At 32.1% G+C, this 72,089-nt stretch overlaps 5 protein-coding genes and 1 pseudogene across 13 annotated transcripts in view; 3 read left to right on the forward strand and 3 right to left on the reverse strand.

Moving 5' to 3' along the window:
- Positions 1-5,456, forward strand: part of TGA9 (bZIP transcription factor family protein) — a 6,893-nt gene extending 1,437 nt beyond the window's left edge. For 3 of the 6 annotated variants that reach the window (XM_068644222.2, XM_068644227.2, XM_068644223.2), the window contains 10 exons: positions 1-50; positions 300-527; positions 1,547-1,591; positions 1,690-1,749; positions 1,877-1,954; positions 2,041-2,086; positions 2,739-3,013; positions 3,496-3,717; positions 4,964-5,106; positions 5,249-5,456. The exon at positions 1-50 is cut by the window's left edge and continues 27 nt beyond it. In XM_068644222.2, coding sequence (XP_068500323.2) covers positions 9-50; positions 300-527; positions 1,547-1,591; positions 1,690-1,749; positions 1,877-1,954; positions 2,041-2,086; positions 2,739-3,013; positions 3,496-3,717; positions 4,964-5,106; positions 5,249-5,336 — 1,227 coding nt within the window. In that variant the 5' untranslated portion in view covers positions 1-8 and the 3' untranslated portion in view covers positions 5,337-5,456. Of the gene's footprint in view, positions 51-299; positions 528-1,546; positions 1,592-1,689; positions 1,750-1,876; positions 1,955-2,040; positions 2,087-2,738; positions 3,014-3,495; positions 3,718-4,963; positions 5,111-5,248 lie in introns of those variants that run through there. The other 3 variants (XM_090302012.1, XM_068644225.2, XM_090302011.1) reach the window with 2 other exon arrangements.
- A 4,711-nt stretch (positions 5,457-10,167) lies between these two features.
- On the reverse strand, positions 10,168-12,718 carry DPBF2 (Basic-leucine zipper (bZIP) transcription factor family protein). 2 transcript variants are annotated; one of them, XM_068644228.2, is made up of 5 exons: positions 12,451-12,718; positions 11,256-12,046; positions 10,952-11,023; positions 10,819-10,848; positions 10,168-10,561 (listed from the first exon to the last, which is right to left on the reverse strand). In XM_068644228.2, exons 2-5 carry the CDS (start codon positions 12,027-12,029, stop codon positions 10,475-10,477), a joined length of 963 nt encoding a protein of 320 aa, XP_068500329.2. In that variant the 5' UTR covers positions 12,030-12,046; positions 12,451-12,718; the 3' UTR covers positions 10,168-10,474. The 2 variants fall into 2 exon arrangements, with proteins under 2 accessions (XP_068500329.2, XP_068500330.2); XM_068644229.2 differs by having other exon boundaries at positions 11,256-12,010; positions 12,451-12,700.
- Positions 12,719-19,040: 6,322 nt separating this feature from the next.
- Positions 19,041-22,383, reverse strand: LOC137835634 (alpha/beta-Hydrolases superfamily protein). 2 transcript variants are annotated; one of them, XM_068644230.2, is made up of 5 exons: positions 22,160-22,383; positions 20,705-20,969; positions 20,359-20,570; positions 19,930-20,185; positions 19,041-19,463 (listed from the first exon to the last, which is right to left on the reverse strand). In XM_068644230.2, the coding sequence occupies exons 1-5, from the start codon at positions 22,258-22,260 to the stop codon at positions 19,158-19,160; spliced, it is 1,140 nt and encodes a 379-aa protein (XP_068500331.1). In that variant the 5' UTR covers positions 22,261-22,383; the 3' UTR covers positions 19,041-19,157. The 2 variants fall into 2 exon arrangements, with proteins under 2 accessions (XP_068500331.1, XP_090158791.1); XM_090302665.1 differs by lacking the exon at positions 22,160-22,383 and adding an exon at positions 21,353-21,598.
- A 3,462-nt stretch (positions 22,384-25,845) lies between these two features.
- Positions 25,846-28,628, reverse strand: LOC137835635 (pentatricopeptide repeat-containing protein At2g29760, chloroplastic). Its single transcript, XM_068644232.2, has 2 exons — positions 28,176-28,628; positions 25,846-28,008 (listed from the first exon to the last, which is right to left on the reverse strand). The coding sequence occupies exon 2, from the start codon at positions 27,875-27,877 to the stop codon at positions 26,018-26,020; it is 1,860 nt and encodes a 619-aa protein (XP_068500333.2). The 5' UTR covers positions 27,878-28,008; positions 28,176-28,628; the 3' UTR covers positions 25,846-26,017.
- A 1,317-nt stretch (positions 28,629-29,945) lies between these two features.
- Positions 29,946-39,994, forward strand: LOC137835636 (uncharacterized; annotated as a pseudogene). Its single transcript, XR_016521140.1, has 13 exons — positions 29,946-30,133; positions 30,314-30,392; positions 30,527-30,634; positions 30,850-31,295; positions 31,776-31,961; positions 33,324-33,431; positions 33,794-33,997; positions 34,085-35,916; positions 36,423-37,059; positions 37,150-37,296; positions 37,419-37,526; positions 38,171-38,239; positions 38,502-39,994. The product of XR_016521140.1 is annotated as an uncharacterized LOC137835636 (transcript).
- Positions 39,995-47,545: 7,551 nt separating this feature from the next.
- Positions 47,546-48,895, forward strand: ATC (centroradiali). Its single transcript, XM_068644233.2, has 4 exons — positions 47,546-47,855; positions 47,949-48,010; positions 48,284-48,324; positions 48,424-48,895. The coding sequence occupies exons 1-4, from the start codon at positions 47,649-47,651 to the stop codon at positions 48,642-48,644; spliced, it is 531 nt and encodes a 176-aa protein (XP_068500334.1). The 5' UTR covers positions 47,546-47,648; the 3' UTR covers positions 48,645-48,895.
- Positions 48,896-72,089: the final 23,194 nt, after the last annotated feature.

Raw genomic sequence — 72,089 nt, forward strand, 5'->3', positions numbered from 1 at the left:
CACTGGAAATGTTCCCTTCATGGCCAATGAGATTCCAACAAACCCCAAGAGTACTAGTCTCCTACTTCTCCATCTTTGACCATTTATTTAAACATGCTTAATTGCTTATGCTTACAAGTTCAAGAAATCTCAATATTTTTATATTCCTTTTATTGTGAAAATGATATTCTCCAAATCCCCAGCCTTGTAATTTGATATTATTTCTTCTATACCGGCTCTGATAGCAAATATGTGAGGTGATTTTCATTTTTTAGTTGAATTATCTGAATCAACAAAATTTGGTGGCTTTCCACGTACAGGGTGGTTCAAAGTCAGGAGGGGAAAGCACTGATTCAGGTCTTTCCAGCAAAACTGAGCCCCCCTTTGAGGCAGAATCTCCCATGAGTAAAAAGGCATCTTCTTCAGATCACCAGGCTTTTGATCAGCAGCATCTGCAGCACAGACAGCAACTTCAACAGGATATGGCAAGCGATGCCGCAAGAACAGCCTCTTCACAGAATCAATCAGCAGCCAAATCACAAGAAAAGGTCTCTCTCATTCAGGGTCTCTTTTCTTTTTTGTCTCAAAATAGTTTTTTGAAGCAATCTTATTGAAAATACCATCATTTACTAAATATGAGCACTTTTATCTGAATCTTAATTCACCATGTTATAAAGTAGTCTTTCCAGGAGACTAAACTCCAGTTGGTCTCTCCATAGGGTCTAGACCTCAAGAAAGGTCATTAAACCACTGTTTTTCACTGTTAATCTCTCAGTTCTCTCTTTCCATATCCCCAAAACTTGGGGAAAGTTGGCCTTTTAAATGCTATTTTTACTGTTTTGATCTGTCCCTCCTCTTCCTCTCTCTCTCTCTCTCTCTCTCTCTCTTGTATCTTCACAGAGAAGGCACAGATCCCAACAGCTTTCAGAAAATCAAATGAACACAGAGTTTTCCTGATTCCTGAACGATTTTCTGATGAATGTCTGACATGAAATATGATAGAGATATACTGAGAGAGATGTGGACAAAGTACGAACAAAAAACAAATTGAGAATCTTTTCAGTACTTATCAACGCTTCTCATTAAAGTGACCCCCTCACTTGGCTCAATATAGAGAAAACTTGTGTTCTTCTCTAGAGTCAAATTTGGAGTTCGAAATCTAAACCAAAGTATACACCAAAACAATGGATGGTAACGATGCTTTTTGCTACCCATATCATATTGATGATTGCATGACTCTAGAGAAATGGCCCAAGGGACCTCAGGATTCAGAAATGCTTCCCAGAGTGAGCACTTATGTGTCATGTTTTGTTTTGGATTAAGAGTTTAACACTTTTGTTTTTACTAAAACTCAGATAGATGGGATGAAGTTGAGTAATATTTAACAGTTTCTTCTTTGCCTCTCTCATTTATTTGGTTACTAATATGATCACATTTTCTGGTTTGTAGTCCTAAGTTCTACAATGTGCTGAGCAAATTAACATTCTCTCTGCATCTCACTATTTTCATTTCTTTTCCTTCTGAAATCATCAATGTCTTTTAAATAATGTTTTTTGGATCCTTGCAGAGAAAGGGAGCTGGTTCAACATCAGAGAAACCACTTGATGCAAAGGTTATTAACTAGTTTTCCGAACTCTTTCTTTTTCTCTCTATTTTTTCATTATGAGGTTTTACATAGAATCTAAAGTAAGATTTTGTTGCTATCCTCAGACTCTAAGACGTTTAGCTCAAAACAGAGAGGCTGCAAGGAAAAGCCGTCTCAGGAAAAAGGTGTGTCCTACAAATTGTGTACAAACTCAATTAGTTGTTGAGAAATGAACATGTATAATATCGCAGAAAGTGGAAACTGCAAAAGAGATCTATAATTTACTGCATTTTCCTTTTGTGTATGGAACAGGCTTATGTGCAGCAACTAGAATCAAGTAGATTAAAGCTTACCCAGATAGAACAAGAACTCCAAAGAGCACGCTCTCAGGTTCTGTAGTAATGTATTACATTTTATTTTATATTTAACTTTTTTTTTTACTTTTGATGATTATTATTTGACTTGTTAATTTGTAGGGCTTGTTCGTGGATTGTGGTGGTGTTGGAGGCAATGTAAGCTCTGGTGAGTTTATCTTGCTGATTTGAAATGGAGTGCCATTTTCTAATTCCCCAAACTGAGAAACACATCTTTGGAATACCAAATAAAATTCAAAGTTCGATTTTTTGATATCCTGGTTCAAATTTTAATGAAATCTCTGCATTTGACCAAAATCTGTGGCTAGATAATTCGGGTTTGAATAATAAAATCAAAAGTTTATGTTTTGAATTTGATAATGCTAACATATTGTATGTCTAGATGTACGACCTTTTCATAACATATATAAACTATAAAAGCCACTTTACATGCTTCGGCTTTTCAGAGAAGAGAATTATTCCATTCTGATACTGCTCTTTTGGACCTATGGTAAAATAATAATTCATTTTAAATCCTTATAAATAGAAACACACTTTCTAATGAAAAGGAAATGCACTATATGTTATGATTAATCAATTTATCTATGCAAGGAATTAAAATAGTGCCTAGTGTTTCATTAGTGGTCACATTGCACTGGTCACCAAATCAACCAACATTTCAACAGTAAAATATACAAGAACAATACTAGAAAGTAACGGCACCACATAGTATATTGTAGTTTAATATTACATTGATATAATCAATCATAGCAATTATAGATTAAGTAATGATAAGTAACAAGACTGGTTTTGTTATGCAGCAGGAGCCGCAATGTTTGACATGGAATATGGACGATGGTTAGAAGAAGACCACAGGCTAATGGGAGAGCTCCGGAACGGGTTGCAAGTACCCTTATCAGATAGTGATATGAGAGTGATGGTGGATGGATATCTCTCCCACTATGATGAGATTTTCAGGGTCAAGGGTGTGGCTGCTAAATCAGATGTGTTTCACCTTATCAATGGCATGTGGACTTCCCAAGCTGAACGTTGCTTTCTCTGGATTGGTGGTTTTAGACCCTCTGATCTCATCACGGTGTGTGCACTATACATCCCTTAGATAAAGAAAAAATCAATAAAAACAGTGTTCATAACAGTAATGACAAAGAGTGCAAAGTTTGTGGAATCCATATATTGCTTAATGTAGTAAAGATAATTAATGGCATAGACAAGGATCATGCTAATTTATTTGGTCACTTCAAGTCTCAAGGGTGAGTCGTTTTCTTTTGATTTTGGAAATTGAGGGTATCATTTTTTTGGAGAACGAGATAAAGAACTTTTTCGGTAACAGCATTGCTTTACTGTTATTAGTAATTTGTCCCATGTCAGTGGTTGTGGCAGTGAATAACTGCTCCAATGTCGTAGGGAAATTTGCAGCTGATAATTACTAATTTTACTAATTGCCATTAACATAACTCATCAAACATTATAATTCTTAATTTCTTAAGCACTGTACTGTATTCAAGACCGACACATAGGATAGTACTATATTAATATTAATATTGTTGTTTTGGTCAGATGCTGATTCAACAATTGGAGCCACTAGCTGAGCAACAGATAATGGGGATGTATGGCTTGAGACACTCATCACAGCAAGCAGAAGAAGCACTCTCTCAGGGCCTTGAACAGTTGCAGCAATCTCTGGTGGACACCATTGCTGGAGGCCCAGTTGTTGATGGTGTGCAACAAATGGTCGTTGCCATGAGCAAACTAGCCAATCTTGAAGGATTTGTTCGTCAGGTAAAACAAACTTTAAATTTTGCATACACATTTCAATCAATAATATATAGAATACAGTGAAGAAATGTATTAGAAAATGAGTTACAAGTTTTTTCTTTGAACAGATTTGGTTGGTCAAATTTTTCTTTTTCCTCTTGGGTGAATTAAATATCTTTTTAAGTACAAAATGTGGTTGGGAGATTGACATATGTGTTTACCACATATGTTTGAGATGCAGTTTCTGTTTAACTAATGATTTCCTGTGCTTTTGTCAAAATTTGATTTGAATGTGTGTGACTTCTCCACTTTAATTTTTGGGATTTAAATGCTAATTGGCTTATAAACTTGATAGTTGAAAATGGAAACCATGTTAATTGAACTTAGGCAATAGCTTCTTTTACCTTCTTTTGACTTTTGAAAAAAAGTTATAGGATAGTTATGACACTTTATTATGCTTTTAACTGTTTCTACATAAAGATTAGAAATAAATCCATGATTAGTTAGTAACAGTTGAAATGGTACTTTATTTCTAGACCATATATTTGGTTTGCTTTTTTAGACCTCAAATTTGTGATGTTTATCACAGCTAATATTCTTTTGATGATCACTTTATTTGTTTGAACTTGAAAATAATTAATTCCGCCCCCAAATATTCCATTTATTTTTTACATGTGTTGCTTCCATTTTATATGATTTTTTTGCTTAATTATATATACAGATAACTTAGCTTGGTTAATTAACTTAAATTATCTTATCTGTCATCACCTATATATATATGAATTGCTTTCGTTTTCTTATAAGTTAGAACATACTTGTTTATCAAAATATTGGGTTTGGGCATCTGATATAATTTTTCCATGTTAAATGTCTCAGTCAGAAGTTGGTTTAGAAAGCGATGGCTAAGTTGAAAAAGAAAACCATTACCATTTTAAAAAGACAATGTCACAGTGAAGATTTCTAATTTATTAAATTGCAGGATTGTAGTAGAAAATAAATTATTCTACAATATTTAATGATTAGTAATTGAATAAAATTTATTTGATTAGCCAACATTTAATATGTTTTAGTTTTAATTTAACTACTTATATACAGAATAACAATCTCCATAGTTCTTAATAAAGTATTGCAGTACTTTTTTAGAACAACAAACACTTTCTCTTGTGAGTGACCAATATTAATAATGTTTAAGGAAGATTAACTCTATTTTTTTGTGTTATTTGTGATTCATTAACTCCATGAAGGGTTCATGTTTATTTATGAATTGAAGGCTGATAATTTGAGGCAACAAACACTTCATCAGTTATGTCGATTACTCACAGTTCGTCAAGCTGCAAGATGTTTCATTGTCATTGGAGAATACTATGGACGTCTTCGAGCCCTTAGTTCTCTCTGGGCATCTAGACCAAGAGAGTAAGTGATTCATAATTCTATTACAATTTTCTCAGTCATCAAAAATTTGAATTTTATTTTATATTTTTAAGTTTATCTATAGTTTCTAATATATATATATATATGCTCCAGTAACCATTTTTGTTTTTGAATAATGAAACAGGAGTTTGATCGGTGATGATAACTCATGCCAAACAACAACCGAAATGCAAGTGGTCCAACATTCTCAGAACCATTTCTCAAGTTTCTGAGAGATGTAATTAAAACCCATTAGCATGAAATTAAGAAGCTTGTTATATGTGGTTGGGCTGCTTTACAATGATGAATGTCAGTGTTTTCTTCAAGAAATATTTATTTATTTTTCTTTTCAATCTTCTATGGTCCCTAGTGTTTTTATGATTGTAAATGTAAAAAATTTAGCTTTTATGTGCATGCAAGATGAGAAAGCTCCCACCTTTAGCTAAAAAGAAATAGAAAAAAAATGCATTTTATGAGAAGGTTATGTGTATATATATATATATATACATATATATACATGGCCTGGATATATGTGTAGATAAATTATCCTAATATTAACTCTATGCCTAGTTAGGTGTTATTTCTTGTTTTTCTAACATTTAATATAACAATATATATTTATATGTAAATACCTCACTTGATTATTTTTTTTATCAGCAAAATGACCTCACAAAAACATAGACAAATGGGGAATATCATGATTAATGATTTCACAAAAACATATCAAGTGGACACAAATGGGGGGAATAGATAGAAAGAAAAAAGAGGTTGTTGAGTTGCATTTATGTTGGTAGTGATTAATAATGAAAAGGAAAAAGGGGTATGAGTAAAGAACATATTGTCTTATTGAGGTGGTTCATTGCACAACTTGGTGTCTAAAAAAGAAGGTTTGTTTATGTTTTGCAAATGGAGAGAAGAAGAAGTGCTTTATCTTGATTATTATGAGATGGTTTGCAATTTAAGTTTAGTTTATGTGTGAAAAATAGGGGAAAAAAGAAAGTGGAGGGAAAAGAGTTGAAAGTGAAGATGGATGTTTTTGTTTTTTAGTTTCTTTTGAACAGAGATAGAATATTGAGAAAAAATTGGATTTTATGAAGAATGCAAAAGCATCTGTGATGAGTGTCTGAGTTTGATGGAGAGAATTGCATGTAATTTACACTCCCATGGGTCCCCTTCACTATCAGACAGCATATATACTCATCTCATCTTTATTCTTAACAGGTGTATTCATTGTTTCAATAACTTCATCTTCCCAAACATATAAAATATGTCAGATTTATCACAATAGAGTGACAGCACACAGAAATAAAAACAAAAAAAAAACTAAATATCCTCATGAATATTATTATTATTTAATCATAAATTATTTTTTATGATAACTTTAGCTATCTTGTGAGATTGTTTCAGAGGATTAAGTAATAAAAACATCACAAATGTAATTTTTAATTATTTTATACATCATTAATAATATTCATATTATATTTAACTTAAATACCAATATTAATTAGGAATTTATGTTTTACAATAAAGTAGAAGGAAGGTAATGTCAATGTCACCTTAAGTTTATAATATCTATTAGATATATTTTCTTTCAAGAGACTTATCTTCTTCTGCAGATCTAGAATTCAAGACCAATTCCTTTTCAATGTGTGTTTTGTTTTTGTTGGTCACCCATTTAACATACTTCTGTATATTTCAAATTGGATTACGATTGATATACTGTGTCTGCAATTAAAAGTGTTGTCTTATAATAAAAAAATTACTCATAAAAGTAAAAATGTTATTCCCCTTTTTTAAAAATAGTTTTTTCAAACTCAACAACAACCATAATAGTGATTTTGTAGGTCAAATAATTATTCATAAACAAAATGTTATTATATATGTATGTATATATGATTAGATATGAATTAATTAATCCATTGCACAAATCTGCAGGTAAGTTTTGCCATCTTTTAGAGTGATCTTAATGTGTAAAAATCAGAATTCAGATCTAGATGATAATTTGATTTAATTTATATAAAAGAATTAATGCAAATATGATTTTATTGTTAATGAAATAATTTCATTCTAAATATTATATTGATTGCTCTGTTTCTTCCATATATAAATATTTTAATAAATAGTTATGTAATTAAAATTTATTATAAATAAATATAAAGATATTTTATTTATAATAAATTATTTTAAAAAAATGTATTTGATCAAATATGTTTTAAATCTTTTATTAATTTATAGGATAAATCTTCTACCATAATAAGAAGTTAATATATATATATATATATATATATATATATATATATTAAATACGACTATTCATCTTAACTCAAATACACAAGACATGCATGAAGACTACGTGTGAATAAAATTTTTTACGCGCATAAACATCTCCCGACAAAAAAATAGAAACATAATGCAAAATTTATAAGAATCAAAAAGTATTTTTTTTCATTGAATATAACATATAAAATTTTATTATTATCATTAAATTTTTTTTAATAAATTTATTTTGTATATTAATTTTAATGCTATTTTCAAAAAATTTATCATATATATATATATATATATATATATATATTTCTTATAATTTTTTAAACGAGTAACATAAATTCTAAAATAATTTATAATAATATCTATGTATATAATTTTTCAAATTGTTAAATCATATTAAATATTAACTACAAATAATAAAATAGTAAACTTGATTTTAATTTTTTATTCCTTATTTTTCCTTTAAATTTAGTCTTTAAAATTTTAAATACATGTAATTCCATTTATTTTTTTAGTTTAAAACATTTACTAATTTTTTTTGGAGAATAAATTAAAATGTAAATATAAGATAAATACTTGTTTTGTGTTTTCCAAATTATTAAACTATAGCTTATAAAACTTATGAAAGATGTTCCTTACCATCTCAATAGCAACTGAAAGAAAGAAACTAATTAATCACTTCAAAAGTAAATAAAAAATTATAAAGATGATCTATGTCTTGGAGTGTATTAAATAATTTCAATAAAATAAACATTGTTTTTTTTATTATCTGAGAAGATTAGATTGATGAAAAAATATATTAGAATTAAAAAATATTTTCATTATAGGGAATGACCATTAAAGATAATTAATTTGATATTTATAATTCAAATTTTGATGAAAATCCCTTATTCTTCTATTCAAGGAAATAAAACTTATTCAAAGTAGAGCTTAAGACAAAATAAAAATAAAAATATGCACTTTATGCAATCACAATTCTTCTTTAACCTTAATATCGAAGTGGTAGTATATGTGATATACACTCACTAATTTTTTTTGCTTTAAATATTTTTAATATATTTTTTATTTTATTTAGTTTTTAGCATAGAAAATAAATATTATACATGTATAGGAAATACGAACCACAATTATCATTCTCATGCATACTATACACTTTTTTATATATGAAAATATAATACATTTCTTCTAATTGTTGAGATATCAACTTAATAGTTCTCTTTACTTAAACATGAATTTTAAAAAAATTATTAATTAATATTTTATATTACAAATTGTAAAAAATTATTGTTATTTATACAATTAAATTTAAATTTATTATGAATAAATATATCAACCTCAACAATTAATTTCATCAAATGTAATGATGTAGATTAGTTTTGTTAATCACATCTCCCAAACTGTCACTTGTCATTTGCAAATATGTATGCTTGTTGAAACTTTCCAGATTTTACAACTATATTTAATATAAATCATAAATCATCAAAAATCTAAATTTTATAAAATTAGCAGTTAAGATTTGGTATAAATCCTTCACTTACAAAATATTATTTTTTAGTTTTGATGAAGAAGTGAGATGAATAAATTTATCATAAATAGTTAAATTAAATCTTATTTTTTGGTTACATATAAATTTATAGATTAATCTTTTGTATTTGTATGGTAAAAATTCAGTTCTTATAAACCATAAGAAAAAAAATACAGATTATAAATTAATAGAAATAAAATAAAGAGATTATAACGAACTTTAAAACTTATACGTGCATGCATGTTAATATTTACGTGTGAATTGGGCCGGTGGGCACACATCGCACATGCATATTCGAATAAAACCAAAAAACGGTTAACGTAAAGAACTCGAACTCATGCACTTCATGCAGAATAGCTTCAAAAAAACAATAATGATTTTTTTTTCACTCTATTTTATAAACAAATCGGTTTAGTCTTTATCATAAGTATAAAATGAAAATATTCAGTCAAATTTTAGTTATTTTAAATTTAAATATTTTTTAAAATTCAAGTTACATTAGTTATATGAATTAAATTATTAGAAAATTAATATATGAGACCTTTTTTTCATTAATTATCCTTGAATATTTAGGATGAATTTTTTTATTATTTTAATTTATTCAGTCTAGTTAGAGTTACCAGTTATTAGCATTTTATATGAAAATATCTAATTTAAATTTAATGTATATCTACAGCTGTTTTCAAAAAAATTATTTTAATATTTTAAATATTGAGATAAAATGAATATTATATATATATATATATATATATATATATATATATATATATTTTCTTCATAAACACATTAATTATATATATATATATAAAAGGAAAAAACATCTACATTTCTACAAATTTTTAATTTTATATATCTTCTGTTTGTATTAAACTTAAATTTATTTTTATTCTTTACTAATATGATAATTTTATTTTTTGAAAATTTGAGATTTTGTTCACCTTTCTTGTTAAAAAATTAAATGAATATATAAGTATATTATCATATCTATAGTATCTCATGAAAAATATTTAAATATGAATTTGTGAATAAAACATATTAGTAATAAAAGACTAATAACCAAGTAGTATTTTTTTTTAATTACCCATGACATTTTTTCATATCCAAAAAAGAAACAATTCTGGAAATAATATAGAAAAATTAATGTACAGTTGTGTAGATTTGTTAAAAACTTTAGACTATCACACACCCTAGATTATATAGATTCGTGACCTTGTAAACATCAAATATCAAAATGCTAATCAAATTTATGCAGAAATTCATCACACTTAACATATCAAAATAGTAATCAAATTTATGCAGAAATACATCACACTTAACACAAAGTACTCATAAGGATCCTTATTACAAACCAGGGAAATTAAAATTGAAATAAAAGGTGCAAGTCTCAAAATAACAAATACAATACTAATAATAATGATAAATAACTTATTTTTTTTCTTCCATTGTCCATATTTCAAAATATACTAGCATTTTAGATCTTGATAAACGGGTTCAGGTGCATCTTCCATCATACATTCACTTTATTCCTTTCTTTCACATGTGCTTGCTAATCTTCTGATGTCTGCCATTGATTCTTGTTCACCAGGTTGCGCTTTGAGCCCTCTTCAATTTCTTCAGCTTCTCTGTCCTCTTTTCAGCCATTGTTGAGGGCTTTCTCTGAGATATCTGCATCAATATATTATAATTATACAGATATTATAATTCACTAAACCTGCAATATGCATTGAGAAAATAAACTACACTCAAAAACTGTCATTCACTCACAAGGTTATCAGATACTGCAACTTTTCCAAATTTACAATAATTATCTCAAAAATCATATCATATTAATAATGATTTTAGAATGATTGCCAGTGTAAAAGTTTTTAAGAGCATTAATTTGAATATATAACACTAATTATATTTGAAACATAATCACTTACAGCTTCTTTCCTCTTGAGTTCATCAGCAGCCTATTGCAGATGTAAATGAATATAAAATATGTTAAGACACCAAAAAAACATGAATAATTAAGAAAGAAAATAAATAAGAACCCTCAATTTCAATATTGTGTACCAGAACTGTTTTGAGCTTTTCATTTTCATCTTTCAGATGATTCAGCTCTGCTTCAAGCTCCACAGTATAAGCCTGCATCAGAAGATTTTAACATAAGGGAAAGGACCTTGAATGCAAGCCAAAACATCCCAAGAAATTTTGCATGGTGACTAGTGAATCATATCTAAAAAGATATGGTAAAAATGAACAAAAAATTGATTAGATGGAATATTAGAGGTACCATATATACTAGGTGATTAATTAATAAGTAGCAAACATATGAATCTGATGTATAAGAAAGAGTAGCTTATGATGACTAAAAAACCTGTCTTCTTGCTCGAGATCGTGCTGCTGATTCTCGATTCTTCAGCATTCTGCGCTGCCTCCTCTCTATTACCTCTTCAGGAGGACCACTAATGATCCTTTTTTTGCCCTTCCCACTTGATTCTCCCAAGTTTTGAGAATGAGTAGCAGGTGCAGTGGGGAGATTCCTTAAAACTAAGGTGTTATTCTGTGGCAGCATTGGATGTGGTTCAAATCTATTACTAGGAACATTAGATCCAGTAGTTCCTATTAATATATAGCTTGTATTAAATGGTACATTGCTTGGAATGTTACCAAAATTATTCTGAGGCAATATAGTAGTGAATAGTGTTGATTCTCGTACAACCCCAGCTTTTACTAGGAATTCCTCCAGAGTTATTTCTCCAAATGTGGGTTGCTTTTCGAGTGTTTCATTCTTGTCACCCTCATTGTGCTGCTTTGGTTGGCTTTTTTGGATCTGAGACCAAACTTCATCAACAGTTTTCTTGCAAATTGGGGGAGGGACAGAGAATGAGCCTGGCTGGGGAATGGTGGGTTCTGGTGCAACGCTTTTGTTCTTTGCAGCTTCCTCATAGACGGGCAGTGGTGGGATTTCTTCTGCGTTCCAAATGCTGGCTATGAATTCATCCATGCTCATTGATCCTAAGCTCTTTCCGTTCTTGCCGCTCACCTCCTCAAGGGTGAGTGAGAGTACTGAATTTTGTTGGTTCAGTTGAGAAAATGCAGCTTCTGTGTCTTGCAATGGCACCTCTTGCTCTGATTGTTGGAAATTCATGAGTGCAGATGAAAGGGCTATAAGAAACAGTTATTGCCTCAGAAATCACCACTATTTAAGGCCAAAAAAAGACAGAAAACTTTAAATGCATTAAAAATTAGCTGTTACCGATGCTTCACCAGATTTAAACTCTTACAAAATTGACATGCATCAGTAGCTAACTTGTATAAAGCACATCCGTATGAATTTTTAACTAACCCCAAGATCCCCAAAAGACAGACAAAGAAAAATGTCATTTATTCATCAGAAAACTCAGATTATGCAAATTGATGCTCTACTGGGAGTGTACCAGTTGCATGCAACATGCAATCATGCATCTGAGTATGATCCATATGATAGAAGCAGATTAGGGGAAGAACAGAAGCAAAATCATATAATGCAGTTGGAAGGGGAAAAGAAAATTAAAGCAAGAGAAGGGTACCTGTGTAGAAACAGAAGGAAGAGAGTGAGTTCTGAAGAGAAAGATGTGGAAGTAAATATAGGGAGAGGAATAAAGAAGGAGGAAGAACAAAGTGAAAGAAAGGGAGAGATTAAAGAGAAGAGTACACTACATAGAGACAAGGCTTTAACTGCCATTGGTATAATTTTGAAACAACATTTGTTTCACTCAGTTTCTGGCATTACTTTATCATTGCCACGTTCTGAGCTATCAACCGTTTTCACCTTACCACAAGTTCTGTTTTTCATTTATTTTCATTTTAAAGCATCTACCTCTTCAATGTCTCTTGTCCTGTTTCTTGTTCGGTGCATAAAAGATAATACTATTATTTAATCAAGGAATGTTATTTAAAAAATATTCTTCAATCAAAAATAAATCATCAACAAAAACTATTCTTTTTACAAGAGAGAAAAATATTTAATGAGCTTTCACTTTTTTCAATTGGTGCAGAGAAAGGTAAATTAAAACCAGCAACGGATTTTTTTTCCTTTTCTTACAATTTGGTTTTGAAGTTTTTACTTTCAATTTCTGGAGTTTTTTTTTAAATTTTAATTCTAATATTCATTTTAAGATTGATAGGTAAAATTTATTTTAGAGGTTTTTTTTTTCTTTCTAAGAGTCATTGTGTTACAAATTACAATACTAGTGGGTGTTATTTAAAATTATCACTTAACCTTTTGTTCATTCATAAGAACTAATTATTTCTATGTAATATTAATAATAATAAAATAATTCTTTTTTATTTTAGAAGGATAGTAATATTTCTTTTGTACAAAAGTCATTGTAAATTTGATGGAGAGTGTTGCTGTAAGTTGTGGTAAGAATTGATCTTTGAAAATAACTACTTTTTATTACAACAATTATAGTATTATAATAATTACCAAATTATTAAAATTATCATAACTGTGACCATTAATTAGAAACAGTTTATATATATATATATATATATATATATATTAAATTGTATCTTACAAATTAGAAAGTATTTAAAAATAATGTTTCTTATAATGTTGCTTTGATAATTTAAAAATAAAATTATATGCTTAATGTTGTTTCAATTTTTTGTTATTAAATTTACTTATTTGACATCTTTAGATTATTAAAATGATTACTATATAAATAATGATAAAAATGGAAAAAGAGGGGGAAAACCATGAAAACCAAAGCATTTTTTTAAAACAAGGAAAGAAAATAAAAAGGCATATTCGTTATGGATTTTTGAAAATATTTTGTTTTTTACCTCTTCTAACACAAACATAAGACAGCTAAGATTTTTTGAGCCTTGTGTTTTTTTTCCCTCTTCTAACAGACATAAGATACCTAAGATCTCTTTTCCCTACTTATTATTTAATTATAAATTATCAATTCACAAAAAACTACAAGTTTTTTATCAAATTTTATTTACATTTTTAGCTTAAATACTCCAGAGAATTAAAATATTTGATAAAAAAGATTAAAAACATTAGCTTTATTTGAAAGTAGTTGCCTTCCAGTGAAAAAAGAATATTTACAAAAAATAAAATAAATATATTTAAAACTTTTAATTTAAAATATAAAAGGAGTTTAATTCATAAAAATTATTTAAAGGATGCTTTCAAAATATTTTATTAAATGACGTGACTTAAAGAAATTTAAATATTAATTAAAAAGTATTAAATGTTATAAATTCTTAATTTAGTTTGTATAATATTTTTTATTTTTATTTTTATAGAATCTAGTACCATCAAACTATATAATAAAAAGTCCTGCCAGTTGAAAAAAAATCAATGACATAAATTTACTACTAAAATTTTATGATTGGCATTGTGTAAGAAATAGAAGGTAACAAAGTGTTAGCATTAAAAAAATTGTAAAATAAACTAACAAAAATTATTTTTTTAAGAAAATAAATAATAAAATTTTCAAATTTTTTTTTAGTTTTTTTTTTAAAAGGTAGTCTGCAACTTGGAGAGTTAGGCCATAATACATCAGTGGCTTTCAATTTTTATTTTTCTTCTTACGAAATAAGTTTGTTTTTTTTAGCAAAAAATAATTTAAAAAATTGTCTGATGTAACTTATCTTCTGAGGAGAAGAAAAACTCAAAACAAACTCTGATTACTTTGTGGTCACACTCATCTGCATCAGAACCCTTATGTTTGTTAGTGCCTCACATATTCCACCACACTCGAATCTACTTTTCACCACTTTGGTATTACAGTTCTACAGTTTTAGTGTTTCACACATTTTAATTACAGAAAACTAAATGTTCTGAGTATCACAATTATACAATTTTACTCACTTCGTCACATAAACTTTATCTTTTCATCTTTTCTCTCTATGATGTTGTGTTATTGTGTTAGTAAAATAAAATTTTTAAAAAAAATATATTATATTTTTCATAAAAAAATGTGTGTGTTTATAAGTTGACTAATTTATAATTTATTTATAGAGAATTTATTTATTGGTATAATAGACTTTCATCTAATCTGTTTTTATAATTATTTATGAATAAGTATAGAGGTGTCAGTCTAATTAAAATCTCAAATTACACAATAATATTTAACATAAAATTTTTATTTTAAAATAAAATAAAAATAGCCTGTGTTATTGACATAACATTGTAAAAGAGATTAAGGTTGTTTTAATATGTCTTAGATTAAGGTTGTTTTAGTATGTCTTAGATTTTGCAATCTGAATTGGATTCGCCTGCAGTAGTGCAAGGCGTGTTTGGATGTCATTTTTTTGGTTGGTTTTATTGTATGGCCTTTTCTGTTATAGGCCCAAGTAAAGGGTGCCAATGGAGTCTAAATTTTAAATATATTATAATTTTAGTTGTTATTTGATTGGAAATTTTATATTTATTAGAAATTAAAATATTATTTAATAGTATATAAGTAGGTAAAAACATCATTTTATAAGTTTTTTTTTTTAAATAAAAACTTTTATATTAGGTATTATTATGCAACTTGACGTACCAGGTTGACATCTCAAGTAACAACAATCATTAGTCATCACATGATAAAAAAATATTATAAAAAAAAGAAAGAAAATACAAAAATATGGAAATTAGACCAAAACCCATATATTAACAAAAACTATACATAGATAGACTATATTTATTCATAAAGATTTCTAAGAACATACTAGATAGATAGTGGCCTATTATACCAATGAAAAGATTCTCTATGAATAAATTCTAAATTAGCCAATTTATCAGCACACGCATCTTCTTCACGAAAAAATATGAGTAACCTGATTTTACAAGTTTACTTCTTAATATGATATCAAAATTATTTCAGAGTTTATCCAAACAAGAGTCTCTTAAATTTATCAAACTACCCGTTATTAGACTGGTATTGGACCACTCATAAATATAATTGTATTACAGAAATTAGAATCCAAAAATAATTTTGAAATAAAAAAAAAGTGAAATCTAAAAGATTAATTATAAATTTCAAAATACCAACTGTTAAGAGAAATTTTGGAATTATGAATTTTTAAAAAACTAAGATTTTTTAAAAACGTAATTAGACTATTTCAATCATTTAGGTTGGAAATTGGTATAGTGAAGGATTCAAACGCCTATAATTTTTTAAGTTCAACTTGGAATGCTGCTGGACCCATAGCCCATTATAATTAGTTATGAAATTAAATTTAAAAATAAAAAAAATCATTTTCAAAATTAAATCACATTAATAAAACTAATTTGAAATTAAATGATTTAATGTATAAATTATAACATATTATTTTAAAATTTTAAATATAATATACTAATTTAAAACGCGAGCTTACCAATTAACCTAAATACTATCCCAAACTAAGTCCATATGATTTGTGTGCTAAACAGATAAAACTTAGACAAATTCTTTCTACACCTAATCTTTTTAAACCTTCACCCTAAATAATTTTAAACTTCTAGAAATGCCCTTTCTGGAAATAAAAATCCAAAATTGAAAATAGTACATTTTGGAAAAGTAGATTTAAAAAAATTTATTGTGTTTCAAAAATAAAAATTCAAAATATAAAAATCAAAATCTCATTAAAAAAAAATCATAATATAAAAAATTCGTTAAAAAAAAATCTGGAAACAAATTTCAGAAAAGAGGATCCAAAATGTATTTTCGTATATTTATACTGATGCAGTTTCTTCCTGCACCCCTACATTTTTCTTCCTGCACCCCCATAAGGTTGTGCAAAGACAAAAGTGTCCCTATATAAATTGTACATTTTTTTATTATTTCGGATTATGAAATCCAGTAAATTTTTGAATTGGCTCATCCGGTAATCTCACAGATTGATGCTTCCGGTAATACATGAATGATAGTGTTAATCTAAAATAAAAAAACATGCAAAACATCCATAATTGAAAAAACCATTCCGAATCTGTCAATCCGTAATTCAAAATATGCATTTCGGATTCAAAAATCCATAATTGAAAAAAATCATTCTAGATCCACCAATCCGTAATAGAAATTAGGCTTCTGGATTCAGCAATCCAGAAATCAATAATTTATGCAAATTTTGCTTCCAGAACACCCCTCATCCAGAATGCAACATGATTCACTTCCAGATTGATGAATCCGTAGCACACTCCCAGATCCCGAAATTGTGGGGAGCAGGAAGAAAATTCTAGGGGTGCAGGATGAAACTGCCTTATACTGAAATTGTTACGATGGTAGGTCCAGTTGGTACTTTTAATACCCTTTGTGAACTATTGACTCATTTTTAAATTAAAATTAAAAAAAAGTTATACTATTATTTAAAATATGTAAATATATAATAATATTTTAATTCAAAAACTCATATTTACAAATTAAGTTTCAATTATTAATTATAATAAAATAATATAACATATAAAATTATTATTAATTTAATTTGTTCAATTAAATATATTAATTAATCAATTTTAAGACTACAAAATATTTATATAATTAAGTGTGCTTTTAATATAAAAATAAAACTGACAAGTTGACTTCAAACCCGTTCTTCTGAGGTACGAATAAGATATGAAGATGTTCCGTTTTACCACTCTTAATCAAAATTAAAATAACTTAATTCAATTTAAGTTATATTTTATAGTCCAGCCTCTTTTATAACCTTTTTTTATCAACCCATCAAACTAAACCTATCTTAACACCTCTATTTAGAGTCAAATCTAATAAATAAAATGTTTTTTTCAGCGAAACATTTAAAAAATATATTTATTAACTCTTTTTTTATTGTGATTTCACATTCATGTGATATCATAATTCCTTAACTTCCAATAATTATATTAAAATTCTCTTATAACCATCATCACTATTGTATTTTAAGAATAATTAAAACACATATTCATTGTGAAAATAAATTTGCTTAATTCTAAAAGGTTCAAAAAAAAATGTGTTTTTATATACGTGCAAATCTTCCCCTCTTTTCAAGAAATAGTAATAGTTCCAAAAAAATTTATTTGAGTCTATTAAATTTTATTTATTTATTGAGTATTAAAAAAATTGTTTTTCAATTGAGTTTCTGTGATCTAATTATTTTTATTAACTTGGTGACATAATATTTATTTTACATTGTTATTTTGCTTATTTATCTCTACATGTTAAAAAAATATACATTTTTGAGATCAATATAAAATAATATTGCACTTAATATAAAACGAGTTAATTTTATTGTTTTCATTAAAATATATGTTGGATAATAAGAAATTGTCATTAAACACTTTAATTTTCAATAACAACGACAAGTGCGAATTTAAGAAAACAAGATTACAAGTACAAGATAAGATAACAGTCATGTCACCCAATTAACACGTAAAAATTAAATTACAAGAAAAATATAATATTTTAAATACTCAATATACCAAAAAAACTTTAACAAGAACTCAATTAAAGATACTCAAATTTACAAAATCCTAGAAATTTAATTAAGTCTATAAGTGTTGCACATTCTTATAAAGAGAAATCATTTGTGCTTACTCAAATTTCTTTTGATGTTGTTTAATCTATAATAGTGGCGTGACTGAGGCAAATCATTTTGTGATTGAAGAATGATACGTTAACAACTTGTTTCAGTATATAACCTCTAATTGATGATATAAAAAAAGAGTATTTTTGTCATACCATACAAAAGTTAAAATTTTAAACAAAGAAATAGGGTTGCATAATAGAACAAAATTTTCAATGTGTCAATTTTCTTTATGATTATAGTCATCGACGAACTTGATCACAAAAATAAAGAATAATTGTGGAGAAAATACAAACGAGTAATTTCTCTTTACATAGATTTATCCAATATTCTCACATAAATGGTGAAACTTTGCTAAGTTTTCCTTCGTTTTATATTCGTGATTATTTTGCTTTTAGCAATAGTCCAATTGTACTTATATAAAAAGCTAATACTTTGCATCCTTCAACCGTATCTTTTTTTCTAAAAAGTGTATATTGTAAAGCACAAAAATTGAAATGAAGCATTTCCCCATTTTACACATTTCTTTTTTGCCTTGTGTCGTGCTTCTCAATCTTTATAAAGTATGTTTTCTTAAACTTGGAAACGTCGATTCTTTTGTTGTTGTATGCCAATTATGATGTTTTGAAACTCATCCAAATCTTTGAAACATGTGTCAATTAAAGCATGATGTGTAGGGTATCTGCTCACAAAATTTACTGGTATGAACTAGACTATACTCTGTAATGGACTCATGGTTTACTGCACAGACTGCATCTTATTCTGAAATATCTGGTGAGAGTAGAAGTGCTCTGATAATAGACTCACATTCATTTTTCTTGAAGAGAAACAAATGTCCTGCATGAGGAAGCTCGTGATATAGAATCCATGGTAATTTGTGAGAGATGTAACGGTTCAGTGTGTAGGGAATGATCCTATCTTCAAAGCCTTGCCAAATGTGGACTGAACCATTATTATCTGGGAACGGATTTGCTATCTCTGTGGGGCCAAATTCCCACTTTCCAAAAGCACTCATTATGTCTCGGTGTAATGATTCATATTCACCTTGCTGAGTTATCCTCTCCTGAATGTTAAGACACACAGTATAGTAGCAGGCAAAAAAACTGATAAACTAATTGTGTGCATCATGAATCAATGTTTACATGTAGTGTATATGATGTAATCCTATGTTGAGCCCTGTAACTCTTTCTATTTTGTTGTTGGTTGCGGTTTGATGGAGAAATTTTATGGTGGATGAAGAAATCTGAATGAAAAAGATGATAATGGTTGGTGAAGATAGAGATTTAGAAAAGGTGAGGCTCAGATGAGGCCAACTCCAAATGATTATATGTTAAACACAAAACTAGTGCTAGCATATAATAGAAAGAGCAAAGAAGACAAATTGTGAATTCTAAGCTCCAAATAGAATTAATCCTAGCTGTTTTCTTTATCAGTTCTAAGCTCCAAATAAGCACTGAATTAATCCTAGTTGTTTTCTTCTGTGAATATGAATGTCAAGATGAAGTGACAAATGAAAATGCAGGCACTACCTGAGAAGTGTTAGGGAGTTCTGACAAGCTCTTCACGATTTCTATATCATCAGGAGACAACATATTTGTCAAAGTCAATGAAGGGAACCATTTTTGTGTCATCCACCAATGGAACAACCAAGGGGCGTAGTGTGCAACTCGAAAAGTCCATTTGTCTGACTGAGGTAGCATCTGAAATGCCTCTCTCAAAAGATTATCAGGAAAACAAGGCCACCAATAGCTTATAAATGGAGCCACCAAAGCTGCTCCTGATAATCTGCCAAAGGATTTCTTGTTATATGCAGAGTTTAAGGTTACTGTTTAAAGATCCTTTGTGATTAGATCACAAATCTTGATAGTGTAAAATCATTTATACTCTTATATATTATTGTGTGCAAGAATTGAAAACATCAAAAGCAAAATGAAGCTACAAGTAAGTAATTAACATGCCTGTGTGGAATGTATTTTAGGCAGCTCCAAACAGAGTAACCTCCCATTGACATTCCAATTATATAAAATTTATCACCAATCTCCAATTTATCAGCTAGTTCTTGAATATCATAAGCTTCACTCTTCACAGAACGTGATGAATGAGGGTCACTTTCACCATAACCTGCCCTGTCGAAGTGGAGGAAATATATCCCAAGATCCTCAACTAGTTCCTGCATACAAGAAACCCAACAAATTTAACATATATTAATCTATGTTTATACACCTACCACTCTAATGCTCTACAACTATATACCAAACACAGGAGTGTAACAACATAAAAGAAGAACAAGTAGTTGAAACATACTTGAGAAACTGCTAAAGTTTGGTCTTTGGAACTGTTATATCCATGAATGACAATGATCTTGTACCTAGCTTCTTCCTTAGGAACACCAAATTCTTTGTAGGCCAAATTCCTACCATCACTGAGCTTCACTCGGGGTGATTTAACTTGAGGACCACCAATAGATCCACATATTTTGGGATCTGGGGGTTTTATGGCCTTGTAAACCAATCCAACGAAAATCACCACCAGTGCCACTGATATTGGAATCACCATTGCTCCAAGGAGACTGCAACATCAAACTTATTATCCACTACTTTCATAACATTTTTAAAATATTAAAGAAACAAGAAGCAAAGTTGTGCTTAATCAATAACATTTCCCACTTTACTAATCTAAACACCAAGAACAGTAAAAGAATGAAAAACAGAACCAGTGCTTACTCTTCTTTATGAAACTTACCATCCAGAAACAAAAATTTTCTGCAAATAATTAATCACAAACAACTACCAAGTTTATATCATAATAACCAGTTTAAAAGACCGAATGCAAATAATTTCTAATTGATTAAGAGTTATTTATATTAATAATACATAAAAATTAAACTCTGTAAACATTAACACTATATAACAACTGATCCTATCAATTTTTCAAGCTACCAAATTGCTTTACCTCTCTGAGTACTAAAATATAATCCAGTCCGAAAACAGAGAGAAGGGTAATTATTGTTAGAGGTGTTGCAGTATTCTACAACATACTCTTTCCAATATAAATATCATTAATTAATTAAGAATTAATATGTATAAAGGAATGTCTCTTGCATCAATTTTCATATAAACATTGGGATTCCTTGATTCAGATAAAACGACATATATCATGTGCAGCAGAATCACAGAGCAGTGGGCAATGCATTGCAGGGTGATGGTCCCTCACCCATATACGTCAAAAAAATAAAAGGAAAAACACGTTATCTCCTCTCTCCAAACACACCCTATGCAATAATTTCATATTCCAATCCACCCAAAATATAATTAATTCGTGTTTTATCACTATTTGTCTTATTTTACTAAATAAGAAATAAAAAAATATCTAAAATAACGCTTGGCAGAAATTGAGGCAACATTAATTAGGTTAGACAAGTCCATGTTCTCAGAGACATGATTGAAAACTCCCAAACCCAAACGTTTCCTTTCTTCACAACATAAGCACGTGAAGAAGTAAACTTTACACGCGCCACGAGACTGCCACGTGGAAACCGATGAGTCTTGTTTCAAATTATCATCATTAATTAATTAATTAGTTAATTAGTTAACAGGGAAAGATTGTGAGAACTGCAAATGAACTCAGAGGAGTGTTCATCCATTCCATATTTATAATTTGAACTGAACAACGAAACTGAACGCAATTCATTTCACAGATGGTGGAATAAGTTTCAAAGAAAAAGAAAAAAAGAAAAAAAAAAGTAGAGAAGAGTCTGACCTGAAGAAGATGAAGGGTGTTGATTTTATGAATCTGCAAAAGATGTCTGCTTCTTCTCTCTTTTTATCGTACCATGTCTTGTTCAGCAAAAACTCACTCATATAAAGACCTCAGAAGACATGTCTGACCATGACGTCATATTTCTTTCTCCAAATTACCTTTTCCATCTTCTGCCAGGTTTCAGGTCTATAACATTAATTGCAGTTTTTTTTTACAATTTATTTAAAAATATAAAGTGTAGTACTTATTTATTTGTATTATGGTGGTTATTAAGTAAATAATTTTAAAACCCATCGTATTTAATTTTTTAAATATCACATTATTATTTAAATTTTAATAATTAGATATAATCATTTCGAGATTACTAAATTTAGTAACTCGAGGTTAAGATCCTGCCTTTGACCGTGCCTTTTTGTGCACACTACATGGTGAAATTAAATAGTTAGTAAATTAATATTTTTTTTAGGAGTGTCTATCTTTGTTGGTGTTCTAAAGTGTCGATTTCTTTAATCTTTGGCTGATAAAGTTAAATTGAAATTAACAATATTAGAAAGGTAAATTTCTTAGCAAGATGAATCGAATTCAGTTGGTGATTACTGGATTTCTGATTTATAGTTTTAATATGTATAAATGACCTGTTTCACTTATTAAGCAAGTTGAGTAGTGGTGTCGAAATTTTATTTGGACTGGAGATATTCTGAAAAAAGGTATCGCTACCGTTAATTGGGCGAAAATTTGTTCACCTCTTGAGGATGGATGCTTGAATATTATTAATCTTCATCATGAAAATAATGCATATCTTCTTAAGCTTGCTTGGAACTTTGCTTGTAGCAACAAACCTTGGTCTTTATTCTTGAAAGTCAGGGTTCTTAAATCAAAATACGAGTTTAGAACGGTTTATAGATCCTCCTCTCTCTGGCTTGAAATTAAGCAATTTTATTCTACCATACTTGACTATACTTCTTGGACTCTTGGTACAAGTTCTTTTATTAATTTCTGGAATGATAAATGGTGTTCTACTACTTCTTTAGCAAATATTGCACGGTTATATAATGATGTTAGCATTTCGGATATAGTCTCTCAATTTTGAACAGGTTGTGATTGGAATATTCCCTTATCAGCAGATGCCTCATTTTTTTTAATCATATCATGGTTAGAGAGGAACAAGATATTCCTAATTGGATTCTAGATGAGTCTGGTCGTTTCACCCTTAAATCGGCTATGACTTTTTTCTTGGAACCAGGAGTTCCATGTGGTTGGGGTAAATTCATTTGGTCTTCATCTATTCCACCTTCCAAAACTCTAGTACTCTGGAAAAAATTTCATGGACGACTTCCTACAGATCAACATATTCAGAATAAGGGTTTGCATATATGTTCTATGTGAAAAGCATGAGGAATCTATTCAACATCTATTTTTTGAATGTTCTAACGCATTGCATATTTGGAGTTGAGTTCGACAAATTTTTCTTACTTCTCATTTCTCTAATAAGGATGATATTCTTTTTTTTATTAAGAGTGATGGTAGTCGTTTGGTTAAATTGATTAAGCTTGCTGTGATAACCTTTTCTATATGGATGATATGACGTATGATGAATTATGCTAGATTTCAGGATAAAATTGAGGTTTCTAAGACTATTTCGGTAATTAAAGATTTAACCTGTCTAGTGGGAAATTCGTCTAAAGCTTCAATGAAGAATGATATGTTGGATTTCAACGTGATTAAGTTTTTTGGTATTAAGACTCGTAGTGGTAAAGTTCTTCGTCCTCTTCCTATTAGATGAAAATTTTTCTTCACCAGGCTGGGTTAAAATTAATACTGATGGGGCTGCTATGGGGTATCCTGGTCTTGCTACTTGTGGAGGTATTTTTCGTGGAAGTATGGGAGAATTTATTGGTGCTTTTTCAGCATTTCTTGAAGTTCAGACTGCTTTGGTTGCTGAGTTTTATGGAGTTATACATGCTATGGAGGAAACTCAAGAAATGGGGCTTACTAGTGTCTGGCTTGAATATGATTCTGCCTTGGTTTGTGATGCGTTTACTGCTAGGACTAATGTTCCGTGGATGCTTCGTAATCGATGAAATACTTGTCTTAATTTCTGTGGGACAATCAGGTTTTGGGTTACTCATATTTTTCGTGAAGGGAATGCGTGTATTGATAAGTTGGCTAATTTATGATTTATTCATAGAGAATCATTTCATTGGTATAATAGACTTCCATCTAGTCTGTTCTTAGAATTCTTTATGAATATGTATAGTCTACCTATATATCGTTTTTTGTTAACATATGAGTTTTGGTCTAATCCCCATATTTTTGTATTTTTTTTGTTTTAATAATATTTTTTTTCATGTGATGACAGATGATTGTTGTTACGTGAGAGGTGTCAGCCTTGCTGAGATGTCAAATTATACAGTGATGCCTAACATGAAAACTTTTTATAAAAAAAAATTAATATTTTTTTTATTTAATTTAAAATTTTGTTAAAATATATTATTTCAATGTTATAATTTAAGTTTTTTTTGAATGGAATTACTCTTTTTTATCAATTAAATAATCTGTAAATTTAGTATTATTTATTAGTTGATATGTATTCAGTAAATAGTTGTAGTTTAATATTTAAAATTTTCAATAAAATAAATTTGTGAAATTACTTGCTCAATAATTATGATTTATACAATTGAAAACAAATATAATTTAAAAATAAATTTAAAGAATAAATTTTAAAAAAATCCATCTTATGAAGGAGAAATTATAACTTTTATCTGAGTCTCCACTATCTTTTGGAGTCTCTCGGTTATTATTATTATTATTATTATTATTATTATTATTATTATTATTATTATTATTATTATTATTATTATTATTATATTTTCTATTTCTTTAAACAATTGACTTGTTTTCACGTCTATGATCGTTATGGTTTCAATAATATAAAATTATTTTGAAGTAATTTAGCGACCATTGATTTGAACAATGGCTAACCATTTTTACTTCTAATCATTATAATTTAAAACCTGTTAATGATAGATAATCTCACGTACGTCTTAGTTTCAATAATAAACGGAACCAGAGAAAAAATATCTAATTTGTCACCTAGCAGAAAAAAAGATGCTAATTATGGATTATGCTAACTAGTAATTTTTGCAGCAAGACATCTTATCTGCATTAATTTCACCAACCACATATCTTCAGATAATAATTTTTTATAATGTTCTTAATAACGTTATTTCTATCTCTTTTTTATTTATTTCATTTATCATTTCTTCAAATATTATCGTCTATATATTTCTTTTAGGTTTAGTTATCTAGTATCATTATTTCTATATTACATTCAATTTTAAAATTTAATATAATTTTGTACCATCTGTCTAAATTAATTTTGTGACAGTATTGTTAAGAAATTTGCTGTATACAAATAGCAACAATCTTGTAATGAGAGTTTAAATATTTCAGCACTAATTAGCATAATCCTTTTAAGTCAATTTGGATAGAAAAGTATAGTTGGATTAATTAAAAAAAATACTGTTTATTAATAATGGAAGAAATAATCATGATGTTTATATAAATAGTTTTACTAAAATCAATTTGTAAGGTTAAATTTAAATAAGTAAATATAAAATGATTAATGAAAAAAAAAAGGTCTATTATATTTTTATGTGATAATATTTTTTCTATTTAAATCAATATGTGGATCAAACCCATGAAAATGATGAATTTTGTACTAGCATAATTTTGTAGGTGATAATCCTAGAATATTACATTATCATCCCTGTAAGATGTGAGAATTGAACAATATTTGATGTCCTGGTTTAGAAATTGTCCAAACTATATACATTATGGTACCTAAATATACTAAAATTACCAATAATTTCTGCAGGAACAACAACCTTTATCAAAATGATGAAAACGGTTTTGATCTCTGATTATAATTTGACGATTGTAGATTTTTGAAACCAGTTGCATGAACGTGTGACAGTCACTACAAATTCTTAAATTCTTCACTATATGAATGGGAACACCCTCAGGGATACTTGACAATCCAAAAGCAAGAGCCAATTTTTCACTGTGAAGAATTAGTTGGCTTTCTTTTTCACACTCTTCAATATCTAGAAAAACCTCATTGAGATCAGGTTCATATCCCTCTGATTTCAGCTTAGACACAACCTCCTCTAACTTAGACAAAACACTTTGGTTGTACCCCACATTCATGGCCTTCCCCACAAGGAATTGATGCACTTTACCATCCATCAGAATAGAGCTACATCCAGGAATTTTTCTCACTCCCCTTTTTCTCATCATCGATCTGACTTTACTCACGTCATCCCACCTTCCCATTTTGGCATAGATATTTGAGAGAAGAACATAACAGCTTGAATCTTGTGGAGCCAACTCTATGGCTCTCAATGCAGCAGTGTGTCCCAACACAACATTATTGTGCTTCATGCTGGCACAAAGAATGGCCTTCCAAATTAAAACATCAGGCTCAAAAGGCATATTATGTATAACCTCAAGTGCCTGTTCTAAGCAACCTGATCTCCCAAGAAGGTCAACAATGCATCCGTAATGCTGAATTTTAGGGACTATCTTGAACTTTATTTGCATCGTTTCAAAGTAAAACTGACCCTCATCCATAAGACCTCCATGATTGCAAGCACTTAAAAGCCCCAAGAAAGTGATATCATCAGGCTTAAGTTTTGCCCTTTCCATCTCCTGAAAAAGCTCAATAGCTTCAGGGGCAAGTCCATGGAAGGCTAAACCAGAGATCATAGAATTCCAATCGCCAACATTTCGTCGGTGACAAATGCTTCTAAATACATGGTAGGCATTTTCTATTTGACCACATTTAGCATACATGTTTATGAGAGCCGATCCAATAAAATTATAATTGTCAAGTATCTTATTAGAAAATATATAACCGTGTATCCATTTTCCTTCCTCAACAAAGCCAAGGTCAGCAATGGCTGAAAGGACACTGACAACAGCAGGAGCATCCGGTCTAACTCCTAAACTTAACATTTCTCTGAACAAACATAACCCTTTCTTTGGTTGATGATTAAGAACAAAAGCTGAAATCATACTCGTCCAAGTCACCACATCCCTGACACCCATGTCCATAAAAACCTCCTCAGCAAGCTCGCACAGTCCATGCTTCCCGTACCCGTCAATCATGGTATTGCAGGAAACTAGATCCCTTTGAGGCATTCTCTCAAACACTTCACGTGCCATGTCAATTTGACCAGCTTTCAAGTACCCTGAAAGTAACGAGTTCCAAGAAATCAAGTCTCTTGTAGGCATTTTATCGAACACCGACCTTGCAAGTTCAACCATGCCAAGCTCCAAACACATGCGAACCAAGGAGTTGGTGACAAACGGATCATTCCACAAATGGGTTTTCAAAATAAAACCCATTATTTGTTTCCCTTCCTCCAATGCACACGACTTGCCACAAGCTTTGAGTGTGGGGGGAACAAAAAACTCAATTCCCCTCATGTCATGGAAGCAAGAGAGTGCATGAGCAAAAACGGAAATGGCGTCGTAGGGAACACTGCTCTGAGAAAGAACCTTAACAAGTTTGGTGACAGAAAGCACGTGAGTGACGAGGTTTGTTTTAATGATGTAGGCATGAACTTGGCGCACTTGGGACAATGTAGTGCGTTCGTCTGACAACAACCTTGTTGGGTTTGCCCCAACTGAAACTGGAATACAACTTGATATCATCCTAACAACAAACAACCTTTGTTATGTTTCTCCAACCGTCGTTTGGTACTTTATGCTTTCCATGACTCTCATTTCTTTCATTCTTATTGAAGGTCCATTGCAAAAACTGAATTCTAAGACATAATACAATGCTGGAAAAGAGAGAATATGATAATTATTATCAGAGAAAAACGAGACTGAGCACAAAAATTCATTTCAAAGATGGTGGAATAAGATTTCAAACAACAAGGAAATAAGAAAGTAAATAATATAAAGTGGCATGGAAGAAAGCAAAAGAAGATGGAAAAAAGAGTGCGACCTGCAAGAAATGAAGGGTGTTGATTTTATGAATCTGAATCCCAGAGCAAAGGTCTCTGTTTCTTCTCCCTCTTTGTTGTGCCATATCTTCTTCTACCACAACTCATTCACATATAAAGCACCTGTTTAGATAACTTTCTTTATAAATATTTTTAAAAATATGCATATTTTATAAATTAAAATTTATTTATGTATAAATTCAAAAGTTGATGGAACTTTAAATTTAAATATAAAGTAACAAAAGTACATAAAAAAACTCTTCAAAATTAAATATTAGATTAACTAGCTGCCAATATTGATGGCAAGTTCGACGAGCGCAAATTTGATTATTCATGATTATTGGAGTAAGAATTTATGGATTTCTCTTGTTTTTGGCATAGCCGATCTTGGTGGGAGACTCGCACGAAGAGCTATTAACTTAGTGGTAGAGTACACTCCTGATAATTGCGTCCTTGTGTCTGTATTGTGAGGATTCTCAGTTACATTAGCATGACATGCTTCTCCTGGAGTTTAAAACCAAACTTTTCCTGTATGATTTTATTTTTTTTATTTCATTCTCATCTTTGTTAGGGAGTGACTATAGTTATAACATGAGACTATTGCAAATGTTAAGTTAAATATTTTGTTATGAAAAATAAAAAATAAAAAAGTAATATTATTAAGTATTTAATGTTAAAATAATTTATATTTTATTTTTTTAATGTCAAATATTAAGAAAAAAATTATAATTATATAAATATCAAATGAAAGTATTAAATAACAATTGAATAAATATCAAATAATTATAAAAAATAGTAAAAATATCATATGTATAACTTAAAAATAAGTTATGAAACTAAAGACTAAAGAAAAATTAAGTTACCTGTTTTACTAATTTAAAATGAGGACAATGATGAGTATTAAGTACGGGAACAAGGATGTTGCATGAAGAAGAAAAGAACAATTAAGGTTGTGTGAAGTGCATTTAGTGCATCATCCACATTCAAATTCATTATTCGTATAAAAAGTTTAGAATTTAGGATGTAACGAGTTGATGTTGCTCAAAGGAATTTGAAATGACTATAATATTTAAAGACTAATTAAAGAGAGAGATCCCATTACATAGTTCAAAAACTTTGCCAAATTTCTATGTCAGCTTCATAGAAAATAGTAAGAGTATTCATCTAATGAACTATTCCAAAACCTGACGTTACTCCCTCTTTAGTAGCAACTCTATGATCGGTTGATCATTATTTATGTTAAGTGCCAAGTAAAAAGTTTAAAAGATAGCAGTTTCAAAAGAATTGATTGTCATTCCAGCTTTAACTCATATTGCAAAGACACGGAAAAGTTATTAAAAATTAGAATTTTGATCAACATATTTTTAAAATTGAAAATGAAATTGTTATATATAATTAATAACATAAAAACATTCCGAAACTATAACTACAAATAATTAAAAAAATAAGTAATTAAAAATAGTAACACCATTAAAATTATAAAATACAGGAACTAAAATTACAACTAAGCCAAATATAAATAAACTACATTAAATAAAACCACTATAGTTTATTTGAAAATTCTTACATACTATTATGCAGATAATAAATACAATTAAAAATTTATATACTGTTATATAATATTTGTTCATTCCCTTTTTGTTTTTATTTTGGATAAATGCTATACATTCATATATATTATTTGAAAAGAAAAATTAATTACTGTAGGAACATTCTGCAATTTATAACCTTTTAGTAATTATTATAATAATTATAAAGTTAACTAATAAAATTTGAAAACTCCAATACACCGCCCATCACCACTGTCCTGCACGACGGAGTTCCGCCTCCACGCGAAACAACCGTCTGACGGAGCTCCGCCACGATCACTGTTTATAACAACCGTTCCAACGGCGCGAAGCAGCCGTTCAGGTAGCTGACAGTCCTCACCTACCAGATTTCACTGGAAAATCCACCAACAGTGGGTTTCTTCTTCAATTTTTTATTTATTGAAAGCAGTGCAGTCAATTTTTTATTGAAATTATATCTTAGACTATTGTGCTTTCAGCACGTGGTTGCTTTAGTGTTGAGTCCACTCCTTACACAGTTATTCACTATATATGAATTCTGAAAACCAATTGCATTTGCTTGTTTCATGAAGGTTTAACACGATAGAATAGAGAAGGATTATTATTTTTTGCTGCCTCCTGATACTATCCCCTTCCAGCTTAAATTATCAGGTATGGATTGAACGTGTCATCATTTAGGAGGGGGAAGAATAGCTTAATGGGAAAATTATAGGGATCGTTCACAATTTTTAATTAAAATTTCTTGAAACAACGATTAATCTGTATTTGCAATTGGTGCTCTGTAGTTAGCATTATTGCCTGGAGAAGAAAACTCGCCATGGAACCAACTTGTGCTGCTCGTGCCATGGAATGGAGCATTCAACTTGAAATGGGCCTCCGTTCTGCAAAACCTGGTTATTAATTCTCTTCTTTCATCCTTTTTTTTTTCATCATTATGTTCCCCTTTGTTCCTCTGAAAGTTGGGCTATATAAATAACGGTGCCTATTCAAATAATGCCTCATTCACTGTGTATTATCATTCCATACAAAGCCTTAAATTAAAACTGTTATAGTTTTTGTGTTATTTTCTTGTTTTGTTTTTATGGTTTTTGAAATTTATCACTGTCAGGTGCTCTTGTCAAAGCCATATTGGAAATGGAGCCTCGACTTTGGCAATGGAGTATAGAGCCCGAATCTGGTGTTGCTTCCTGTGCTATGTTTGGTCTTCTTCCAGGCGATGATAGAATATTTGCCAATGCTATCCTCTTGCGCCTTGCTGATGCCTTTAGGGGTGGTGACATAGACACCAGACTTTCAGTTGTTAGGGTTTTCTTGTCTGAATGGAAACTTCGCAATAAGGAGAAGACAAAGCAGTGCAAAGGGTTGCTGTCAGATGCAAGAGTAGCTAATCACTTGGAGTTGTTAAATAGAGTGAAATCTGTTTTTGATAGTGGGGATTTGGAGTCGAAGGCACTGGCTTTGGTTTTGTTTGGTTGCTGGGCTGATTTTCTGAAAGACAATGCTCAGATTCGATACTTGATATTTTCTAGCCTTGTTTCTGCTCATGACTGTGAGGTAAAATAAGTACCTTAGTGTTGCTGTTGTTTTAGATGTCTGATTTCTTTCATATTGACGTCTCTTGAATAGATATGTTTACTTGATTTCCTACCTGAGTACCTAAATGAGGTCTCAAAAATATTTTCTGTTAAATTATATTGTAAGTGAGAAACTACAATCTTAATTTGATTTACATGACTCTACATGGATGGATTGACACATGATAGTGATTGCTTGATTGGATATCATTTTTCCTTTACATTTAATAAAATGTGGAGGTTGACTGCCTTGGAATATTCTCCTAATTTTCTTTAATTGTGAATTCTAACTTGTTTACGTGATAAATCATAAGGTAATTATAACTAATTAAAGAAAACAACTTGGAATACACTTTTATTATAATAAAATTCCAAGTTGTTATAATAATTGTGAAGACACTTTTATTATAACTAATTTTCTGTATCAATACATCTGAAATGCTGGGTTGAGATTTCACAGGTGAAAGCATCCTTGTATGCCACTGGTTGCCTTTGTGAGATATCAGATGATTTTGCATCTATTTCAGTGGAGATGCTATTTAATATAATGAATTCATCTTCAGTGTCTTTGCCAGTAAAGTTGGCTGCTGCCCGAGTTTTGGCAAAATGCAAATCCTCTTATTCCGTTGCACATAGAGCATAAAAGGTATTTGATAATTATATATGCAATGACAGCTATAATATTGTGCGACTTTCTGGCTAATGTTGCAACTATTATGGTCTTGTTTATCTGTATTTCTAATAACTGTGATTTTTTCTGTTTCTGCATGTCTATGTTGTCTTCCTTTAGTTTTTCCTAGGGACGTGATTAACAAGATACCAAGTGGAAACAAGGTGGCCTAGAGTAATTATGAAGAAAATACCTTGATTTTTTCTTGTTGAAGTGGAGTTCTAATTTTTTTGAAATTGGCTCATCTAGTTTATTGTAAATATTTCTTGACATTGTGCCTCAACTAGCAGTAATAAATCATAACACTAAGCTTACATCAAATGTGTGAAGATTAGTTCAGTAAAATCTTGTCAAGGTTCCTAAACCGCCAAACTTGACCTGATTGTCGAGTAGAAAATGTGCATTTCCAGCATGTGATGGATAGTGTTAGTTGAACGTCTAGTCTCATAGCTTCTATTGAGATTAGTATCGTCTGGAGCAGCTGTCTAAGTAATATTTCTAGTAAGAAGTGGAAGACACTATTCATGTGCTGTGCCTCTCCACATGTTTAGGTGCATTTTATAGTAGTTGGTTACAGTAGTTGTATGCTATATATAGGAATCTGTAACAACAGTTAAACTAACTGAGAGTTGTGTGAGTTCAATTGTAAAATCAATAAACTGTGAGAGTTGAGCAAAAGATCACTGAGAGAGAAACTTCGTGTTATAATCTTTGTGCATAGTCAATTTTGTCATTGATGTAGATTGAAGTTCAGTAACACTTCAATTGAACTACGTTATTTCTGTATCTGATTATTTCTCGTTCTTCCTTTGTTTACCTTCTATCATTTATTTTTGTGGCTTCTCTCTGTTATGTATTAGTATTTATGTGGTAGACTGTTCTGTAGTGAATTTGCTTGAGTTATCCACAACAAAGTGAAATGAGGACACCTCTTCCACTAATTTATAATGCATTATCCAGTTCAATTTAATCAAAAGTCTAGGACTACTAATTGTTGATTATGGAACAATGTATTCTGGTGTGTTGCTCCCTTGTTGCCATAGAACAATTAAGTTAGAGAATTGAATTTTTGTTTGAAACTAATACTGTAACGTTATAAGAAAATAGAAATGAGAACTAATTCTTGCAGTACAGTGCTGATATATATTTTTTATTGCCCAATGAGCTCTCTGCACTTTGTGCCTTGGTTCAATATCCAAACTTAATAGCATTGCAAAATAACATAACAATTATTAAGTTTTTAGCCTACCTAAAGAAATTTGTTACTTTATTTTTTGTCTGTTTCATTATTGGAACAATCATATTTGGTTTTCTGATATGATGATTGATTTAATGCAGGCAGGTATGGAGTTGGTACTAAATTCGTCAGATGAAGATTTTATGGTTGCTATGCTATACTCACTCTCAAAACTTGCTTGCATTTTAATTCCTTTTACCTCTTGTCAGGTATGTATCTGTCCTACTATATGATTTTGAGCATCCTAGTTGAGCAGGAGGAATGAAAGGCCACTTATTACTTTATCCTTGCTTTAGTTTCTGTTTGAAATATTTTGTGTGACCATTTGCCAAGTGTTGCTTTGTTCCTTCAACTGAGTGAGATTGTTTTAAAAGTTATCCTTAACATGAAGTTTATGAAACTCATTGCTAGATTTTTTTTCCTTTGAAAAGGGCTAGTAAACTATTTAAGGCTTTTGGTAAAATAAAGCACCAGGCAGCCAGCTTTAGCATGCATGGATGATGGTCCCAATTCAAAATATATACTATGTCTATGGTGCTTTGCTTGTGTAATTAAGTCATTTTGGATTCAGGTGGACTTTCTTCTTTTGTTTCTCAATCGAGAAAGAACTTCACATGTAAAAGAAACAACATTAAGATGCTTGCATTTTTTATTCAGAAGAGGATTGTGTGAGAACTCAGATAATTCGGGTCTAATTCGTGGGCTATTTTCCATAGTGGAGGAACCTGAAATTTTATTTCCCATTCAATATAAAGCTCTAAGAGTCTTGCACAAGGTTTGAGTTCGGTACCTGGCAAAATGAAACTCATATTTATTTCTTATGATATATGAACTTGTTTGACATGCATTAAATGATTGGCAGGTCCTTCGTTCTGTTCCGCCTTCTTCACTTCACAAGGAGCTTCGAGAATTTATGAGGCTTCAAACTGTTATTGAAAACACAAGTCAACATCCAGCCTCGAGGAACAGCTGCTTGGCCATTTGCGTTCTAGCAGATTTTTGTTGTAGGACAAAGGACAGAGCAGATATTGAGAATGTTTTTGGTTGTTCTTCCCTGCCGTCGTGTGTTATCTCTTTAATCAAAGATCATATCAAAATTTTGTTGATGCCATTGTTGGAAGGTGGTCAAAATGATCTGACAATTTGTCAGGAGCTCCAGTATCTGCTAAAGATTATTTTAACTGTTGTTGAAAGTCATCCTTCTCTTGGTTCTTTGGTACTTGATAACATAAAAGAAGTGATTGAATATTATCTTGTGACAATTGCATCTACTGACCGTGCAGTACCATCAACTCTTCTAGCTGTAAATTTGAAAGGAGAAAAGCAAAGTTCCTTTCTTGTTAAATTTCTTTCCAAAATATACAGATTTCTGGTGGCATACCTTGAAAATCTTTATGTAGTTGGTGCTGTCAATACTGAAGTGTTCAGTAAAGTGACTATTTTGGCTGAAATTGTGTGCCAGTGTAGTTTAATTAATTGCTATACACACATATTGTACCATCTGCTATTGCACACTCAACCTATTTGTGATGGCTTAGTCCATGCGAATGATGAAACACATCCTGTTAGTTGTCTTGTTAAATGCACAACGTTTGTAAACAAAGTCTTGACAGGAACAAATGGCTGGACTGCTTACAAGGTTGGTGCTCATGCTGCGTGTCAGGGTGAATGGTTGCTAGCTACTACTGTATTCAGGTCATTAATAGAGAAAGTGAAGTCTAATTCTTGCTGTAGCTGGTTAAAAACATTGTTCCATTATTCTAATTCTGAAGACAAAATCCAACTTCTTAGGCAGCCAAAACAGGGAACCACATCAATGGAGTTGGCGGGGACTATCAAATTTCCTTTAACACATGATTACAAGGACGATACACATCCAAGACTTGCCAGGAATATCAATGATTGTAATTACTATGATCAGCTTAATCACTCTCATGTGGAAGTATGCTCTTCCTTGAAAATTTTGGATGCCTCTGTAACAAGTTCTCAAGCATTTTGTTTTCAGAGGTGGTTTTTATCATTAAGAGCTAGAGTTTTGGAAAATTTAGTTGGTGCGGTTAAAGCTTTGGGGGTAGTTTCATTGAATGTGGATCAAAATTTAAATCAGGTAGAGATTGAGAGTGGTGATAAGCTTCAATTCCCGAAGTCTTATCAAGATATTACTCAAGTTTCCTTACAGAAACTGTTCAGACTAGCAGAAGAATTTGATCTACTTAGAGCATCTTTCATTGGGATGGACAGTGAAAGTTCTGAAGTCCTTGCAGCTCATGGTCTGAGTTCTTCAGTATTAGCATTTGTAACTGCTTTTGGAGTGTCTAATATAGACCAAGATTCTCAGAGAATTTTTATTGGTGACAAAACCTCTAGTAATTTACAGGCTTTGACAATACAAAATTTAAGGAGGCTATTTTGGTGTGTGGATCATGGAACCAGAGCGAGTTTCTCTTTGCTGTTGAATTATTTTGACCTAAATGAGATCTGTTTATCCCCAGGATCCGGTTACCGAACTTGTAGCATTGCCTACAAAGACAGAGAGGTGCTCAATGTTTGTAGTTATGCTGTCTCTAGTGCTGTCTGCTTGCTTCAGAAAACTGGATCTCAGTTTACCAAGAATGCTTTGTCACTAGTTTCTAATACTCTAATAAAATTGATGCACATTCATCTTCGGATTCCAAAGTACTTCTTCAAAGTAAGGTGTGTGTATCAATTATTCAATGGAATCAGTGTAAACTTTTTAATGAAAGTTTAAATGAATATGTAGTTTTTTATTATGATGTAATTTTTATTGTAATGATCCTCACATGCACTATTGTTTTTTCCTTCAATATTCTCCCTTATCTTCCTTTTCATGTCAAAATGAATCATATAAACTTTAAACGAAAGGAATTGAATAGTTTGCTTTTGCATTTGTTTTATCGGAGTCTCAAGAAATGGTTTCCCAATTTTGTTAGTATTTTAAGCTGAATTAGTTTTTCTTTTGTTGTTTAATAGATGTTCTCTTTGTTGTGAACCTTTACACGTTTAGTGCTCTCTGATTTTATGATGTAGTCTCCTTATATGCAAATCTAGAACTGCTGTAGTCCGTTTAAGTTCTTAATTTGATCAAGCCACGACCAAGAGTTCGCAATTTGGTGTTTGTTTATGTTTCCTAACACTTAAAAATACGGTGTTGAAATATTTGTTTTGCATTATTTGTGCAGACCATTCATTGGGTCAGAACTTTTTCTCCACAATGAGGACTCTGGTAATGGGGTTGAAATATCTGTTTCGCAAGGCTCCCACATCACATTGAATATTTGTCTTCAATTGAAGAATGTGCCACCAAACCTTGTGGTTAAGTCAACTAAGTGTTATTGCATCCTTCATTGCAGTACGTCATTCCTCGTCCCATGTGGACAAACCTTGGGGCACTCGCAATCTAGATCTGAAGCTTGGAAAGATGATGAAATTGTTGAACTGAACCAGAAGTTGGTTTGCCATGTCTTGGATGGTGTGGCAGGCAAGAGGAGAATTTCTATGCAGAGTAGGGGCCATGGTAATAGTATGGCTGTGGAGACAATAATGGATTTTAGACCTAATGATAAAGGGCAGGGGTTTTCACATTGCTCACTCGACGTGTCTAACTTTCCCGTGGGTTCTTATAGAATCAAATGGCATAGTTGTCTGGTTGATAGTCAAGATTCCTATTGGAGCCTCCTTCCTTTGAACCCAGGACCTGTATATTTTGTTACAAAACCCAGAGTTGGCTAATCTGCTAACAATTTCATAAAGCATATCCATTAAAATAAATATTATTCCTATGAAGTATGCTCACTTTATGGCCAACCGATCCTGAAGGTTAGTCCATTTTTTATCACTCTTAATTTTCTGCTTCAATTTATGGCTACAATTCCTTCATGTTGCTGATAATATCAACTGTCTCATTAGCTGCTATACAGTGAACTTGGGCTTTATCCACTTTGAGACTGCTTTTTAAGCTACTGCTTCGTAGCAATTTTGTTTCTTTATGATTGGGTACTCATTTCAGAATCCAAATGCTCAGCATTCAATTCTACTGCAACCTAACTTAGTCAGGTGTGTTCTTCATTTAAGGAAAACATAAGAAAACTTCTGAGTTATTACATAGTGTGTCGTAGTAATTGTGGCTGCGTAGTTGGATTTCACTGATTCTGTTTCATTGAATGTGAACCATCAAGGATGGCTCTTTTTTGGGAAGAAAGAAAGAACTGGATTTGGTAAATAAATGGGCCTTTGAAAATGAGAAGATCATTCATGGAAAACTGCCTGGCGGAATTGACAACACAGTAAGTGCATATGGTTCACCATGACCGTTGTGCTACAAAATTCCATAAACTTCTATTGATTTGTATTATATTGATAGATTATTTTTAACAAGTCTCTTTGCATTTTCTTGTATTGAAGTTAAATTGAGTGCTTGCTAGCTTTCATTCATTGAGAAGTGTGGAAAGGAAACTGCCAATGATGCTTTACAGGATTGAAACCAGAACTTTGGAATCAGAGGGTTAAATTTTATTAACAAATTAAGGACGACTCTTTATAAAAACAAATTTTTATGCATATCTCTCTGAAAGGAGTAGAACAGCAATATTTGGAGCAGAACGTCATTAACAATGATTCTTGTATATAAAACAAGTTTCCCTTAGTTGTTAAAATTTTGCAGGCATATTTGTTCTTTCTAATAAAGATGGCTTAAACATAGTAGATGGGCTGTTACATTACATGTAATTGATTCCTTTAGTGTCATGCTTTGTGGCTGACACCCGCTTGATATATTCCTTATCAATATGAATATTCATCTTATTTATTATATTCCTTATCAATATGAATTCCTACTTCTGAATATCCACTATTTACATTCATGGTTATTTTCATATTGGCATTAGGTGTCCTCTAAATCAACTGATTTTTTTTTCTTGATTGTTACTAGTGACTTGCAAATTTGTAGGCACTTCAGTTGCAGTTATATGTTCTGAGGTGTCTTCATGAACAGCTAGAGGTATATTTGCTATATCTTATAACTTATTGGCTACTATCTCTTTACGTTCTCCAAACCTTGCTGGTTCGTACTTAGTACTTCATTGGTATAGTCTCTTCGCACTGTTCTCTGATTTCAAATTTTCTTTCGATATACTTTACTGGTTCCTGACCCTACTAATCATTAATTGATGTTTCAACTAGGAAAATACTGTCTTCATTCCTTTTTTTGTTACATAATCTCCGTCTTGTATGTCTAATGGATGATTCCTCATCTTTCTTAGAGATTGTACTGTGGCAACTGTTTCGTCATGTGAATCAATTGCTAGGCCTCGCAGCTGCTTGCACAGTGGAACTTGCTCATAAAGTTGAGTCCCCTTTTTCAAAATTTCACATTAATTAGGTATATGACTATTATAGTATTTAAGTGCATATCACACCATATTTTTGTGAGATTGAGTTAGACTTCAAATTAATTTTTTTTGTGATGGTATCATAATGTATTTTAGATCCATTAACAGTATTATCCCTATACCAAGTTCATTAGTGCTGGATGTGAGAAAGATAGGAAATCTCTGAAAGTTGATTTTTAATGGTTTTGGTTTGCATCTGTCACTTGTTCATGTTCTCAAGTGAATGGTAACTAGTATTGTTATTTCCCCATGCAACATCAGCAACTGGTGTAACTTTGTTTAAATAATATTTCTCAGGACTAATTGAATCTTCCAAATTTGTGGGGGTGCAGGCCCAAGGCAGAGCTAGAGTTAGTAGTTATAATGGTAAAAAATATGGTTAAAAGTCCAGTACTTTATTTGAAGAGTGAAGAAAATTGTCACTGGCCCCACCACTCATTCCTGTATGTTTCATACCCCAGCTGTTTACATGATTTGGATCCGTGTTAAGGTCAATGGACTTCTGCCACAGGGAGCTGGTGATACCTTGTAAAGAGAGTAAAAGAGTATCATACATAATGGGAATAACTATCTAACCTGTTCTTGCCGAAAATTGATCTGGAGAGCTCCAAGATGGAATAAGGAAGTTCTCTCTGGAGACCTTGCTTTGACTGATCGCCAGAAAGAGGAGGGTGTTTACTTACAAAAGATCCTTTAATGCTTAAGTTAGTAAGAATACTTAAGTATGATAGTATGTAGTAAAATATGGATAGGATATATTTCCTGGGAGATGTTCATATTTCTAGGCCTTTGGATAATGACCGACTTTAAGATAGCCATTATGATTATTAATCAACCGTTTGTCTTCATGAAGAGTCACCATTGGCTGGTTATGAAATTAAGAGTTCGATTACCAAATTAAGGATGAGAAGAGATACAAGTGGATCGATAAAATGTAAGGAAAAATTTGATTTTTCCCCATTTCAAACCTTAGTGGGTTATGGGAGGAAGGTGTATATAAACTGTCATTGACCTCGACTCTTAAGTGATGGATATTGGGTGTACTAGGGTCAATACCCATATGATATATTATTCGTTTTGGAGTTTGAAGTTTCGTCACAATTTTATCCTTAAAAGGTCCATTGATAGGTTAAGAGAGGAAAGTGTATATAAACTGTCATTGGCCTCAACTCCTAAGTGATGTGATGTGTATCGAAACTTAACCCAATTAGTGTTCATGGCCAAACACTGAAAGCTCAATAAACTAATGCTCACACTTAGCTTTTGACATTTTACAACTCCTAAGAGTATGTAACACTTATCTTGGATATTAGTAAACTTTTTATTCCATCTCCAATGGTGTATGTTATTGCTAATGTATTTGGTTTAGTACATGAAAGCATTTTTTTTTCTCTTTTTAGAAAACCCTTAATTTGTTTCCAAACTTATAATTTGTTGAGGCTGAAGTATTTGAAAGTTATTGAGACAATGCATATAAATATAATACAACTTAATCTTAACCGTTTTAAAAGTTTAATAATTTTGTCTTATAACGGTACACTTTTTCATTTTAATCATTGTCATCCTAACAAACTTTTATTATTCTGTTCTATATTTAGTGAATTCTATTTAAATATTTAACTGTTTTTTTTAATTTGATATTCGTCCTTAGAAACACATTATTATTTCTTACAACGATGTACTTACCGTAAAAATTCATTAATGTCTTTCAAAAGAAAAGAAACCTAATTTACTCGAAAGTGATTAAAGATTTAGTCTTCTTGCAGGTTACAATAACATTAACAATGATTATATTTCCACTTTAAATAGAATATCTAGCCAATTCATCGTGCATTTTCATCATTTTAGAACCAAGAATGTCATGTATATATTCTTTTCTTTTTCTTTTTTCCTTTTGAAGAAGATGACGACATTCCTTAATGTTCTTTTTGTATTATAGATAATCTTAAAATTCATAATTCTTCCACCATAATTTATAGAATAAGTTCCATTTTAAAAAGTACATGTCCTTATCCAATGCTTTTTTTGTGTCGTTTATGAAGAAAAATCAATAAACTAATTGTATAAGATTTGTTTACCATAGATCAAATATAAAGTTTAGCGAGATAAACCAAAAGAATTTATCATGATAAACTAAATTAATGCTGATAAAAAAAATGATAAACTAAATTAAGAAGTTTATTAAAGAAATTCAAGAAAAAAACTTAGTAATAGGCAAATTATTTTTCATCCCATTCAAGCAACTTTTTGTGCCATTTAAAATTCACTCACACTACTCTTCAACATCATCAAGTAATCTAGTAATCTTTTCCACAAGATAACAATTAATACATGAAAGTTTATTTTCGAATATTTTGTTCAAATTATCTATTTAGAGAGGTGTTTTTTTTTTCTTCCTACTTTTACTTTTAATTAACTTTGTAAACCATATTTTATTGTTATTTTTTTCCAATTTTTCCTTGATCTCTCGACAACCTTGTTTCATTTTTTCAAGACTTTCTTTCTTCCTTTAAAATCACCATTTATATATTTAAACTCATTAATTTTTTTTTTTTTCAATTAACACTACAAAAAATTATTAAATAGAAACTAATTTTATAAAAAAAAATAAGTAGTCATTATATTGACTAAATCAGATACTATTTTATAAACTAAAATATCATTGGTATCTAAAGTAGTTTCTATTATTAATAAATAGTTTCTAAATTGATACCTCATTAGTTACCAAGGTTTAACTACCAATTTGACTTTGATTAAACTCAAGTTTACTAAGGCTTGGGCTGACTCGACTCAATCTAGGGTTGAGTTGGACTCTAGCTCGAGCTAGCTCTAACTCAACTCAATTTGAGTATGAGCAAAATTGGTTACATTTAGGTGTGAGTTACACTTAAGCCTGAGCCGACTCTGACTCAACTTGACATGGTTCTGAGTCGAATCAGCTTGACTTGAACTCGAGCTAACTCTAACTCGAATCATCCTAAGCCTAGGCTGACTTAACTTGACTTGGGTTCGAGCCAAATTGACTTGACCTGGGTCAAGGTCGAGTCTACTCGACCTGAGTATGGGTTGAATCAATTCAACCTACTCCTAAGCCCACTCGACTCGACTTGGGTCAAGGTCAAATTGATTCGACTTGGGCCTGAGCCGACTCGACTTGATCTCGACTCGGTCGAATTCTCTCAACCTTGCCCTCTTGCCAATTTAGCTTGATCCAAGAAACTTGGGTTGATTCAACTCAAATTGGTCCCGGGACAATTTGGCTAAAACCTAGGCTTGGGCTCACTTAGCTTGACCTATACTCGAGCTAACTTAGCTCGACCTAGACCAAAACTACTAGAGCTTGAGCTAGAACTGGGATGACTCATCTTGACTTATGCCTATGCCCACTTAGCTTAATTTGGGTCTGGGTCTATTCAGCTCGACTCATACTAGGTCAACTCAACTATACCTGGGTTGGGCTGACTGTGCTTAAGCTAGACTGGGTCAACTCGATTTGACATTGGCCTAGGTCAATTTGACTCTAATTAGGTAAAGGCCCACTCAACTTTATCTAGGCCTGAACTGACTTTGCTTAACTTGGGCCCAACTAACATGAATCGACATGAGCTTGGACTAACTCAACTTAGGTCCAAGCTAGAATTGAGCACGAGCTAAGTTTGACTAGACTCGACCTAGACCGATTCGAATCGACTTGGCTTTGGGCCGAATTAACTCGATGTGTGTCCAAATCGAATCAACTTGACCTGAACATAGGTCGACTGGACTCGACCTATGCCTGGGTTAACTAGACTTGACCTGGGTTCAAGCTGAATCGAGTCGACCTTCTCTTGGGTCAACTCGACTCGATATGTGCCCCAACCTACTTGTCTCGACCTGAGCTCGATCCGGTGCTACCTTACTTATGTCTGACTCAGTCTACTATTCCATAACTTGAAACGATTGATACACACATTGATTTTGAATTTTTAAATGTAAAAAATATTCAATCTATATCCAATCCAAATCTAATTAAATTGATTAGATTTAAAATTCAAAAAATATATATTTAAATTTAAGACAAATTCATTTAAATAGACTTAAAGTAATATAGATTTAGACAATTATGAATTAACACTACAAGAAAATCATGAAATAGAAACCAATTTGTAGAAACCAAAATAATTAGTTGCAATAGTAACTAAATTAGATACTATTTTAGAAACTAAAAAGAAATTTGGTTTCTAAACTAGTTTCTATTATTTTCTATTATTGTTAAATAGTTTCTAAATTGGTATCTAATTAGCAACCAAGGTTTTTGCTACCAAATTTAGAAACTAAATAATTGGTAGTTAAAACCTTAGTTGCTAATTAGATACCAATTTAGAAACTATTTAACAATAATAGAAAATAATATAAACTAATTTAGAAACCAATTTTTTTTTTAGTTTCTAAAATGGTCTCTATTTTAGTTCCTATTATAACTAATTATTTTGGTCTCTACAAATTTGTTTCTATTCCAAGATTTTTTTTAGTGTAAATTTGACAATTTGAATATTTTTTTCACCTTTAATTATAAATTTATAAAAAGATTAAAAACTTTAAATATACTTTATAATATATATATATATATATTATTTTTTGATTAAAACAAATACACTCCACAACAATCCTTAATTAAGTATACGTTTTACTAATATATAAACTTTAAAATAACATGTTACATACATATTCTTATTTTTCCTTTTACATGTCTTTTCACTTTAACTAAGAGGGATAGTCCTATCGTTATCATTGATTATTCAAGCTATAATTATTGTGACGGTTAGAGAATAATAACAAATTAATGAAACCTTATCTTTGCTCTTCAATATTAAGTTATATTATTTAAAGCATATATGTGCATCCATGATAATGTTGTCTAGTTACTCATGGAACTTAAAAAAATGCTCCCATAACATCACAACTTAATTTTTTTTTTATTGAATGTTGACTTCATAGCAAAAAAGAAAGATGAAGCCAAGCACTAAATATGTGATGCCGAGATGCATATGGGTGGCTACCAAACTTAACTGGGGGAATCCATAACGAAAATGCACAGTTCTTGGAAAAGACTCAGTTTAATTTGTTAATTACCTCAAAAATATTAAATATACCATGGATTTGATGGAAAACCATATGCATGAGATTCTACAACTATGATTAATCTAATTAACAATTAAATGAGAATTCAAGTGAGGGATGAAGCTAGGTTATCTAGCTTGAAAAGTTCATAATGTAATTTAAGCCTTGAATATATTTGGTATGAAGGCATAGAAAAAGTGGTGTATTTTGAGTAAGATGAATATATATATAATAATTTAGAAGTATGTAGGTAGTAAGTGATTAGAATAGTGCAACATCAAAGAGGAATATGAATAGTGTAATTAAGAGGGCAATACTTTAATGGTTGTGGTGTTCCTGAAAGAGCCATCCACTCTCCTCAGTGTCTTATTTTTCAATATCAAAAGTGCTCATTCCATCTGAATCTTCTTTTCTGTGAAATCACCATAACCACTACCTTTCATTTGTTAATTTCTGACTTATATATGTATATGTATATATGGGTGGAATAACTTTATACTCCAAACTCTGCTTAAATTATTGGCAATGTTACTACTAATGTTTAATTTGGGAAGGTTCTAATATCAGTCATGAGAGGAATTTTAGCTTTTGAATACCATGATTGGAAATGGTCATATAATTTCCTCGGTTTAACGATGCTTGGAACCTCAAATTCTCTGCACATCTCTAAGAAATATTATCCAATTTCGGAATCACTGCTACGTTCTAGCTAGCTTCACCCCTAACATATATATATATAATTCACATTCAAAATCAGTTTTGACCCTAAAAAAAATTAACACTGACTCATTCCAATATTTTTCTTATTATAAGTACTCAGTATATCTAAAGTTTGCACTAGTAACGAAAATCAATTTCAAATAAAATACAGAAGAAAAAATATTTAACCCATAATTTTAATTTCACTTGAAACCATTACTGTGTAATAAATCTAATTAAGATGGCTATATACATGTCAAGATACAGTTAAAAATGTTTTTAAGAATTTCTTTAGTTGAGTATAAAAGTATAGATATTTTAATCAACATTTACTTTTTTATCACCACTTATAACAAACGCATAAACATTATTGAAATGAATGTAGCCAAACTTAGACTGAAAGAACATTATGTCTTTTTTCTTTAATAGGATTGCTCAATCATTCCAAGCATCTCATACGGAAAGATGTGCGAGAATTACTAAAATATTTCCTATTTCTTAGATTTTTTTCTGTAGATTTCAAATTAAAATTCGTGAAAGACAAGTTTTTTCTACAATTTTTTTCTATGAATTTTATAAAACTGCACAAAATAGGCCGAAATCAACCGAAAAATTGTGTCGAAAGATCAGACCAAAAAGTTAAATAAAAAAAAAAAATTAGTTACGGTAGCAAAATTCATAAAACAGACTAAAATATACAGATGTATGTTTAAAAAAATATTATGTGTAAAAAGAAAATATCCAAACAGCTTCTAAGCCCAATAAGAGAACCTTATAAATAGATGTTTAACTCAAGAGGTAAGTAGAGTGAATTTATTCGATAATTATATAAAATTGATTCTGACTTTGACATCAGAGCGTTTTGCAGGTACACACACCCCATGAGAGGAGACCGAGATGAAAAACTTAAGACTCAATTGATCCAATCCAGTTAAGTAAGTTTACCAGTTATCTAGGCCCAATCTCAAGTCAAAAGAAGAGTGGACTAAAAGCCTAACCCGAGAAAGGAGACCGAAAGAATAAGGAAGATCGAGAAGTCGACACTTTTTATAAAAAGGAGTTTTGTTTCTAAAGTCTTGTAAGAACCCTTAAAAAAAATTACAAAATAATCTAGCAATAAAGATATTAATAAAAAAATAATATTTTAAAAAAATGGTAAGCTAAAGAAGTTTGCTCCTCTACTTGAAAGAGTACTTGAACTCTTTACAAAAGAGATCCTTTTCACATCTTCAAACCACGATTTCCTCATTAGAGTCTTTATAGATTAAAGTGAAGTGTTTGAGAACATATTAACCAGAGCAAGATAAAATTCTCCCACTTTCAATATCAGTATACAATTTGTTTGGTTTGAAAGGAACCCAATTCATTTCAAAATACATTCAATTGAAAAAACAATTCCCTAAAAGAATTTTTTTATCCAGTTCAGATAAACAGATTTCTAAACTGATCAGCACAACACAACCTAAGACATGGGCTTCGATAACAGAACTAGAAATGGTGTATTTACCCCTTCTTCATGTGTTTAAAGGAGTTGTTCTCAAGTTCGAGAGAAATATTGTTAGATCAATCACCACATCTGAGATATTGTCTGTTTTGAAAATTGGTATTTCGTTACGGTTTTGTCCTTAAAAGAAGTTTCGGTGGATTCGATCCTGAGTGATGTAGAACTATATTGATGAACTGGAACAAGCTTCAATGAAGATCTAAGGGGAGTGAATTGCTCCTAGCTGAAGGGCTTGGGCCAATATATTTCTACAGACAGCGTCACTATTCCAACCTCAAGCCTAAGAGATAGTATCGTAAAGATAAATCATCGCATCCGATGTATTCTTGTCCGTTCTAAAAGTCGATATTTTATCACATTTTTTTTAAAACGTTTTAGTGAGTTGGAAGAAAAATGAATATATAATCTGCCCTTACCACTCTCAGACGTCAAATCAAAGGCTGAAAAACAACTGCAATTAAAAGCAAACCAGAGCAGTATTTACATCACATTCCAACTTATGCTCCAGGTATTATACAGATACGGCTCACCAAATTATGCTCAATATATAGCACCACGCTTCCTTTTACTCTGTAATGCTTTGCTGCATCAGTTTCTTTATAAAAAACTGAACAAAGGTCAATGGTCTCGAATTATTGTGCTCAAGGTTTTGATTTTGGATTACCATTGAATGTCTAATCTGTGTATGAAAACCCAAAAGACTAGGGGGAATGTTAGTCCATATATTCACAGGGAATTTCTTGATAATTGCATTGAATGGAGAGAAACTTAACTTTTTGTGTTTTGTAATTGTACATCCTTTAAATGTTCAAATTTTATCAACATTAAAGTCGTTTTTATTGATCACTCATCCAACCTTATAATAGAAAAATTGTTTCCATTTTCATAATTGCAAAATAAAATTACATCATTTTGACAAAATACTCCTTTATATATATATGAACATGATTGATTTTTGAAAAATAAAGATTATTGACACTCCAAACGATAACTCTTTATAATAATATAATAATATATTGAATTAAAAAATAAAAATAAAAATCATTAAAATATTAATTTATTAAATTGTTAAGTAAATGTTACAATTTCAAAGTACGGGTAGTCTTGTTTGAATATAACTTGACACTATGAGTGCTCTTGTTTGAATATAAATTGAATCGTTCATTTATTTAATTATATGATCAAGTTTCTCTCACATCAATATCAATATGTGTGTACTCTTTTTTAAGATTATGTTTAGCCTGTATCTTTTACTGAGAATAATCTTGAGTAAATTTATTATGTGTAACAAATTATTTTTCTTGTTGGTATTTAATTCACCTTGCTAAAATTTGAATTTGAAATTATTAATTAAGTTAGAATAATTATTGATTCCTTTACATATCGACTATAAATATTTAATGTGCCTAAAACTGTATTAATATTAAAATAAATTAAATATATTTTATTTTATATGTTATCAGTAATTTTCTAAATGTGAAAAGCAACTTCAGCCTTTTTCATAAGGTTCCACTTTTTCCCTATTCTTCAATTCTGGCTTCCCACTATGACTCCTAATTAATTAAGTATTGAAGGGATGAGCACTATAAATATAGGGTTTCTACTTCACATTCACACACACACACCAAGCCCTCAAAAGCAACAACATCAACTATTTGGTTGCCACAACTTCACTCCCACCTTCAAACTCTAGCTAGCTTTTCAACTGATCTTTCATGGCCATGAATATGATATCAACAGACCCTCTTGTTATTGGAAGGGTGATTGGAGATGTTGTGGATCCTTTCACTACAACTCTGAAAATCACTGTCTCCTACAACAATAAGCAGGTCTACAATGGTCATGAGTTTTTCCCTTCCTCAGTAACCACTAAGCCTAAGGTTCAGATTCGTGGAGGCGACATGAGATCCTTCTTCACTCTTGTACCTACTTCTTTCACCAAACTAATCCACTCTCATGCATCTCTTCAATCTTTTCATGCATCTCACTGTTCCATTTCCATGGCTTTCTTTCAGGTCATGACAGATCCAGACGTTCCAGGCCCTAGTGATCCATATCTCAGGGAACACTTACACTGGTATGACACTAAATAAATACATAAACCATCACATGCAGAGTTAGGTCTTCACTCCAGCTTATACTTTCTTGACTTGTTTTCCTTGGGTGTAGATTTTATGATTTCAAACACACTATCAACCCTACCACTATGTCCTCTAGTTCTTTCTTTCTTTTTGCTTGTAATGAATCAAGTAAAGTACATACACATGCATAAGGAAGAGCTTCAGATGCACCACATGCATAGGTGATTTCATCTGAAACAAAGTGTCTGACCATATTTAATAACTCACAGGATAGTCACAGACATCCCAGGCACAACGGACACCACATTTGGTAAGATGTTGAATCTTATTATAGACACATGCACACTTACAGAGAGAGTATATATATAACTTTCATTTAGTTTTCCCCCTTGAACATGCAATTGAACAGGAAATGAGGTGGTGAACTATGAAATTCCAAGGCCAAACATAGGAATCCATAGGTTTGTGTTCCTGCTTTTCAAGCAGAAGTGCAGGCAGGCAGTGATGAAAGTACCAAGTTCCAGGGACCTCTTTAACACGAGGAGCTTTGCAGAGGAGAATGACCTGGGGCTTCCTGTGGCTGCTGTGTTTTTCAATGCTCAAAGGGAAACGGCTGCCAGAAGACGTTGAATAATGAACCAACCAACAAAAGTGCCACATTGTGGTTATCACTAGTAAAGCCTATGTAGCTGTGGACCATGGTAGTGTCCACCAAATAAGTCTAGGTTTCTAAGGGTGTGGGGGCACCTTGTCTGGTTAAATTCGAACTTGCATGCTCAAACTCCTACCATCAACTATCCTTCCAACATTCTTGTTTTTAGTTTGGTGTGGTTTCAGTTTGTAACTGTTCAAGTTTCTATTTCACTTTCTCCTAAATTATATATGTCCGAGTAACCATGCAAGTTATTATCATATTAATCGGTGCATGTTTTAGCTGATTAAGAAATAATCGTTTTCTTAACTTTTTAAACTTCAAAAAATTAATACAACACGCACATAACTTTTAAGCTGTTAAAATATGTTAATTGCATTTGATTCCTACAACAATAAAAGTTGGTAGGCAATAAATAGGCAATAGAAAAATGCTAATGTAGACAAGGTATTTATAATATGAAAAAGAATCTTGTAATGTTCTACTTTATCCAATATTTCTATTGATTCATCTGAGGAGTGGTATTTGCTTTTTCAATCTTTTCTTTTACTCTTCTATTTCTTTATTGTTATAAATTTGATTTGAATCCATAATAACCAAAGTTGTTAATGTATTATGGTACCGTACTTATACTAAGATGTCAACACCTCTTTTTCTCTGATTCTGGGACGGAACGAAATCAAACGACATCCAAAAATGAAAGGTTATTGTTGTTACTCTAACTTCAAAGACTTCAAGGAATGACCCTTTTTCTCTTTCTCCATAATTTATAAATCCCACTCTTTAAGGGAGAAGATTCTGAAGTTCACTACCCTCTGTGCAGAGCAATATTAACCGATAGATAAAAAAAAAATAGGCATGCGTAGCAGACACAATTCCGAATTTCTGACTCCCTAAAACCCTAGCCACAAATCTAAACAGTGTTTACCTATAACAAGTAACACTTTATTGGAATGGAAACTGTATTCAACAAATATGGTATACAAGGGAAAACCAGAAAGGAAACACAACATATCCTTTTCTTGTTAGAACTGAGAAATTACTTCTAGACTTCCATCGTTTGAATAGGAAAATAGTATAGTTCTTTTAAAAGAAAGCCTTCGTTTCTATTTGAGAATTTGTACTTTATAACTTTTTCTGTAAAAGTGTGTACATTGTTGCATAAATAATATATAACTCTATAAACACTGTTAAGATTTTTTTGTAGAAACTAAACACTGTTTGTCTGCATGCAAAGCTCTGCTTAAAAAATCAATGTCAAATTATGTTTCTGTCATTGATATGTACTTTGATTCAACCTCTGGCTATTGAATGATCTCAATGTACTGAACTTCCAAGGACATTTCCGTTAAAAGAGGACTATGACCTGCAGAAAGCAGTTCTGGTTGGTTGCATCGGAATCAAGCAAAAAGAACCCTTCAACTATTCACACATCATAGGGCTGAAAATGTGTTGTGTTTTATACTCTTTGACATTAGTTTATATTTCATAATGAAGTCCACACATTTTAATTATGTATTCTAATCCATGAGTTAAACCTTCGAAGAAAAAGAAGATAGGGCTAAACCATGGTTTTGATCTCTAATCTTAAAACCGTGTTTATATTTCGTCTCTAATGAAAAAATAGTTATATCTTTCGTCTGATAAAAAATAAAATCTGTAAAGAATTTTATTAAATTTTAAAATTTCTTATTCAAACCAACCTAAAAGGAAATGAGCACTGAAATATAATTATATTTAGTTTATTTTTTAATTAAAAATATTATTATATTGTTATAAAGGGTTGTTAAATGAAAGTGGGTTACTATTTTGGGTGTCAAATAATCTTTATTTAAAGAAATATCACTCTTACTGAAATGAGGTGACAGAGGAAAGAAATATAAATAAATACGTGTCTTTAATACTCCTTTTAAAAAGTTTGTTGACAATTAAGTAAAGAGTATTGAGATGGTTATATTGATTTCACACTTAAATAAATTATTATTTTATTCTAAAAAATAGTGTAGAATAGTTATTTTTATTATTTGGAGTTTGAAATTAACTTTATTCTTATATAAGAATTTTATTTAGTTCAAACAAATAATTCCTCTGTAAACCAGTTCAAACAAATAATTCCTCTGTAAACCAATCCAATGATTTTGTGTTTGACCCATAAAATATAAGTTTATTAGTACGTTTCCATAAGAGTAGTTCGCGGGTCTACGAGTTAGTTGTTATTAGGAAATACTTTTTTAAAAATAAAATTTTATTATTTATAAAAGTAGAATTTAAATTTGATCTCTATTTTAATTAATTCAATTAAGATAAAAATATGAATTCAAATATGAGTGTTGTTCGAAGGTTTAATTAAAAATAATTAATTTGTTTTCCTCTAAATGTATTAGAGTATTTTATCAAAATTTTATTATAAAATATTTTAATAAAAATAACTATTTTTTAAATGAGTATTTTATTGAATTTTTTTTATATAATTTTTTTAAACAAAATTTAAATATAAGACTTTATTTAAAACTAAATTCATTATCACTTTTAATATTAATCTATTTAGATGATTAAAATAAAACATTATTTTTTTAATACATTTTATTTTTATTTTTTTTAAATAAAATAAAATAAAATAAAATTCATACTATAATAATAAATAAATGAGTAGCACTCGTCCAACTGTTAACCAACACAATTGTGAATTATGGAGGATGAGACTAGATTAGTGAATTTGTGTTGCCTTATTTTATAACGACCCACTTAACATTGTGATCCTATAATATATGGTATAATAAATCATTCTATGTAGTTCTATTTTTGTTTATATTCCCTAAATCGTACGAGTAAAATGTTAAAGTACACACTGTTATGATTTTAACACTTTATCTAATATAATAAATTTGTCAATTTTTTAATAACTATTTTAAAATTGTATTTTGCAAACTACTTTAGTAAATTTACAAGTTAGTGTTACATAGCTTATAAGTTGACCTTGTTTAATATACAAGTTATTTTAGTACTTTTAATTTATTTTGAAAAAATATTTAATATATGGGCCACTAATTTTGTTCTCTTTATTTTATCTTTTACTAATTTACTTGAAATCTCTTTTCATTTTTATTTTTATTTTTTAATATAGAATTTTTTTTCTTCTATGCCTCCTCTCAACAGTGTCATCTTACATTTTTTTATCTCTCACACACTCACATGAATACTAAAAATAATTATTCTTTTAAGTAAAAATTCTTAAAATCTTCTTTCAAATATTAAAAATTAATTTAAAAATATATAATATTATTTAATTAAATTATAATTTATTAAAAATTTAAATATCCCATAAAAAGCAAAACAACTACTGTCATTTTATAATTACTTTATTAACTAAAATTAAGACTAGTATTAACACAGAAAAAACTCCCATCAAGATAAAATTCGTTTAAAAGTATTTGAAATAGAAAAATTAGTTTTATCTAAATTTTAAAGGAAGCAAAACTAGAAAAGTTAAGAGAGAAAATAGTTTTGAATGAAATAAATAAATAAATATTGTGGTTAGCTGAAGGAAGCTTGGGCTCACCCCTGTACATCGTTTAATGGTTTATCAGTGACAGCCATGAATAATTGAGTGTTGGGGTACACTGAACTGAACATTGCTTTATCAGCAACTTTATAGTAATTATAATGAATACATGTATGTACAATTGAATAAGACCAGACAATGATCCTCAAAGATACTATGAACCACCTACTACCATGTTATTGTTACTGTTATTATTATGATTATTATTATTATTATTATTATCATATTCCTGCTTCCTTCTATCAAATCTAGGGGCTCTTCAATAACTCTCTTCTTCTTCTGCACAAATTACTCACTACACTGCTCCTGCTTCTGCTTCTGTCTCATTTCTTTTATAACTCATAAATTACCTCTGAAAAGTTGATCCGTTGTTCGTTTTCTAAACTATCCACGTTACCATAACAAATCCTTGTTTCAGTATAGTGTCAGAGAAACAAGGCAGGCAAAATTGAAATGGAAGAAATTAAAGAAAATGAATGTTACCAGCTCCATGAATTTTTTCATTTTCACTCTTTCAAATTTGCTATTTTCTGTATATGTATGTGTGTAATTTTTCCAAAACTAATATAGTTCTTAATGACTATAATGATGACATATAATTTATGTAGTGCATACCATTTAACAGGCTAAGGTTTTTATATATTCATATCATATATGAGTAAAGTAATTCGGGGGAATTCTCCTCATGAATAAGGAAGTAACTTGTACCGGTAGTAACCAGTCCAAATTTCTCTGTAATTTGGTTGTTATTGATCAACATGTTTAAAATTATTAAGATTAGAAGATAAGTTATATACTTTTAATTATCGGGGGAATTCTCCTCATGAATAAGGAAGTAACTTGTACCGGTAGTAACCAGTCCAAATTTCTCTGTAATTTGGTTGTTATTGATCAACATGTTTAAAATTATTAAGATTAGAAGATAAGTTATATACTTTTAATTATATTCATATGTTAATCTTGATTCAACATTAACAAGACTCATCACATACATATAAATAAGCACAAGTTTCAAAAATATGTATGTCATTATTACACATTTATTTCATTGAATATCAAACACTTACTTGAGTTCGTATGTAAAGTGGCGTTATATACGAATTTTTACATATGGATTTGGATCCGTATGTAAAGTGAGCATTATATACGAATTTGGATCAATATGTAAAGTAAATGTTACATACGGATTTTTACATACAAATCTAAATCAGTATGTAAAGTAAGCATTACATACGAATTTTTACATACGGATTTGGATCCGTATGTAAAGTGAGCGTTACATACGGATTTTTACATATGCATCTAGTTATGTTTGTAAAGTGAGCATAACATACAAATTTTTTCACATATAGAGAATTGAAATAATTTTAAGATTTATTACATTGTTAGAATTAAATTAGAAAATTAATTTCAGTTTAATTATTTCTTTTAATTTATTAAAAAAAAATTATAATATTAAAATTATAAAAAAAATTACATACGAATTGTATTCTTATATAAAGTATTAAATACAAAATATTTTTAATTATTATAATATCAGTAATAATATTAATATTAATAATTTAATAATATTAATATTTTTATTAATTAATGATATTAGTAATATTTATAATATTAAAAATATTAATAATATTAACAATAGTTAATAATATTAATAATATTAGCAATAATTAATAATAATATTAATGATATTAATAATAATAAGTATATAAAAGAACTTGTTTGGAAAATTTATGAAGAAGAACGACGTGTTACCCATAGAAGCAGCTCACTCTCTCTAGCTTACTTTTTAAATCGTGAAAGATATAACATTAATTAAAATTAACTTGTTAGACCAAAAGTAACATGTGACATGAAGAAACTCTCTGCCTCTTACACTTTAACTTCGATTCAACTGAGTTTTATTTTGTTATTCTAAGAGTTATACATATTAATCACTGGTGCTACTCGGATATGTATGCTTATAATTTAATCTTTTTAATTTGTGATTTTTTTAACGTTTTGTACATAAATTGGAGTATTTAAATATTCATAAAAAAGGGACAAGCCAAGAATATTCAAAAGTAGAAGGAAAAATTTGAAAAAAATCATTATAATACTTGAAATAACAAAAAAGGAAAAAACTTATTTAACCCTAAAAGTTATTTGGCCAAATAAAAAGAAGAAGAAACTTATTTAATCCCAAAATTTATTTGGTCAAATGGAATGAGCATTATTCTTTATTTATTTATATAATATAATTATACAATGAGAAAAATACATGTGCATTTTTATAGGCTTTAATTCCCTCTCGGCGAATAGTCTTCATTTTATCTCTTTCCTCCTGTGGAGCCTATAAATGTAAAGGTTCTGAAGGCTCCAACAGGCTCTAAGTCAGTGAATATCTCATTCCCGCCCACCTTAAATAAAGTGAAAGAGTCGTAAGTAAAGAGATCTTTCCTAGAGGTAAGTCAAGGATTCCTTCTGGCCTTCTGCTCTGGTAGCTAAGTCACTCTTCTCTTTCCTTTAGTAGGAATAGAAAAGTCTCACTCTTGCCCTTAATAGGAATCCAAATGCGGAGGTCAGCTTGTTTTAAGTCATAAAGGGAATAGGTTTCTATCTCACTTAAAGACAAGGAATTTCTATTTAACTGAATGCCCCTACCTACTAATAATCGAAAGAGACAGAGACCACAACTTAACCCTTAGGATTTTCCAGTATAAAGTCTTATGAGAAGAATTCTGTTTCATAGAGCTTAATAGGCAGCTGGAAGTCAACAACAAACATCTATTTTATGCTTTCGCGGTCGAATCTACGATCCTTGACCGTCTTTCCCTTCTGACTATGCGAATGAACCTTAGTGCTTTCAATTGTTTGATTTTGTTTCCCAATGTTAGAAAGGAACAACAGAGGAAAAGGCTGCCCAGCCAATGAAATTGACTGAAATACATTATTTTTTGGGGGACTATGCCCTCGGGAGAAAGACGTTCTGATTGCCTCTCAATGGAATTCCTCTTCGGGGGATATTTATTTCTTTGAGAAGAATGCAATTTCAATAGAAGAATTTAGCCAGATTCAGAATCAACATTAGAGAACCAGATCTTATGGATTATCCCCCTTTCTCTAATATAATAATAAGGTAAGCTCATTTAATCCTCAGAACTAAAAAAAAAAAGAGTTTAAACTCTCTTCGTCTTCTTCTTTGTCCCCATTTCCAACTTCCTCTCCTTCATGTGTCCCCCCTTTAAGGCTGATCAATTTCCATCCCCTTGACTTTCCTCCTCCTCATCAGAAATTACTGTTATTGGTGTCGTAAAGCGACGCGATCCCGGTGTCTCGTCACTTGGACCCCCCTGTTCTCCTCTCTCGTTCTTCATGGGCTCAAAATAAATAAATAAATAATAGAAATGGAAGATAAAGCATATCAAGCCCAATGTTGGGATGGAAGGCTTCTATTATTTATTTACTTCACCCGTTGTTGTCTCGGGATCTTGAGTCCTTTCCTCTCCTTGATTTGTATTAGTAGGGCGTTCTTCATCTAAAAGCTCTTCATATCATGAAGTTGTCCAAGTAAAACTCTTCTTCTTACGGGAGAAGGTTCTGGTAAGCTCATCAGGTGTTGGTGTAAGTAGTAACTCCTAGTGTTGCTAAAGCTTTATAAGGCCTATTCTCGTTATCAAACGGTATCACAGAGAATCTTTTCGTTCTTCTGGCAAGGGTTTGATAGCTAGGAAACTAAAGTTAGAGAAGAAGGCGTTGTACTATTGAGCAAGTAGCGGTTGTAGTCTCAGCTTTATTGTAGCTTTGGGGATTTTTTAATGCTACTTTAGGATTTAAAAAAAGGCTTCAAGCTAAAGTGCAAGCTGAGTAAACTTGTTCAACTTTACTGCAAGTCTAAATAAAGGGAAGGGGCAAAGTCCACTCGCTATTAGCTCGCAACAATCTCTTCACTCGCATAGTAAATTGTGCTCGCCCTAGTCAAATCCAGACCTTGTTCCTTTGCAAGCGAAAGTCAGAATGAATACAAAAACTTCTTTCTTTTACGCCTTATTAGTTATGAAAGCGGATCACTTTGTTTCTAATGAAAAGGAAAGAGAAGGCGGCTGTAGAGATAGAGTCTTTACGGGCTGGTAGGGCAAGTGAAACATTCTATCTTTGTCAGGCTTAAGGTAAAGGGTATGAGAGAAAGTGATTGTTTCCGGGCATATCGATGGGAATAAGAGCAGGCGGTAAGTGAGGCAATTCCTTTCGGTAGTGGATACTGGTGAATCAGAGTCAAAAATCGATCTTTTCGGAAGCGAAGTCGTAACTTATACCGTGAGAAAGGTATGAAGTAACTCGACTTATAAGGATAGGAGCGAATGCCCTTATGGATAAATAGATAGAACTGTTCTTTCTTTGCAGTTACGGTAATCAAGTCTATTAGTACACAACACTCGTTTATAATATAAAAGGCGAATAACTGACTTTACTGATGAACGTGAGAGCGATGCGCTTTGTTTTTTTGTTTTTAACTTCTAAGAGCTTTTAAGTCGGAATGAAAAGCTAGTGCGTTAAGCAAGCTTGTTTGTTGTAAGGCTATCGGATTCTGGAATTTCCTCTTTCTTTTTTGATCGCCCTACTTCTAAGGATAGATAGATTAGGGAAAGCAAGTGCTCTGATGAGATCTGTCTTTCGGCTTGGTCGAGGACACCATTACCTTGTTGCTCGCATCGTGATCGATGTAGATTCTTCCTGTCTAGAGCCCCGACCAGTCTTAACTGAAAAGCTTTCAGACCCCTGTGTGAGCTAGTTATACTAGCAACTTGCTGTGTCATGTCCGTTCTCGTTACACATATGATATGGTACCTATTTATCCTAAGATCTCTTTTGCTACTTGTGCAATCACCTCTCACGAGGTTGAAGCTGAGTCAAAATATGTCCCACTGACCTGACCAATCTCTTGGGTGAAATGTCTGGGGTGACATGTGCATTCCGAAAGATTTCCATCATTTGTTCTCGGTGGTGCTCTTAAGTTAAAAGAAGATCTTCTGCCTACCTCGAAAGGTTGCTTTTATTGAGCTTGTTTTTGTCCCCAAGGTAAAATGAGTTCAAAAAGAGTTGTTGCTTCTGCTTCACCTTACTTGGGGTTGCCTCCTCAATGCGGACTGAAACTTATCTACTTCAATAGTTCGCTAACCACTCGGAGCAGTTTTTGCAGTTAAGGATATCAGCTAGTTGGTTGTTTGGCTCCTCGATCTGGACTGGAATATATGGCTCTTTGATGAGGACTTTCAGTAGCTTTTGGGGACAAAAGAGCAGGGGTAAAGCCCAATGGGCTCATTGCTAATGAATGGAGGAAGGCTAGTTTGAGTTTGGTTGGTGGAGATGGATTCCGGGGAACTAATGTGCCATTAATCTCATCCCTGGAACTCCATCTGAGTGGTTCCCCTCAATAAGGACGAAAAGTAGCATAAGCGGATGAAAGAGTGGACCTTTCAATTACATCGAACCTTGTTGGCCGATAACTCGATGGTATCCGCTCATGAATGGTAGTTGACTGATTGGAGTCAGTTTCAGCCTTTCTAGTATTTGGAGTTTGTGGAACAAGTTGTAAAGATCCCATCGTTTCTAGTACTTGTGGAGAATCCACACCAGTAAGAAATAGCTTTAGTTGTTGTTGGAAGTGACCTAGACATCTTTCTATTAATAGGTCCTTGCCATTTTCTTCCTCTAGGTAAGTTGGGAAGTCCTTATCTTTGACAAGCCTCGATCTGCGCTTTCGCTTTAAAGAAAGAATCGCTGAAGACATATTCCTTTTTTCGGTTGAGTAAGGGCTACTTAACTCCTATCCCTCTGGTCGAGCTGTTCCGCTCCTCTTCTTTAACTTTTTTTGTAATACCTATAGTTAATAGCTCTAGCGGCTGCTTTTTCAGATACTAATTATATTTTGTGGGTTCATCTACGACCAACCTCAAGAGGTAGACCTGCTTATCTACTCCAAAAGTTCGCCTTCAGCTCACCTTCAGATAGTCCCACACGAGCTATTGTCCTTTGATGTTGGATACGCTGGTGTAGATTGATTTTCTGTAATTGTAATGGAATAGTAATAGAATAATATAAGTAGTGTTAAAGTCGATGCGCTAAATGAGAGTTCGAGGTGGGATGAGTCAATTAGCTCAAATTGATTAGTGCATCTGCTTCTATTTCCGTAGTGAATCATAGCGACTCGTCCCGTGTCAATAAGGTCTGAGGAAGGCTATGAGCCAGGATTTAAGCTCTTTGACCATTGCTCATGGTCCAAGGGAAGTGGAATGGCTTGGTACGCGCCTGCTTTTGAGAGCCTTTCTACTGGTTCCCTAAGGAGGCCCCCTTTTTCTTCGTTAGCATTTGATTTTAAAAAGACTCAAACCGAATGGTCAAAGGCTAGGAGTATTGATGGGAATATTGGGGGTCCGTCATTAGTAGTGGGGAAGCCGTCCAATTCACCATGTAGACAGATTTGTAGGTACGACACGTAGTCTGGGGTACGGATTTACTTACTATTCGAAGTGGATGACTACCTAGATTAAAATGAGCATTCAATCTTTTGTGGTAGTTATCATGGGTTGAATTGAAAAGGGTCTCTTTTCAGATCCTGGTATGTCCACGCGAGCATATTTTTTTGACTATTCTCTTGGCTTGTTAAATAAGTTATCTCCTCCAACCTGCGCCTATCGAAAGGACCTGCGGTGCTTCCTCGGTGTCGAGAATTGTCTGTATTATTTCCTTTTTTTACAGGCTGATCGCCTGCCTCTTTGGTGTGAGCCGAAGTGAAAACTAACTCCCCTTCGACTAGTTCCTTAAAATGCTTCGGGACTTTCGCTTCATTTTCTTTTTTTTTGGTGCCTCGTCTCTCCCCTTCCTTTACCTTTAGGCATTACTATCCTGTTGTGCTCGTAATTAGCTGAAACCACATACAATTGGAATTGAATTAGAAGGCGGCTTTCGAAGCCATACTTTTAAACAAACTGGGCGCTTTGCCTTCGTCGCCCATTTGCGTAGGCAGCCTCTGATCCTGACTTCGATCTACCACCTCTTCCTGAGTCTTTGATTGATCAGGCCTCTCCGTCTTATCCTATAACGGGCGAAGAAAGAAGTTCATTCCGGTCCAACTAGGTGGTTCGTGTAAAAGTATATCGTAAGTATAAATGAACTTTTCTACCCGGTCGAGCATTCGGATTCTTGATCTGCACAATAAAAAAACAGGACTACCTTTTTTTTTGTTTATCATAGGAAGATCGTCTTCTACTATCCTCACCTCTTAGATACTGCTTGCCTTAATGCGCGATTTGTCTTATACCTATCACGGTTTATCGCTACCATGAATACCCAACCACGCTGACTTGTTTTTCTTGCTTACCTCCCATTAGCCATTAGTTAGAAGTCATCTCCGTCCTACAGCTTTACCCACATGCAAAAGTGTTGTTCATTTTATTTTGGTCGAGAGTGAAGTGCCAACTTACTATGTTGAGCCTTGCCTCTAGTCTTTAAAAGAATAGAGTAGGTAGAAAAGGGATGACTAGAGGCTCAAATCAAGCACAAAAGAATGCCCCAAAAAGAGCCGACTAGTAGGTCTTTACCATTAAGACAAGCAGTAGCATTCAGAGAGGATTATGATTGGGGGAGAAGGACAGAGGTCAATTAATTCTTTCTAGTCCTTTTAAGCGATTCCATTCTTTCAAATATACTAGTTAAGTCTTTATCACTGACTCAATAAGCACTATAAAGGGAAAGTCTTCTTGGCTAACCTCACTTATTCTGCTTCGGATTAGGTCCCTATTTGTACAACAAGTGTGCACACCTCAATCAAAGAAGGTGGCTTGGGAATTCGCAAGAGGATCGTAGGGATGAATGACTGTGGAATGAATATGATATCGAGAGATTGAAGTACGCTAAGTGAAGTGGTCAATCTAGGCTTTACTCTTTGTGTTCTCACTCAATCATTAATACAAAAGATGGAGATTTCTCTGGTATACAATCGAAAAGCAAAGTGCTTGAACTTCGCCAAAGTAAGTGGAGAGGATTGACTTGCTTTTCAGCTGGAATGGTCCTTGGACGCTTCTGGTAATGAAAGGGTATAAACATACGAATAAGCTGAATCCGCATTAGCAGACACTGGGGAATCCCCAACTACAGAATGAACTTTTTCATCCGTCGAAGGAGAAGTCTCATCCGAAACATTACGAGATCAAAAGAAAAGAAAGAACTAAACTTGTTCAAGTAAGTCTAGTCAACTCCCCTCACTCTATCGAGTCAGTAATCCATTCCCTTCGAATCTAAGGCTCAATGATGGATTCGGGCGCTTTCTAGAGGCGAAGACTTAAACTTATATCACCTGGCTCCGGGTGGACCATACTCTTTCGTCCAGTGGGTAGCTCCTGCCCCTAGCTCAGACTTCTACTTTAAAAAAAGGTGGTTGGACCTATGCCTACTATGTCTGTGAGGAAGTTGGACTTTTACATCTTAATTAACCGGGTGACTCGTGGGATGAAATAAGAGTTCATTCTGGATAGCATGGCCTGGGCTGGGGATCTAGGATCTATTCTCAGTCTCCTAGTGGTGGGATGGTAAAGGGCAATGTCCGGTTCTGGCCAAGAGATGTCTTTGCTCCGTCCCCCTTCTTATTGGTTGGCACAAGCCCTTGTAGTAGTCAGTCTTTCCTCCCCCACAATCTACACCAGGTATGAACTCGATTGAAACGGAGATCAGAGCAAGAAAGGCCCTTTTCCTTTTCTACTATGCTTTGAGCCGCTTCCAGGAATGGTAAGACTTGCCTTTACCCTGACTCTATTAATAAGGAAATTCCCTGGTGTTCACTCTAGTTCCTAACTCATTTACGCTGTAGGCATAGAGCTATTGGAATGCTTTCATAGGCTAGGGGGGATAACTCTTCATTAAGTAACTAAGCCCCAAGGCTAGCAAAGGAAAAGGAAGTTACATTGGGGCAACAACTCCTGACTTGAGGGTGAGAATAGGAATCGAATAGATTGAATCAGAAATGCACTTAGAGAGAGGCTGAATAACCTGAAGAAGGGCTACCAAACGTTAGCAAGGCAAGGTTCGGAGCAAAGAAAAGAAGGAATCAGTCCTTCCACTGCATGAGCATCGACAAAGAGAGAGTTTAGATAAATTAGTCAATCCAATCACCAGAAAGAGCGAAAGGGAGATGAAAAGGAAAATCAAAGAAATATAAAAGCACTAAGAATCCCAATCTCAATTGACCCAGATAGCATATAGTGAAGTAGATGCTTCATTCTTTCCAATAAATATCTACCTAAGAGGTGTATGCATTCAGTAAAGATGAAGTAAGCATGTCCCTTCTTTGGCAAAGGCCACTCGCTCGTGGTAGACTTTGCTAGCTTTATTGCTGGCTCTAAGCCTACCTCCTTAACTACATTCGGATAACCGTCTGCCTGTCTTTACAGAAGAAGCAGTGCAGTAAGCATCTCCGAACATAGAAAATAGGCAATCACTTTCACTCCGTTAGCGGTGCAGGTTTCAGTTGTAGTTTCTGGTATTGACACAGACAGTGGGAAATCTCTATACAATTTAAGTCAATGTGCAAGACAAAGTATAGTTTTTACTTTGAGTTCCTCTTTTAATAAAATAACAGAAAATAAGCATTCCACAGTCGTAGGTACTCAATTCAATTAGATTGAACTGCTTGAGCTGGAGCTTTGGACTCGACGAGGGGGTGCTTGCCCTATTGAGAGTATCTTCCATTCTCTCTTCACCAGACAGATAGACAAATAGGCAATCCGATAGAGAGATTAAGGCTTCCTCACTATCAGCAAGCTCCCACAGACGATGAATTTCGACTTCTTCGCTTTGTAGCCATACCGTATAGAGTGAACTATTCAAAGGAATTGTATTGTATGGGAGTAGCTATATTCAAGCAAGATAGCTGCGGATTCTGTTCATAGAGAGCCCCATTCCTCACTCACAAGCTATTTCTCAGCCCCAGGTTGAACCTAACGAGTGCATTCAGTTTCATGTCCAAAATAAGTTGAAATTGAAAGGACGTACAATCGGCGAGAAATGAAGTTCCTTTACTTAGAACTTGAAGCCCTTCTTGGCCTAACTCTAATCCCTAATCATGCGCAACACATGGACTTGAAGTCCTGCTTTCAAGATTGGATGCTCTTTTGAGACAGCTTTAAATAGAACATAGAGCTCTGCCCTTCTGGCTGTCCTAACGAGTTCACTGCCTTAATCCCTTAAACAGAACAGTGAATCGTATAGCATTAGTAATTATTTATGTCCGCTAGTCAGGAATGGAATCGGACGCTATGAATACGAATTATTGAATGGGGGGAATTTTCGATATTAGACAAAACAAATAGGGCACTAGAACGCTATTCTTCCTCCTTCCCCGCTTAGGCCTTACTTAGGGGCTTCAAACATTAGCAGTAAGACTTCCGCAAGGTAGCGAAAGAAGGAGCAACAATGGAAATCACAGTAGTTGTAGCAAAATCATTGGCACGCTAGGCCCCTTCTCTAATCTAAGAGAAAATAGGGTAGGCAACAAGGTTATCAAACTCGAGAGTTTACTCAGACTCGTGGAAGGTCTATAAACTCGACTCGTAAACCCGACTCGTAGACTCGTAAGAGTCTACTTCAGATAAAAAATTTAATAAAAAATATTCATATATCAATTTCATATTATTTTACAATTTTTTTATTATGCTGAAACATCAAATCAATAAAAAATAATTTAATCTTAATTCCAATTTTATTTCAGCCACTTTGAATAAAAAAAATCTCCAAATTAGCTTAAAAATAACTCCCAAACTTAAATCCAATCAGCATAAAAATCCCCAAACCCAACCCAATCTAGAAATAATTCCCAACCCTAAACTCAATAAAATAAAGTTAAAAATTCCCAAACCCAACCTAAAAATAACCTAACCCAATTAAGTTAAAAACTCCAACTCAACCCAGCCCAATCAGGTTCAAAATTACTGACCCAACCCAACTAAAAAATCACTCTCAACCCTAAATCTAACCTTCCCCCAATTAACCCACAAACCCACCTCACTCTCAACCCTAAATGAAGAAGACGCGACAGGGCGGCAACAACGTGGCGCGGCGAGGCACGACGACAGCGAGACGCGACACGGTGAGGCACGACGAGGCGAGGAACGGTGACAGTGAAGCGTGACGACGAACATCTCAATCGTTTTGGGATTTTTTCATAACTCGTTGACTCGGCCTCGAACTCGCGAGTTTACACCGAGTTCAACGAGTCTGTCCGAGTCTACACCGAGTTTGCCAAAAAAATGAGTTTACTCACGGGTTCACTCGTCAGGCACCAGTCAACTCGTAAACTCAAACGGGTTTAAGGGTTCACCCGCGAGTTTGATAACCTTGGTAGGCAGGCTACTTGAATGGACATCTGAGATGGCATCAAGCCGAGCACTAAACAAATCTGGGCTGCTAGTAAGGAGGGCAGTGAAGCCTTGTAGCATAAGTGATGCCTTCCCAAGGTCTGGTCTCTTCGGGACCCTTAAACTTGAGGGTTGGATAAGCAAACCTGACCAAAGAATCACTATTTCGATTGAAGCTCTGCCGCGGTGACCCAATTCTCATATACAGATAAGCAAGAATGCCCTTTCTGACACGGCTGCGTCCTCACGAATGCCAAACTTCGTAGCTCAGCTCATCTGGGATGACCAAGCTCCAGGGAGGTTTTCTTGATGACATGGCGGGCTCCAAGCTACACCATTCTCTGCAACCAAATCGTAGATCTTCCAGAGAAGACAAAAGCGAATAGACCGTTACCCTACCTGGAGCTATAGCTACCCCTAACCCTTAGCCGGCTGTTCGCCAGACTAACAAGTGGAGGAGGGAGTTCCAAAGCAACAGTGACTCATGCAGTAGACAAAGTAATTTCGACTCAAAGATAAAGGAAATCCCATTGAGTAGTTCCCTATTTTTGATATCATAAAAATGAAAGAAAAAAGGCTTCTTTTGTCAGTTAGGTTAGGTGCGGAAGCCTAGTATGGGGGTTGTGTACAGTGGATGTTGTGGGTAGGGGGTACCATCTTGGTTCAAGTGAATGCATTTGAGTTAGCAAACAGGTCGGATACAAGAGAAAAAGAATGTGATCTTCAGGTTCTGAGTGAGCTAGGCAGTCATTCTCCTACTCCTTTCAATGTCTGCTCCTCTTATGGAAAATAGTAAGTCGGACTTAGAATCTGCTTATTCAATCTCTTGTCCAGAGTAAAATAGAACTCCACCAGGGCTGTTGGCTTTCGCGAAGCAAGAAGGATTTATAAATGCGCTACGCTAATCATCACCATTGAGTGCTGGAGCAATAATTCTATGAAAAAGGGAGTTATACTTTCTAAAAAGCCACTTAAATCGAGTACATCGAGATCTTCGGATTTTCGGTATACAGGTCGCGCATCAGTCCCATATGTTCCCATCGATACAAGATTCGGAAATGATTTGTTGCAATCTTGGCTTTGACTGTGAAAAGGGAAGGAGATAATGTCACTTTTTTTGAAGGGGGAAACAAAAAATACCTAGACAGCGAAAGTCAAAGCTAGTTCCTCTTCCAATATACTACCGCTACCTTCATCCTATCAAATATTTCTCTTTATCCTTTGAATTACTTATATATATCCTATTAATTTCATTTCGCACTGGAAACGATTCTAGGAGAAGTTCGAATTCGTTCCTTTCGGATATTGATTGGTCTTGGTTTGACATGGTTTACGCGTTACTAGTTCCCGGAAGAGTTAATCTCTCCATTAGCTAAACCCTTTCTTACCCTGTCTTTGGACTCGTATTTTGTTTGTACACAATCAACGGAGGCCTCCCCGACATATGTTGCAACGTCTTCAATAGCATGCTCTTACTTCGTCTTTCCCTTAATAAGTCATCAAATTTGGTGCTTTTTGATCCCCAGATGCTATGGGGAACAAAGGAGGAAATACAATCGATTCCTCTATTTAAGTGGTTCTCGCTTCTCCTTTACTGTTCCTAACTCTTCCCCGGGTAGTTCCCAATGTTTGGTACTTTCTATACTTCGTGGGTGCAACATCAACAAGTTCGCTCATGATCAAGTTACAACCTAAGATCTATGACCATATTATGCTAATTGTTCGTATTTCGTTCATTCCATTAGTATGCTCTCAGGTACCTGTAATTGTGATCTGTTTGCCAGAACTAAGGGGTCTTTCTGTGGAAACCTTCACCAAGTTCGTACTCGTATCAAGTTGTGGTCTCCGTCTCTTTCGATTATTAGTAGGTAGGGATATTCAGTTAGATAGAAATTCTCTGTATTCAAGTTAGATAGAAACCTATTATTATAATACTTGAAATAACAAAAAAGGAAAAAACTTATTTAACCCCAAAAGTTATTTGGCCAAATAAAAAGAAGAAGAAACTTATATTACGAAAGTGGACTTTAAGCCTAACTCAACCCCATAAAACCGGCTCATAGGGTTGAGGTTTGCACCCACTTATATACAATGAAAGACTCTAATCTCTAGTCGATGTGGGATCTCCAACACACCCCCCTCACGCCGAGACTGCCAACTCGTGCGTGGGACTATATATTATGGGTGGTCCGATAGCGGCCCGATAGCGGGTGGCACGATAGGTCCAACAAATACTCGCTAGGATAGACTCGAAATGGCTCTGATACCATATTACGAAGTGGACTTTAAGCCTAACTCAATCCCATAAAACCGGCTCATAGGGTTGAGGTTTGCACCCACTTATATACAATGAAAGGCTCTAATCTCTAGTCGATGTGGGATCTCCAACAACTTATTTAATCCCAAAATTTATTTGGTCAAATGGAATGAGCCTTATTCTTTATTTATTTATATAATATAATTATACGATGAGAAAAATACATGTGTATTTTTTTATAGACAAAAATAAATAAATACATGTATTTGTTAGTTTTTTACACGGTATCATTTATGGGTGAGTGGTAGGTAAATTGAGAGGTAGGTTTTGAATGTCTTGGTATTGGAGAAAGATTCTCTTATATATCTACTGTCGATGATTTTTTTTTAATCAGCAAAAACAATATATTAAAATAGAATATTTGGGGTACCCAAAGTTCTTAATAAATGGCTCTCACTTGGTATTCAATTAGGTGTGTGTATCTTCCCAATTAAGAACTGCTATTAAAGAATATGTTACATGATTTAAATCTACAAAAAATATAAAATTGTAAAAAATATTTTTAAATTTTTTACATAAGAAATTAAATAGAATATCATTTGTCTTATTTCAGGTAATCCCTTAATGATATTTATACAATTTTTTCTTTTTTTTAAATTTATGATTATTTGTGAATTTAAATTTAAGCATCTGGTGGCACTTGATTCTTGCATCAAAGAGGCAAGAACATACATATTATAATCTGCAAAAAAAAATCACATTATAGAACATTTTTTACTACTATCAAAGCCCACTTTTTTAGCATAGTGTTATTCCAGCCCATTTTGGTGCCACTTTTTCTTCCTGCACCTCCATACCTTCTTCTCTCACCTCCATATATTTTCAAATTTCCAAAACTATCCTTCTATACTATTTTGGATTACGTAATCCAGAATTTATTTTTTAAATTTATAATTAACTTCCGAATTATATAATCCAGAAGTTTTTTTTCATATGTATGATTAATTTTCAGATTACATAATCCAGAAGTCTTATTTAGCTTCCGGATTATGTAATCTGGAAGTCTTTTTTCAAATGAGTTTTCGAATTACATAATCCGAAAACTACTATATGAGAGTGACATAAGAGGGATGAAAATGTATTTTCATTTTGTGTATGGAGATGGCAGAAGAAGATATGGAGGTGCAAGAAGAAACAGTCCTTAGTGTCCAATGGCTAGTCCACCCAAACTGTGAATTGAGTTCCAACAATAAAGAGGCTGTTTCTTCCTGTACCCTAACAAATTCTTCTTGCAGTTCATCATTTTCGAATAAGACTGTTTTACCCTTTTTAAAATGACTTATGGATTTTTCTTTTTGAATTATTTCTGGAATATATTTTCCAGAACATATTTTATTAATTTCACAGAATAAATCCTCACTCCCATCTACCATAACTTTAATCTAACTTCCTGTAGTTTACATTCATAATTATCTTGTTCGTAAACATCACTTTAATCAAAATAATTTCATTTATAATCATTTGAAATATCTATCTATATTCTTGCTACGCCACTAGTTACCATCTTTAACATAATTTATACAAATAATTTATTTTCAAAGATCAATTCTCAATTATATTATTTTAAGTATGAAATTAACAATACTAGAAGAAGAAAATTATACACCTTATATATGCTTATGGTCTTGATAATATTAGTTATTATTTTCAATGATAATTAATTTGTAGTGATATTATGATCAACTATCATTACATAAACTTAACTGATAAAGATGTCTATAGAACAGTAAGAATTAATGTGAGAGCAAGTTGGTCAAAAATAGACAACAACTATGGAGTCGAAATTACCCATACTCAGAACCTTATTAAGAATGTTTTTGTTGGATGGACTTTTACTAACTAGTAATGATCATGATGAATTTGTAATTCTCTGGCCTTTCGAAATATAGAATAGAATGTGGACACCATTTTCAATGGAGTCCCAGAAAAATTCCAAAAGTTTTGGGTCTTCTCCATTGAAACTTTTGTTGTCTCAATATGTTATCACGAAAAGAAGAGGTCAAGGTCAAATGTGTATCTACTATTTGTGTGGAGAAACTTTCTAAATTTGATTCTCTGTGTTTATTTTTAGAATGTGATTATCTCAATTAAGTGTAGGGTTAAATATTTTTTTTCTCATAATTTTTTTTTTTTTTCCTTATTTCAAATAAATTTTTCTAGTGTTTCGTATCTAACAAACAAATCTTCAGTATTCATTGAATTATAACATTATAATATTTATATTAATGATAAATCAACATGAAAACATCCTATTTTATACTAAAAATTCGTTTATTGTGTACAATAATTTATTTTAATAACTTTCTTACTAGAAGTACTTAAGAAATTTAAAATTTAAAAAAATTTAAAATTTTAATTAAAGATAAAACTCAATTTCGGGTGAAAGTAGATGAATAAAATATATTTAATCTTTTAGTTTATAATAAAGCACAATTACTTATATTTTGAAAAAAAAAAGACAATAATTTAACTTGAAATAAGCATGTAATTAATACGGTCAATGCACTCCACCATGTTTTAAAATAAAAAAATCATTAATTTATTAATATTCTAGAATTCTTGTTAGAAGTTAACATTGATTGATTTTAGCCTGACCTACCTTGACGTGAAGTTATGATGTTAATTTCCACTAACTTCCGAAACTCAGTTTTTTTTTTTTTTTTAGTGAGAATAGAGGTAATATTAGTTTTGAATTTTTCTATTCACAGCATCGCATATAAAAGAAAGAGTATGGAAATGAGTTTATTGGAGTGATGAGGGTAGGTTTAATTAGTCAAGCCAAACCAAGCTAATTTTAGCTCCATTAATTTGTTTAATCCCATTCTTTGTGGACTTGATGGGCTATGTTGAAAATAGATCATGAAGTTAATCATGAAAGGAAGAAGTTATAACTTATTTATGTTGAATTTTAATGATCAGATTTATTTTTCTATTCCTTCCCCCATCCATATATAAGATCCACCAAGACCCAGTCCTTCAATTACGCACAACCTCTTTTAATCAACCAATTAAGAATTTTAGATGGCTTAAGTCTTTACTATACCATCACTTAAGAAGTTTAGCAAGAAAGGGACAACTTTTCATTACTTCCTTTTTATGGGAAGCTTCATTCTTGGAGGACACTTCAATTATTTGGAATTCAACCATAGGAACTTTGAAAAAAATTCGTTACATAACCATTGCATTTTCAACATTTTCCAATCTAAATAAAACACTAAGAAAACTGTGTTGCATTGTGATGTGAAAAACCACTTTTTACAGTTTAATCTTATCTGGATAACTCAAATGATAAATTCAAAAAATGGAAGGATCTACATAATCAAAGAAATAAATGCTCGGATTCTCTTTGGTGGAGGGATCTGAAGGAGGTTTGGTCTTTCGACGAATGGAAAGACAAGTTTGAGGCTAACTTTTCTTGGGAGGTAGGAAACAAGAGGGAGATCAGGTTTTGGAAAGATAGATAAGCGGGCAGTACAACCTTAAAGGAGTTATTTCCGAGACTTCATTCCACTTGTTCCAACAAGGACTCTTTTATATGGCAAACTAAGGAGAGGCCAGAAAACTCAGAGTGGAGAAGAAACTTGTTTGAATGGGAACGGAGTTAGGAACATCAACTTATGCAAATTCTAAGGAATCAAAGGGTAAGGATGGACAAGGAAGACTCTTGGGTGTTGAAAGACAAAGAGACAACTGTGTTCACGGTTAAATCTGCATACAAAATTCTTCGGGATGACTCTAAGGGGGTGGAGAGGGATCTGTATGTGGGTTTCTGGAGGTTAAAGGCACAACCATCTACTCAACTCACGGCGTGGAGGGTTATGGAAGACAAAATAGCGTTTAAAGAAAATCTGGTAAGGAGGGGGATAAGATTGACCACCAATATCTGCAGTCTGTGCGGGGAGGATGAGGAAACTACGTCTCACCTCTTTTGTACGTGTAGAGTTGCCTGACTTGTGTGGGCTAAGTGCTATGAGTGGGTGAGGATGGCTTCGACGGGTCATAGGGAGCCAAAAAATCATTTTTTAAGCTTTAGGATGTGCGGGGTCACAGAAAGTGTAAATTAGGTATGGACGGTGTGGGTAGCAGTGGTAGGGGAATTGTGGGAAACACAGGAACAAGAAGGTTTTCAGGAGTGGCAGGATTGATCCCATTGAAATCTTTGACATGTCGCAGTTGAAAGCTTGGTCATGGGTTTTGTCCAAAGCGCGAGGCGTTTGCTTTTCATTCTTAGATGGTGTCTTGAGTCAATGGTTTGTATGAGGACTGTTAATTTTTCTAGGAACTCATTTTCTTGAGCGTAGGCATCTGTATTTTGAGTGTAAGGCAGGTCTTATGTATACAAGTTGAGATATCCCTAAAATATCTCATATTTGTTCATTCGCTTTTTGCTGATAAAGAAAAAATAAAGCTCACTCACAATATCATTTAGTTTTTTTTTTTGTTTATATTGATTTTTTTAATGTAATATCAAATTTTCTTATAATGTATCAAATCTTATAGAAAATATTTTATTTTGATTAAAACCTTGTTAAAAGTAAATATTTAATCGTAGTTGAAATTATTACTGTAGAGGTGAATGAAGTAGATAAATATACACAAAGTAAATAAATTAATAATAAATTAATAAAAATGATAATATTGTTAATAAGAATATAGTATTGTGTGAATAACATTAGATAATTCTTTTAAGATATATGAAAAACCTTTTTTTTCATGACAAATGTGTAGTGTAGGAGTTGAAATTGATTTTGCTTTAGTAGAAGAGGTAGGTCAATGAAATCGAAATGACAGTATGTGCGGTTCATGCATACCTGCGTTAGTTGTCTCTCATCAATCGATTCTCTTCCTAGTATAATTAAGTAATTATGATACTTATATTTTATATTGTGCAAAATATATATATATATATAAAAGAAAATGGAGCAAATTTTAAAAGTTTAAATAAAGATAATTTGTGCGCATAATGAAAAGAAATTGTTATGGGAGAAAATAATTAAGGTAAAATCAAGTAATTAATTTTATAATCTGACTTATATGCAATAGATTTGGGGCTTTAGACCTGAATATGATTTAATAAAAATAAAAGATAATTTGTTAAAGTGAGAAATTATATATATATATATATATATATATATATATTAATTATGATACTTAATATGAAAACCTAAATTGATGGAGATTGAGAAAGAATAGAAACTGGTTCTATCTTGCAAAGAAAGTTGTTCACGGTTAACCATTAGACTAACTCTCCCTCAGTTCTTCTTATCCTTTTTCAAGGCTCCAAAAAAGGTGTTGCAGCAAATTAGGAAAGTACAACAACATTTTTTTGAAGTTGGGATCAAGATGGTAGGAAAATACATTGGGTTAGTTGGTTAAAAATATGTAGGTCGTGAGGAGAGGAAGGTTTGGGGGGTAAAAGATATAATGGCATTACTTGGAAAATGGAGATGGAGACTCATGCATGAACAAACTGGATTATGGAAAGAAATCTTAGTATCTAAGTATGGGTAATGATCTTACATGAACTGGAAAATCTTAAATTGTATATAGATGTGAGGGATAATTGAAAGTGGAAAGGGGAGCAAGAATGACATTATATTGTTAAATTTGCTTATGAAATTATAAATAAAAAAGAAAGGGACAATACATCTAGTTTTCATTCAATCATCTGGAAATTGAAAGTGATACCTAAAGTTGCCCATTTTGTTTGGAGAATAAGTTTGAACAGGTTAGCCACACAAGGGTAAATCTTAAGAAAAGAGTTGTACCTATATTATCTATATTGTTGTGTTATATGTAGAGGTGAAGAGGAATCTACTAGTCACTTATTTTTTTGAATGCAAAGTTTCCTGTTACTTTTGGGATAGGTGTAATAAATGGACTAAAGAATTGAGTGTGACACATAACAAAAAATTTATCATTTCAGATTTGGTAACTTAGACACATTAAAAAATTTGATATGGAAAGTCATGTGGGTGGTAGTGGTGAGAGACATTTAGGAACAAAGGAACAAGGTCATTTTTTATAATGGAGTAATAGATGGAGAGGAAATTTTTGGAAGGGCATAGTTGAGAGCTTGGGTGTGGATAACAAACAAAATTTCAAAGGTTGTTTTCTCATATTCTGATTGATGCATGTGTCGTAGAACATGTATCTG

Source organism: Phaseolus vulgaris, chromosome 5, assembly GCF_051622355.1.
Source record: "Phaseolus vulgaris cultivar YP4 chromosome 5, ASM5162235v1, whole genome shotgun sequence".
Taxonomy (NCBI): Eukaryota; Viridiplantae; Streptophyta; class Magnoliopsida; order Fabales; family Fabaceae; genus Phaseolus; species Phaseolus vulgaris.

Excerpts from the sequence above, each read along its gene's own strand:
- DPBF2 (XM_068644228.2), bottom strand. The coding sequence starts at position 12,029 with ATGAATTTCCAACAATCAGAGCAAGAGGTGCCATTGCAAGACACAGAA. Across the intron at positions 10,849-10,951 it reads AAAAGCTCAAAACAGTTCTG|GCTGCTGATGAACTCAAGAG; the intron begins GTACACAATATT and ends CATCTGCAATAG. Across the intron at positions 10,562-10,818 it reads AACTCAAGAGGAAAGAAGCT|ATATCTCAGAGAAAGCCCTC; the intron begins GTAAGTGATTAT and ends ATATTGATGCAG.
- LOC137835634 (XM_068644230.2), bottom strand. The coding sequence starts at position 22,260 with ATGAGTGAGTTTTTGCTGAACAAGACATGGTACGATAAAAAGAGAGAA. Across the intron at positions 20,970-22,159 it reads ACACCCTTCATCTTCTTCAG|TCTCCTTGGAGCAATGGTGA; the intron begins GTCAGACTCTTC and ends TTGATGTTGCAG. Across the intron at positions 20,571-20,704 it reads AAACTTTAGCAGTTTCTCAA|GAACTAGTTGAGGATCTTGG; the intron begins GTATGTTTCAAC and ends TCTTGTATGCAG.
- LOC137835635 (XM_068644232.2), bottom strand. The coding sequence starts at position 27,877 with ATGATATCAAGTTGTATTCCAGTTTCAGTTGGGGCAAACCCAACAAGG.
- ATC (XM_068644233.2), top strand. The coding sequence starts at position 47,649 with ATGGCCATGAATATGATATCAACAGACCCTCTTGTTATTGGAAGGGTG. Across the intron at positions 48,011-48,283 it reads CTCAGGGAACACTTACACTG|GATAGTCACAGACATCCCAG; the intron begins GTATGACACTAA and ends AATAACTCACAG. Across the intron at positions 48,325-48,423 it reads CACAACGGACACCACATTTG|GAAATGAGGTGGTGAACTAT; the intron begins GTAAGATGTTGA and ends GCAATTGAACAG.